The following is a 72,089-nucleotide window of genomic DNA, read 5'->3' on the forward strand; positions in this document are numbered from 1 at the left end:
CCCAAAACTTGGTGACAGAATAACATTAAGGATGCATCAGTTCAGTCCCTCTTACGTTTTTTGGCCGGAGAAAATACCGCAGCATGCTGTATTTTTCTCTCCGGAAAAAATCCTGAACACTTGCCGGAATGCCGGCATTAATTTTCATTGCAATTTCCTTTGCATTAAAATTGCCGCAAAGGAATTGCAGATGACACTGGAGAGACGGATCCAGTATTTCAATGCATTTGTCAGACGGATCCGCATCCGGATCCGTCTGATAAATGCCATCTGTTTGCGTCCGACGACGGAACTGCCTGCCGGAAACCTCGGCCGCAAGTGTGAAAGTACCCTAATAGTTAAAAATCTAATACTTTTGAGGTAAACTTCAACCAAAAGAAATGAGTTGGATTTCTTCTTGTTTTATTTTTGGTACCAGATAGGAAGGAGCATTTCTGTCCCCACGTGGTTAACGTTTGCTCAGATCCTCTGGTGACCCCATGGGCTGTGTAAACACATCTCCCTTTGTCTCTCAGGGTGGACTCTATCACCAAAAGTTACCATTAAGAAATATTAGCTTCTGCAGTTGTGATGAGAACAGCGTCCTCTGCTGGTTAAACACAACTTCTCACGGTGGAAGCAGTGGACGGCAAGCAGCAGATTTTTGTGAGGAAAATGAGAAACAAAACCACACAAGGCAAAGAGAAAACGCACTGTATGACTGGGAGAGCAATGTTGCGTTAATAAAAGCCGCGCCATTCGTTGCTTTAAACGCTCCCACCCTAGCTGAGGTGATGCATGCAAATGCTTCCATGTTCTTCCCAGTAACAATGTGCTCATCATTCTCCTCCCACTCAACTCCACAGCAAAAACCAATGCATCACTCTGGGTGTTTCCACTCTGGATTTTATGTAACAGATCAATACTGTGACATTTGACGAACATGGTTGCCTGTATTTCCTAGCTAGCAGGCTGAACTCGGTGTCCAAGCATTAGCGCACAGGTCTGCTGCATATTGCCCCCACAGCCTGACAGGACACACACAGTGGGCTTTCCACATTCACTGGAGGACTGGGGATGGGCGAAGGAGCCTGTGTGCTGGCTGTGGCAGCTGCAGCAGGTAGGCACTGGGAGCTGCCAGCCTGACGTGGCCTCATTCAGACAGCAGTAGGCTGCTGCTGCTTACTGCTGCTGTTGCTGGGAGAGACTGTGCTGCTGCGACAGGGGAGGATGAAGCGAGCAGCTCAAGGAGCCTCACAGCGCATGCGCCGTCCGAGCCACTGACTATATTGTCAGGCAAGATATCTAAAGGGGGGGTAAAAAAATCAGCATTTTATATAAAGAAGAAGCTCCAGCGGAAAAATATACTCTTGTCAGGATATATAGCACCAACAGGTAGGACCCTTTGCTTTCACTTAACGACCAGAAGGTGTGAGTGTCATTCTATGCAGCCAAATAGGTGATCGTTGATACATAGAGACATAGCCAGGGCTTTTCCTAATAAATGGCATAGTAGGGGCACACAGGGGCGATGTAGCTATGTTATACCGTGCATGTGCCATGTCTGAGGCTGAATGTTGCAGGCAGAGCCTGGGGAAGAGAGCTGCATTCCTGTGATAATGGAAAAGCCCTAACAAAGGGATGTTTTCTATGGCCATCCACAACATTCATCCATGATCAAGCCTCAGATAAAGCATTGCTCAGCCAGCCCATCACATACATGCTAAGATCATACATGTATCTATCCATCTGCCTACCTCCTGTCTGCCTACCTCCTATCAACCTACTATCCATCCATCTATCTACCTTATCTATCTATCTATCTATCTATCTATCTATTTATCTTCTATCTATCTATCTATCTATCTATCTATCTTCTATCTATTTATCTTCTATCTATCTTCTATTTGTCATCTATCTATCTCATATCTATCATCTCCATATGTGAGCTGATGTCTACCCATAGTAAAGGCACAGCTGGCCAACAAAACCCCCATGCAGAATTAATTCCCAGATTTTCCTTCTCCTTTGAGATCTGAAAGTAGCATAGTAACAGTTGCAATGATTCATAGAAATAATGGAGCCTGCTCTTCCTCCACTGTCTGCCTCACATCAGCCCATGTATTCTTTATTCTGGATTTTGTGGCATCATACAGTGTAGTGAAAGGGAGAGAGATGGCTCCAGCCTGAAAATGCTCACATCTACCGAGAAGCAATGGATATCCTCCTGCCTGTCCGACGTGGGGTGGATTTCTCCAGGAATATAAGGCAAGCCTGGACTGGAGATTTCCAACAGTTTGTGTTTATTTGGAGGAGGATGGAAGAAATTGGCATTCCTGTATATTACCCATAGGCAGGGGTATTGATGCATGAGCTATAAAGCATCCTGCATGATTTATTTGGGTGTGATCTTTATCTACTACACAATAGATCTAAGAGATCTAGACGACAGAGCTTTGTTAGTTGAAATGCTTATGGATGTATTTATGTCTCATTTTCTAGAAATATATGTATCTTTATGGAATAACAGTGTGTTGCTCTTCATTGTCCCTCATGGTACAAGCTTTATTAATGCAAAGCTTAAAAACAAACGATAGTACTCGAGTGTAACTTTTCCATTCTCCATATATTAACATTAGGTTAGCACCTTCTCACATCATTACTTGCTGCTAGCTTCAAAAACTGATAGCTTCTTTTTTTTTTCCAGATCTCTTGACAGCATGACACATCAGAAGAAGCAAAGAGCAGAATGTGTGCCTAGACACCAGCTCAGTTGTTCTTGTGGATTACATTTGCAGTAAAATGTATGGATCTATCTTGTGCTTGCCCTTGTATATAGACCATGAGACTTGACTGAAGCAATAATATATATCCTCCATCTATGGCGAACGATAGCCATGCAGCTGACAACATTCTGCAAAATGTGTCTCCGTTAACAGCATTTTTAAAGCTAACATCATTGGGCTTTATAATAGGAGTCAGTGTGGTGGGTAACCTTCTTATCTCAATTTTGCTTGTTAAAGATAAGACCTTACACAGAGCTCCTTACTACTTCCTGTTGGATCTGTGCTGCTCAGATATTCTGAGATCCGCTATTTGTTTTCCATTTGTGTTCACCTCCGTGAAGAATGGCTCTACATGGACTTATGGGAATCTTACTTGCAAAGTGATTGCATTTCTTGGGGTCTTGTCCTGTTTTCACACCGCATTCATGTTATTCTGTATAAGTGTTACCAGATACTTAGCTATAGCCCACCATCGGTTTTATACAAAAAGGTTGACTTTTTGGACTTGTTTGGCAGTCATTTGCATGGTGTGGACCTTATCTGTAGCTATGGCCTTCCCGCCAGTCCTTGATGTTGGCACCTACTCCTTTATTAGAGAGGAAGACCAGTGCACGTTTCAGCATCGTTCCTTCAGGGCCAACGATTCCTTGGGATTTATGTTACTCCTTGCTCTCATTCTTCTAGCCACACAGCTTGTCTACCTCAAGCTGATATTTTTTGTCCACGACAGAAGGAAAATGAAGCCAGTCCAGTTTGTAGCAGCAGTAAGCCAGAATTGGACTTTTCATGGTCCTGGAGCCAGCGGTCAAGCAGCAGCTAACTGGCTTGCAGGCTTTGGAAGGGGTCCCACACCGCCCACCTTACTTGGAATAAGGCAAAATGCGAACACCACAGGCAGGAGAAGGCTGCTGGTTTTAGATGAATTCAAAATGGAAAAAAGGATCAGTAGAATGTTCTATATTATGACATTCCTTTTCCTGACCTTGTGGGGGCCCTATTTGGTAGCTTGTTACTGGAGAGTTTTTGCCAGAGGTCCTGTTGTACCAGGAGGATTTCTAACGGCGGCTGTCTGGATGAGTTTTGCCCAAGCTGGAATCAATCCTTTTGTCTGCATTTTCTCAAACAGGGAGCTGAGGCGCTGTTTCAGCACAACCCTTCTTTACTGCAGAAAATCCAGGTTACCAAGGGAACCTTACTGTGTTATATGAAGGAGCATCTGCAAAATCTTTAGCCTTGTGAAACACTACCCTTCTCTGCTAAGCAATTGTGGCCTGTAGCCATGTCTTGAGAAGAAGATCAAGAATGGAGCATCAGCAGCATTGTGCACACTTTGCAATAGCGCACCTGTAATCCTATTTTATCCTAAAGTGTTCCTGCTGGCCACCAGGGAAGGTTTGTAATTGGAAACAAAGGGACTCGACCACAGATTCCTTTGTGTTTCTGTGGCTGGAGGTTCAATCTTGCAAATGACAGGTGCTAGGAACCACTGCTGAATGCTGTGTATATCACCACATATAAACCAGAACATCCAGAAAGGTTAGCATTGGACATCTTAATAAATTGAATTGAGGTAAATGTGTTAATAAACATGATTTTAAGAGTTTGAAAGACTCTTTGAATATTTAATACAGTTTGGGTTTCTTTTGCAAAGATTGACAAATGGGAATGAAAAGTACTGTAACTGATAAAGGATGTGCCATGCGTTACTGGATTATCTTACTGAGGGATTCCCTTACCTTGTAAGTCAGTCTTGGGGAGCATTCCAAAGCAGTATTTTTGGTTAAAGTTATATTCTACTTTTTCAAATATTCTTTCTATAAAAAGAGGTTTTCTTCAACAGTGAAATGCGCATTTCAATGTATTCTGTGTTGTTTTTTTTTTCTTCTTCTTTTCATTTGGCAAATTCTGAGTTAAGTCTTGTTGAAAAGAAAACCTAGGTATCAATCTGTTTGGCAACGTACTATCCAAATTGCAGTATTAAAGGATCTACATATGGAGCACTCATAATAATACAGAATAAATACGTGTTGCCTTAAAGGGTTATCTAGTAGCTTCCATTTTGTTTAACCTTGAATAAACCTATCCAATCGGTAAGCCTGGTCGGTGATTTGGGAGTGCATGAAAGAACACTTGAACCACCTTTTTCTTTGAGCTCCTATTGTTCCCAAAATCAGTATGCACATCATCTGGGTGACATCAGCCTCAGATGTGCCCCCTTTCTGGGTCACCCTAAGAAACAGAGGCAGTGAAGGATGTTTATATTTAGTGAGCTGTCTTGGAGAGACTGAAGCCTTAGTACTATATTTTGCAGCATTTGGGAAGCATATATTCTACTGAAGGCACAGTCTTGTTTATACTTTCTGCACATTTTGATGTATTGGTTGTTTAAATTATTTCATTTTCTTTTCCTTCTTGTATAAAACATATACTTTTTAGTATTTTAGAAAAAAAACATTATAGTCTGTGAGTCTTTCATTCTTTAAGATACAGATGTGTGTGAAATTTAAATATAAAGTTGCATTTGCCAAACTTTTCCTGTGTAGCTTGTTAATTTTTTCTGGAATAAAATTTTACATTTTTCCAGTTCGGCAACTAACCTTATTTTTTTTCTATTTTGTTTAGTGGTCTGGCATGAACTAGAGAGAGTGTGAGATTCCGGATTTCCCTTATTAGTTATGTTCATAAACTGTAAATGTATGATTGATTGACTCTACGTATAGTTTTATTTACACTTTAGAGCTATTTTGCTGTACACTGTCTGTCCAATATAATTTTTGGGGCTGATGGTGGTATGCAATTCAAGTTGTGTTTTACAGTTGTGCCTTAAATCGGGAGATTTGTGATTTTAGATGCTGTCTGAATTGATTAAAAGGACAACAGTATTGACGTAATGCTTTTAATATATATTTTTATAATTGTGGATTATTTGTTGACATGCACAGCACATTTCTAAATATTTGTACAATATTAATGAAGTCTTAGTAACTCAAATAGATGATAGCAATGGATCGATAGATAGATAGATAATAAAAAGATAGATAGATACAGTTGAAACCAGAAGTTTACATACACTATATAAAAAGACACATATGCATGTTTTTCTCAATATCTGACATGAAATCAGAACCTTTCCTGCTTTTGGCCAATTAGAATTACCATAATTATTATTTGCCAAATGCTAGAATAATGAGAGAGACAGAGAATGTTTTAAGGCATTTTTATTACTTTCTGCAAAGTTAAAAGTTTACATACATTTGAATAATATTTGGTACCATTGCCCTTAAACTGTATGACTTGGGCCAAACGTTTTGGATAACCTTCCACAAGCTTCTTTTTGTAAATCTCTTTTTATTGTTTCATAGCTTATAAGCACAAGTACAAAAAATGACATCATTTCTTACATGTTACAGTGATCGCCATAAGCATGTACATTGTTGAAAATTACATTGCGCATGTGATTATACCTATAAGCATATTTAGTCAGGATATAAAGTCGTTACATATATTTAACAACAAGTAAAGGGAAGTAAGGAGGGGAGAATGTAAAATAAAAACTATAAGGAGGGGATGAAATAATAAAGGGGAGAGTATTAACCGGAAGGCTCTCTAATGACATAAAATTTAATCACCCTGTATAGGTCGAATATAGAGTGTTGTAGGAAATGTAAATAAGTCTTAGTCTACATAGAATTAACCAAATCTCTCTCTAGGTCATATCTGCATATAGGGTTCTCAGTCCTATTCCAAAGCCTGTATAGAGGTTTCACGCAACTCACTCCAACCCCGACCTACAGTTGATCGGAAATTGGGCCCATTCCTCCTGACAAAACTGGTGTAACTAAGCCATGTTTGTTGGTTGCCTTGCTTGCATCTGCCTTTTCAGTTTTGCCCAAAAATTTTCAATAGGATCGGGAACAGGGCTTTTTGATGGCCACTCAAAAACATTGACTTTGTTATCCTTAAGCCACTTTGTAAACAGTTTGGCAGTATGCTTCAGGTCATTGTCTATTTGGAAGACCCATTTGTGCCCAAACTTTAACTTCCTGGCTGATGTCTTGAGATGTTGCTTCAGTATTTTCACGTAATCTTCTTTCCTCATGATGCCATCTATTTTGTGACGTGCACCAGTCCCTTTTGCAGCAAAACAACCCCACAACTTGATGCTGCCACCCCCGTGTTTGACAGTTGGGATGGTGTTCTTAGGCTTCCAAGCTTCTCCTTTTTTCCTCTAAACTTAACGATGGTCATTATGGACAAAAAGTAAAATTTTTGTTTCGTCAGACCACAGGACATGTCTCCAAAAATGTAGGTCTTTGTTCCTATGTGCATTTGCACATTAATCTGGCTTTTTTATGTTTCTTTTGGAGTAATGGCTTCTTCCTGGCAGAGTGGCCTATCAGCCCATGTTGATACAGTACTCGTTTCACTGTGGATATTGGCACAATCTTACCAGTTTCTGCCAACATCTTCACAAGGTCTTTTGCTTTTGTTCTTGGGTTGATATGCACATGTCGGACCAAAGAGACACAGAACCTGTCTCCTTCCTGAGCAGTAGGATGGCTGGACATTCCCATCTTGTTTGTACTTGTGTATAATTGTTTGTGCAGCTGAATGAGGCACCTTCAGGTATTTTGAAATTGCACCCAAGGTTGAGCCAGACTTGTGCAGGTCCACACAATTCTCCCTGATATCTTGGCTGATTTCTTTAGACTTTCCCATGATGCTACACAAAGAAGCAGTGAGTTTCAGGTGTGCATTTAAATACACCCACAGGTGTGTCTCTAATTAACTCAGATGTTAGACAAGCCTAACAGAAGCTTCCAAACACATAACATCATCATATTGGCAGTCCAGAATTGTTTGAAGGGTAATTGTCGTGTTGTTTTTATAAAAAAAAAAAAATACATTTTAGCATATGTTACTGCTGCAGCAGCATAATTCATAAAGCAATCATTTAGTTTCTTCACATACCACTGTTTTCCTTGAGTTTTTCCTTTAGTTACGGCTGTTTAAACATTTACAATATGAGGACCTTCTCAAGATGGCTCCTTTGCCAGTTCTTGGAGACCAAAACTGCCTTTCCTCATTTCCCATACATACTTGCTGTAGCCAGCAGCTCCCTGCCAGCCAATCAGATTGGATTATTGAGAGACACGCCTCCTTACTCTGAAGCCTAATGCAGGCATGCAGTGTGAAGGACCGCCCCTCCGTCTTCCTGTCTTCTTAGCCAGAGACAGACAAGCCCTAGCAGCTGTCTTTTAGATTGGATTACTGAGACACGCCTCCTCACCCTGAAGCCTAATGCAGGCATGCAGTGTGAAGGACCGCCCCTCCGTCTTCTGTTTACACTAAAGGGAAGACAGACAAGCCCTAGCAGCTGTCTTTTAGATTAGATTACTGAGAGACACGTCTCCTTACTCTGAAGCCTAATGCAGGCATGCAGTGTGAAGGACCACCCCTCCCTCTGTCTTCTGTTTACACTAAAGGGAAGACAAACAAGCCATATCAACAGTCTTTTAAGGGAGCAGTGGAATAGGACAGAGGACATTAATTACAGCTGTTATTTTAAGGTAATTACAGATCTTTTGAAAATCATTGACGGACTAACTCAGGTATGCATGCCAAGCTCAGATAAACTAGCAAATAAAAAAAAATATGACAGTTACCCTTTAAAGGCATAGTAATCATAGTGTCTGTAAACTTTTGATATTGCAGAAAGTAATAAACATGCCTTAAAACATTCTCTCTCTCTCGTTTTTCTGGCATTTGGCAAATAATTATAATTATGGCAATCCTAATTGACCAAAATCAGGAAAGGTTTATTCTGATTTTATTTCAGATATTTAGAAAAAAATGCATATGTGTCTTTTTATATCGTGTATGTAAACTTCTGGTTTCAACTGTAGATAGATATCACTGAATGACATATATCTAGATGTCAATAGATAGATGTCATAATGTTCTACATTGCTGTTCCATGACAATCTAGAAAAAATTAAAAACTATGCATTGTATACATTTACGGGTTTTATTAGCTTACCTTAATTCAATTTATTCACTGTATTAAAACTGTAACTTCCTGGAGGTTGTAGTAATGATTACTTAGGGAACTCCATTATAATCTTCCCCTTGAGTACAATAATTGAAGTAAGACCCATATAAACCATAGCTCTTGTTAAACATAGTCTGCAGCACTATTATCTGCAGTATCATATCCCAGACAAGCAACCATGTAAAAAGCCATGTATTAGAATAAGTTCAAACAAGCTGCAGGCACTTTTACTTTGTAGATCATCAGAGTAAGGGGATACATTAGTACTGAACACAGATTCCTAAGTGCCCAAGCAATTTGGAGATATAAATCACCTAGAACTGTTCCATAAAGGTTTATCAATTGCCAAAAAAGAGCAGTTTAATATATATATATATATATATATATATACGGTATATAATGTAGAAGTGTTTTCAGCACTCCAGAGATGTGAAAAAATAGTAGATTTATTCCTCTGTATTAAAAAAAAGCAACATTTCAACTCCCACCTGGAGCTGTTTTAAAAAAAAAAAAAAAAGCTCCAGGTGGGAGCTGAAACGTGTTTGGATTGAATCTACTATTTTTTTTCACATCCCTGGTGTGCTAAAAACACTTCTACATGCTTTTTGGGACTATTTGATCAAGGTCTGGATTTCATTCACCATACTTTGAATACTTTACCTAGTGCTGCTGTCTCCTTCTTTTGGATTTATGTATATCTTATTGTCAAAATATGCCTAAGCTAAAAAGGAGAGGGGTAAAATGTATGTAATATTTACTTACAAAATGGTACCAAACACATTCATTGGGTCTCATCACTCAAGGGATAAATAGACCTTTAAGTTCAAAACTCAAGCCTTTTCCAAGCTTAAATGGGTTTTCCAGGATTGGAAGATTGATGCCCTATCCTCAGGATAATCCATCAATATTAGACTGGTAGGATTTTAACTCTTAGAACCCCGGCAATCAGCTATTTGAACGGGTCATCAAAGCTCAGGCAAGGGAGATAGCATAGATTTAAAGGGAACCTGTCACCTAAAAAACGCATATAAAACCACCAGCAGTACCTTATAGTAGCCCCCAGTCTGTTAATAATCATATGCTTGATCGGTTAGTCTGACGCTCCGTAGGTTAAAAAAACGATGTTTTAAGCGCCATCCGCGCTATCTTGCCGGTCAGCTTGCAGTCTGTCAATCCAACAAGAGAGGGAACGGTTAGGGGGCGTGCTTACCTTGACTTGAAGCAAGGAAGCCGCTGCCCCCTTGACTTCAAGCTGACTGGCAAGATAGCGCTGATGGCGCTTAAAACATCATTTTTTGAACCTACGGAGCATCAGACTAACCAATCAAGCATATGATTATTAACAGACTGGGGGCTACTATGAGGTACTGCTGGCGGTTTTATATGCGTTTTTTAGGTGACAGGTTCCCTTTAATGAAAGTTTTATCTAAATTATAAGAGGTTTTCTGGGAAAAAAAACAGGAGCAAAAGTTATAAAATAATAAAAAGCAATACCCCAACACCCCTTCCCAAACCTGCGCAAAGGCTCTGGTCGTATTTGTATACAAGTGGTTAGAACTTGACCACTGCAGCCAAACAGTGACCTCAGCAGTCACAGGCCATACCACTGCCATCACTGCTCAACAATGGGAGCCATGACACCAGTAGAACAGCTGGACTGTAACCATTGCAGTCAAGTAGAAGCTTCAGCTTTAATGGTCCAACCACTTTAAACAAAGACTGGGGGGACCACCAGAGTGTCTGCCCTGGATTGGTGGAAGATTATAGTGACTATAGCTTATTTGTTATTTTATAAGATTTGCTGCTATTTTTTTTATTTAAGATAAATAGGTTGTCCAGTGAGGGTTCAACTCTCTGCAAATGTAGCCCCAGTGGTGATCATGACAAGTAAAGGTCCTTCAAAGATCATATATATTAATCATATATATTAATTGCAAGGCCAAAGGCAAGCTGCTGCTGTAAAATTGCATGCAGTACATGTAGAAGGTCAATCAGTAGTAGTTCTAACTAAGCCAAGAAGATGTCAGTGTTAGGAATGGCTCATGGTAGTTGCGGTCTTTGTTGAAGATTTTGCATTGGGACCCAAGAATTACAGCAACCAGGTAATACCTGGTTACACTTAGTGCAACTATGATGACCCTTTGGTAAAAAAAAAAAGTGTATGGAGCAAAGACAGAAACCCCCTTAAGTGTTGGATAAGTGGGAACTGTCATGTTCTTTCAGTAACCTCTTAATAAGTCATACAATTTAAAAAGGTTTTCCGATATTTGGCAGTGGTCCTATCTAATTGGCAGTGGTCCAACTTTCTCCACCCCTTCTTATCAGCTGTTCTGCAGTAGCTGCATTATCTCCAGCACTGGAAGTCAGCACCAGAACTACACATCTTCATTCATTTCTGTAGTGGACTGAGCTAGTTACTGCAGCTCTGCTCCAACTGAAGTAAATGGGACCATCTCCATCCACTACAGAAATGGACTGGAGCTACTGCAAAACATCTGGTCAGCAGGGGAGTGTGATGTCAAGCCCCCAAGAAACAGATATTGATGGCCTATCCTGAGGAGAAAAATCCTTTAAGAAAGCATGAATGGATAACTGGAAATAGACTTTATACATTAAAGAGGAGTCACCCTTAACACATTGACATACAATATCAACCTTCTCTGCATCGCTGATAGGGTTTAGGAACCTATTTACCACCAAATTCTATTGGATTTTAGAATTTAAGGAATCCAATCTGATAGATATCACAAATGGCACATGCAAGTGTATGAGATAGGTCAGAATATTTAATAAGGTGGAGTTCCCCTTTTCAACCAAATGTTGAAAAACATTGCTAGCCAGAGCAAGGCAAGAATATAGAGAAAGGAATGTAATGGAAAAAGTTGTGTGAATAAATAACTTTTAATTTACAGCTATTATTTTTCAGCTCTAAATATGCAGTAGAATGTAATTTACAGTAGATACCAATGGAAGATTACATAATTGCTAACTGGTTCTTGAAGGCAAGAGCCACCGAATTAAAGGCTCTATATACCATTCCAACCATTTTTTTTATTGTAGCAGAAAATCTAATAGGAAAGGAGGACACTTTTCAACAGGTCTTACCTAAAAGTCTCCCAATTTGTTTATGCTGTTTCTGTGCCGTTTATTCATGTGCATGGTAACTGGTACCAAACAGATTGTAGTATAGTCCTGCAGTCTCATGCTTTCTGCTATCTGCCCCCTACAGCCAAAAGCAGAGGATCGGTATAAGGAAATATGACTGTAGGATCAGACTACTCAGAGTTTATTTGTTGTCTGTTACCATGGAGGCTCATAGCTAGGGATGAAAAAATCGACTTAGGATGAAACATCTGAAGTCGATTCGCATCAAACTTTCAATGCTGTACGGAGTGAGCTCTCCATACAGTATTAGAATGTATTGAGCTGAAGTTATTACTTTGCGAAGTCTTGTGAAACTTTGCATAAAAACTTAAGGAATTGATTTAGACTTTAAAAAAAACATTTCCCGAACTCGAGTATTGAAACAAAGTTTTATGCTCATCCCTACTCATAGCCATAGAACTAAACTGTCTAAATGCAACATTGATTTTTCATTTTACATTCTATATATTGAGCGAATCAAAAAGGTAGATATAGTCTTAAATATATGTCAGATACCATTAATACCATTATTATTCTTGTAATTAATGAAAGGCCAGAAGAAGGGCTAGTTTAACGATTCTTAAACTAAGCATTCAAAACTTGTGTATCTAATTTTAGGATGGTAAGTTTATCACGTTAAATGAATAAGAAATTAATCTGCCTTTCTAAAATGAACAAATCAAAACAATATAAAAAATAGTAAGCATAGTCTTAACATTTCTCATGTCAGATATCAACACTGCAGGTTTCCGTCTAACTGGTATCTCTTCACCCATTTAAAGACTTGACTTATTGATTTGTAGAACATCATGGATTTTTATTTTCATGGGCAGTAGTTGATTTTTTATACAAACAACCTACACAATGCAGCACTTGTACGGCAATTCTCAGTATGTATGTGTGGGAGTTTAAAAAATTCCCTTAAAATCAGGTGCATTACTCTGGTTTATTTGATCAAAGTTGTTATTCCTGCTATTATGTACATAAAGCCCATCAAAGCCATAACTGTAGCTTCACAGTGCAAGTCTATGAACCATACATCAATACCAAACCCACAATTGGAACGGCAAAACACTCTTTACCAGTGTAAAAATACATTTGTCTGACCTAATGATCAGGGTGATGTGGAATGCGATTCGGGGAAACCCCATTATAGAGTTAGGTGTGAGTCCCAGAGGTGGGAACCCTATTTATTAGATCCCGTGGATATGCTATGAATGTCTGAGATGAGAACTGCTGTACCATCCAAACAAACAGAAACATGCTGTCAGAGTTACTAATATAATTATCTATAAATTAGTGGACATTTTTATAATGGGGAGGGGGGATTTTCCAATATCAACCATGGGCACCAACACACTTAGAAACCCCTCTTTAACCACTTCCAGACATTTGCCATATGCGCAGAGCAGATGTCAGGTCTATAAAAATGGCACCCTCAAAGTAGCTGAGCAGGTACCATAGCCAGCGGGTGACTGCTGTGTTACACATCAGACAGCCGTTAGCAGTGACTGCAATCAGAGGCAACTCTGATCAAAGGTCATTTACTCGGTGCAAGCTGCCCCCAGTAAATGAGTGTCCCCAGCCCTGAGATTGTGGGAATCATTTGTTTGCTATGGCATCTGAGAGCCTTGTGACTCCTCCCAGACCTGCCAAGAGCCTATTTAGTCCTCAGGCTCTTATAGACTGCAACGGTAAGCCATTGTAGTCTATGGTATAAGCGATCTCATGAATACATATTCAAGTCCCTTACAGGAACTAAAAATAAAATTCAAAAAAGAAAAAAAATTCTAAAATCTCACTGCACTGTAAATGCTTTAGAAACTAAGGCCATAAAAAAATGGCACAACTGCACTTTTTCCAATTCAACCTCCCCATTTAGAGTTTTTTTTTCTATTTCTAGCTTTCCAATATATCATATGGAATATTAAATGGTGCCATTAAAAAGTATAAATTGCCTTGTAAAAAAATAGCCCCTCACAAGGCTATGTGAACAGAAAAATAAAACTTTAAGGCTTTTGAAAAGCGGGGAGAAAAAATGAAGACAAACAAATGAAAATTGCTTATGACGGGAAATAATTAAAATACCCCTGCCTGTATATAACTGACAGGACTAGAGAGGACTTGACAGATTAGAGTATGACTGGAGTTGTATAGAAGAAACAAATTCCATAGCAACCAATCAATTACACCTCTCAGAACAATTTGGATAAGGAGGAACAAATATTGCATGTGTTGTTATGGATTTCATTTTCTTCATCAAGCCTAGAGCTGGTAGTCTTGCTTTTGCTCCAGTTATACAACACCAATTATATCCACTGCAGAACAGATGATTTAAATAATAGATGAGGTGGATGTGACTGTGTGTCTAACAAGGTGGTGTGACTGTGATATTTTAGATGCCATGCTGTTCTCTGTGGTCAGAAGGTCACATGCATTTAATGCTAATAAATATTTAACTTCTGCTTTAATGCAGCCTGAAAACACAAAAAGCTTGTAATACTTTCATTGCCATTTTCCTCTGGGTAGATTGATCTGCCTATTGAACAAGCATGGATTGAACGTTTATGACAATATGTGAGATGTATGTGCTTAAAATGGTTGTCCAGCCTATTTTAAATGATGGCCTATCCCCAGGATTACTAGCTGATCATCGGGGGTCAGGCACCCCATACCCCTGCCGATCAGCTGTTCTGTCTTCGCCAGAAGTCATCACCTGAGCTACACTGAACTATCATCATTATAGTGGGCAGCCTATCCTGAGGATAGGCCATCACTTTAAAAAGGCTAGACAACCCCTTCACAACCAGCAGACACCCGGGGATAATGTCTGCTGTTGGTGATAATGCTCTTGTGGTTCGAAAGGCTTCCCCATGCTGAGATTGGGGAAGCTATTTGTTGGTTTATTCCTATGGAGGACTGCAGGTGGCAGTGCTCCATAGGAATAAATTGAATCTCCTATAGGCTGTATTCTTAAATAAATGCAGTCTATAGGGGAAGTGATCTAATGCAGTGTTTCCCAACCAGTGTGCCTCCAGCTATTGCAAAACTACAACTCCCAGCATGCCCGCACAGCCAAAGGCTGTCCAGGCATGCTGGGAGTTGTAGTTTTGCAACAGCTGGAGGCACACTGGTTGGGAAACACTGATCTAATGATCATATGTTAAAGTCCCCTAAGGACCCTTTCAAGACCGGGTGATTTTCCATTATTTTTTCAATTTTTATTTTTTACTCCTAGCCCTCCCAAAGCCATGGCTTTTTTTATTTTGTCATTGACGTAGCCGTACAGGAGCTTGTTTTTTGCAGGACAAGATGCACTTTCTAATGGCACCATTTACAATTGCATACATTGTGGTGGGAATTCCAAATAGGGTGGAATTATAACAAAAAAACACCATTCCACCACCGTTTTATGTTTATTTATTTTTTACACCAGTTCTTATGCTGTAAAACTGACCTGTTAATTTTATTCTCTGGGTTACTACAATTACAACAATACCACATATGTATAGTTTATTTTTGCATTTTAATACTGAATTTTTTTTTTTAAACTTTGGAAAAACAATTTTTTCCTTTGCAAAATTCTGACCCCCATAACTTTTGAGGGAGAATCTGTACTTTTCAATTTACCATTCTGGGGTGTGTATGACATTTTGATAACCTTTTATTTAATTTTCTGTGGGAGGTGAAGTAACCAAAAACGTTGAATTGGTCATTTTGCCTTTGTTCCGTTTTACTGAATGGGATAAATTATTAATAATTATTTTAATAGTATGAGCATTTTCACATGCAGTGATGCCCATGATGTTAATTTAAAAATTATTTATGTATTTATATTTTAATTTTGGGTAAAGTTTTTTTTTTCTTTTTTATTCTTTTTATTACACTTTTTAATAGTTCCCTAGGGAACAATATCAAACAATCATTAGATTGCTTCTTTCATGGACTCCAATTCTACATAGCACGTCCGGGAGCGCACACTTCCAGTCTTTAACTTCCCAGATGCCATGGTCACATATGACTATGGCATCTGGGGGGGTTAAATGTACAAACCGGATTCCAAAAAAGTTGGGACACTATACAAATCGTGAATAAAAACTGAATGCAATGATGTGGAGGTGCCAACTTCTAATATTTTATTCAGAATAGAACATAAATCACGGAACAAAAGTTTATACTGAGAAAATGTACCATATTAAGGGAAAAATATGTTGAATCAGAATTTCATGGTGTCAACAAATCCCCAAAAAGTTGGGACAAGGCCATTTTCACCACTGTGTGGCATCCCCCCTTCTTCTTACAACACTCAACAGACGTCTGGGGACCGAGGAGACCAGTTTCTCAAGTTTAGAAATAGGAATGCTCTCCCATTCTTGTCTAATACAGGCCTCTAACTGTCTGTTCAATCGTCTTGGGCCTTCTTTGTTGCACCTTCCTCTTTATGATGCGCCAAATGTTCTCTATAGCTGAAAGATCTGGACTGCAGACTGGCCATTTCAGTACCCGGATCCTTCTCCTACGCAGCCATGATGTTGTGATTGATGCAGAATATGGTCTGGCATTATCTTGTTGAAAGAGATGACGTCTGGTTGGGGGCATATGTTGTTCTAGATCCTGAATATATTTTTCTGCATTGATGGTGCCTTTCCAGACATGCAAGCTACCCATGCCACACGCACTCATGCAACCCCATACCATCAGAGATGCAGGCTTCTGAACTGAGCGTTAATAACAACTTGGGTTGTCCTTGTCCTCTTTGATCTGGATGACATGGCGTCCCAGATTTCCAAAAAGAACTTTGAATCGTGACTCGTCTGACCACAGAACAGTCTTCCATTTTGCCACACTCCATTTTAAATGATCCCTGGCCCAGTGAAAATGCCTGAGCTTGTGGATCTTGCTTAGAAATGGCTTCTTCTTTGCACTGTAGAGTTTCAGCTGGCAATGGCGGATGGCACAGTGGATTGTGTTCACTGACAATGGTTTCTGGAAGTATTCCTGAGCCCATTCTGTGATTTCCTTTACAGTAGCATTCCTGTTTGTGGTGCAGAGTCGTTTAAGGGCCCGGAGATCACGAGCATCCAGTATTGTTTTACGGCCTTGACCCTTACGCACAGAGATTGTTCCAGATTCTCTGAATCTTCGGATGATGTTATGCACAGTTGATGATGATAGATGCAAAGTCTTTGCAATTTTTCGCTGGGTAACACCTTTCTGATATTGCTCCACTATCTTTCTGCGCAACATTGTGGGAATTGGTGATCCTCTACCCATCTTGGCTTCTGAGAGACACTGCCACTCTGAGAAGCTCTTTTTATACCCAATCATGTTGCCAATTGACCTAATTAGTGTTAATTGGTCTTCCAGCTCTTCGTTATGATCAAATTTACTTTTTCCAGCCTCTTATTGCTACTTGTCCCAACTTTTTGGGGATTTGTTGACACCGTGAAAATTTGAATCAACGTATTTTTCCTTTAAAATGATACATTTACTCGGATTAAACGTTTGATCTGTCATCTACGTTCTATTACAAATAAATCATTGACATTTGTCATCTTCACATCATTGCATTCAGTTTTTATTCACAATTTGTTTAGTGTCCCAACTTTTTGGGAATCCGGTTTGTATTTGATCAACGTTCTTGTTGATTGCATACATTAGTCCCAGGTGCCTGGTATTTAAAACAGCAGGCACCCGGTGGCTAGGGCACCCGCTTTGCTTGCATGCGGGCACCATTTTTAACTGTCTGACTGCAAACATAAATTTACGTGGGGTAGTTGGAAAGGGGTTAAAAAGGTAAAAAAAATAAAAAATTAAGTATGAAAAAATATTAACATTCAAACCCCCTTTCCCAATTTAAAAAGCAAAACAAAAATTGTGATCATTTACACCACCACATCCCAAAAGGCCAATATCTAAAAATACGCGTTTATCCCATACAGTGAATGCCATAAAGAAAAAAAATCTAAATGGACAATTTGATGTTTTTTCATTGTTTCACCTTCAAAATAATGACTATAAGGCCTCATGCACACGACCGTTTTTTTTTAAGGTCCGCAAAAACGGGGTCCGTAGGTCCGTGATCTGTGACCGTTTTTTCGTCCGTGGATCTTCCTTGATTTTTGGAGGATCCACGGACATGAAAAATAAAAAAAAAAAGTTTGCCATTGAAATGATAGGAAAAAACGGACACGGATCACGGACACGGATCACGGACGCGGATGACAATCTTGTGTGCATCCGTGATTTTTCACGGACCCATTGACTTGAATGGGTCCGTGAACCGTTGGCCGTGAAAAAAATAGGACAGGTCATATTTTTTTCACGGCCAGGAAACAAGGATCACGGATGCGGCTGCCAAACGGTGCATTTTCCGATTTTTCCACGGACTCATTGAAAGTCAATGGGTCAGTGAAAAAAAACGGAAAACGGCACAACGGCCACGGATGCACACAATGGTCGTGTGCATGAGGCCTTAAGCAATAAAAATGTAAAACACTCCAAAATCAATAAAAACTACAGATCGACCCACTAAAAAAATAAGCCCTGACACAGCTACGTAGAACTATATAAATGTGGTATTGCTGTAATCGTATTGACCCCCAGAATGAAATTGACATGTCACTTTTACTGCATAGGGAACCCCTAAATACAAAATGCATAAAACGGTGGCAGAATTGTGTTTGTTTCTAATACCAACTCATTTGGATTCTCTCTTTCTAGTTTCCCACTACATTGTAACGGTACCATTAGGAAGTACAACTTGTCCTGCAAGAAATCAGCCCTCATATGGCTGTATGGGAGTAAAAACCAAAAAAGACAAAATTGGAAAATCACCTTGGACAGAAGGGGTAAATGAATACATTACATTTGACAGCCTCACCCTAATATATCTATATTCCTTATCATTTAAGATTATAACAAGAACAAATTGATGCTAAAAACTGGTCCACAAAAAATACCAAACACAATTCCAACTGTATTAGACCTAGTACAGAACCTGTGGGGTAGCACAGTCATGTACCAACCCAGTTAAAGGAAACCTGTCAGCTCCCTTATGCCGTCCATACTGACTACTGTTGTGACTGACCTCATTTTAGTGCTCTGTCACTCCTGTGATGGCATTCAGCGCTTTTAAGGGTACCGACCTGCTAAAGCCTGCGCTTATGCAAATATGATTACTGCAAGAGAGAAATGAATCCGAAGGAACATGCTGCCCTCACCCTCTAAATGACGATTGACAGTTTTTGGTCTACTTGTGCATAGAAAAGAAAACATCAATTGTCGTCTGGAGGTGGGGTAGCATGTGGCATTGGACTCTCTCTCACAGTGCTGGTGCATGCTTTGAGCTTAGGCAGGTCAGTAGTCAAAGACTACTGAATGCCATCACAGGAAATCAGCTGTTTGTCTCTACACTATGCTGTCATCAGTTCCCACAGCTCAACACACTGGAAATAGTTAGAAATGAGAACTCAGCCAATCACTTCATTAGAAAGTTCATCTGTTTGGCCAGTGATTAGCTGAGTGATCATTTCCAGCCACTTCCTGTATGTGGAGTTGCGTATGGAAGTAGAGAGCAACAGGGACCAGAACAGCAGCAGTACAACAACAAGGGATCAGTGAGGTAAGTAATGCTTATAATTTGTCTATTGTATTGTCTTAACCTTTTCTACCCCGGGCCAGTTTTCACCTTACTGCCCAGGCCATTTTCGCAAATCCGACATGTGCCACTTTATGTGGTAATAAGTCTTTTACTTATCCAGGCCATTCTGAGATTGTTTTTTCGTCACATATTGTACTTCATGACAGTAGTAACATTGAGTAAAAAAAAAACAAAAAACTATTTTTGGAGGTAGTACTAATAAAAGTAGAGAAATTGAAATTTGGAAATTTGGAAATTTTCCCAAATTTTTGGGTAAATTTGGTATTTTTTTATAAATAAAAATACAAAATTGACCAAAAAATTTGGGAAAATTTAGCAAATTTCCAAATTTCAATTTCTCTACTTTTAAAATAGTACTACCTCCAAAAATAGTTATTACTTTACATTTCACATATGTTTACTTCATGTTTGTATTATTTTGTGAATGCCATTTTATTTTTTAGGGACTTTAGAAGGCTTAGAAGTTTAGAAGCAAATTTTGAAATTTTTCATAAAATTTCCAAAACCCACTTTTTAAGGACCTAGTTCAGGTCTGAAGTCACTTTGTGAGGCTTACATAATAGAAAACACCCAAAAAATGACCCCATTTTAGAAAATACACTCCTCAAGGTATTGAAAACTGATTTTACAAACTTTGTTAACCCTTTAGATGTTCCACAAGAATTAATAGAACACGAAGATAAAATTTCAGAATTTCACTTTTTTGGCTGATTTTCCATTTTAATCCATTTTTTTCACTAACAAAGCAAGAATTAACAGCCATTCAATACTTATTATTTATTGTCCTGATCCTGTAGTTTACAGAAACACCCCATATCTGGTCATAAACTGCTGCATGGGTACACGGCAGGGCGCAGAAGGAAAGGAACGCCATATGATTTTTGGAAGGCAGATTTCACTGTGATAATTTTAAGCTGCCATGTCACATGACCCCATTTTGGAAACTACGGGATAAGATAACAGTTTTTTTGGTACTATTTTAGGGTACATATTATTTTTGGTTGCTCTGTATTACACTTTTTGTGAGGCAAGGTAACAAAAAATTGCTGTTCTGGCACCATTTTTATTTTTTGTTATTTACAGTGTTCATCTGACAAGTTAGATCATGTGATATTTTTATAGAGCAAGTTGTTACGGCCGAGACAATACCAAATATGGTATTTTTAGTTGTTTGTTTCAGTTATACATAATAAAGCATTTTAGAAAAAAAAAATTAGTGTCTCCATATTCTGAAAGCCATATTTTTTTTTTTGTTTTTTTTGGGTGTCTGTCTTATGAAGGGGCAATTTTTTTTAAGTATGAGATGACGGTTTGATTGGTACTATTTTATCGTGCATATGACTTTTTGATCGCTTGGTATTACACTTTTTGTGATGTAAGGTAATAAAAAATGGCTTTTTTGGCACACATTTTATTTTATTTTTTATGGTGTTCATCTGAGGGGTAAGGTCATGTGATATTTTTATACAGCAGGTTCTTACAGACATGGCAATACTTAATATGCATACTTTTATTTATTTATTTATTTAAGTTTTACACAATAACAGCATTTTTGAAACAAAAAAAATAATGTTTTCGTTTTTTTAATATTTTGGATGATTGTCTTAGGTAGAATCTCATTTATTTGTGGGATGAAATGACGGTTTGATTGGTATGATTTTGGGGTGCGTATGACTTTTTGATCGCTTGCTATAACACTTTTTGTGATGTAAGGTGACAAAAAATGTATTTTTGACGCAGTTTCTTTTTTTAACCGTGATCACCTGAGGGGTTAGGTCATGTGATATTTTTATAGAGCAGGTCATTATGGACGTGGAAATACCTAATTTGTACTTTTTTTTATTTATTTAATTTTTGCACAATAATATTTTTGAAACAAAAAAAATAATGTTTTAGTGTCTCCATAGTCCGAGAGCCATAGTTTTTGGGGCGATTGTCTTAGGTAGAGTATAATTTTTGCTGGATGAGATGACAGTTTGATTGGCACTATTTTGGGGTGCATATGACTTTTTGATCGCTTGCTATTACATTTTTTTGTGATTGTAAGGTGACAAAAAATGGCTTTATTATTATATCTTTTTTACGGTGTTCACCTGAGGGGTTAGAGCAGGTTGTTACGGATGCGACGATATCTAACTATTTTTTTTACATTTAACACAATAAAAGCATTTTTTAAACAAAAAAAGCAGGTCATTACGGACGTGGAAAATGCCTAATATGTACTTTTTTTATTTATTTAATTTTTGCACAATAATATTTTTGAAACAAAAAAAATAATGTTTTAGTGTCTCCATAGTCAGAGAGCCATATTTTTTATTTTTTTTTGGGTGATTGTCTTAGGTAGGGGCAAAATTTCTGCCGTATGAGGTGATAGTTAGATTGGTACTATTTTGGGGGTATACGCTTTTAGATCACTTGGTGTTGTACTTTTAGTAATGTAAGGTGACAAAAAATAATCTTTAGCATAAGTTTTATTTTTATTCTTTTACGGTGTTCATCTGAGGGGTTAGGTCATGTGCTAGTTTTATAGAGCTGGTCAATATGGACGCGGCGATACCTAATATGTCTACTTTTCTTTTTTGCCTATTTTTTACTTGAAACTTTACATTTTTGGGTAAAACTTTATTTTTTAAACTTTTTTTCCGTCCCACTCTGGGACTTCATCTTTTGTGGTCTGATCCCCTTTACAATGCATCACAATACTTCTGTATTGTGATGCATTGGCTGTAAGTGTATTGCTCACTGTTATACACTTACAGCCTGCTTCCTGTGAGATCCAGGGGGCATACAGCAGGGGTCCGGCTATCAGTGACTGCCGGGACCCTGCCGCTGATTGTAATAGTACGGCGCTGGGAGGCTAGTCACGTCCCTCTGCGCCGTACTATTACAGAGCTGGTCAGGAAGAGGTTAAATGCCATTACCATGAAGAGGAATACCAGAAGCTTGATATAGAACTCATTTACTTCACAAATATATGCATTTTTTCTCCATAAGTTACAGACCCAAAACATAAAACTTATCTTTGCCAGTAATGTATTTTAGAGAAGGCTCACCTCTTAGGCCTCTTTCACACGGGCGTCAGTTTTTTTGCCCAGATAAGAGGCGGGTGCGTTGCGGGAAAATGCGCGATTTTTCTGCGCGAGTGCAAAACATTGTCATGCGTTGCACTCGCGTGAGAAAAATCGCACATGTTTGGTACCCAAACCCGAACTTCTTCACAGAAGTTCGGGCTTGGGATTGATGTTCTGAAGATTGTATTATTTTCCCTTATAACATGGTTATAAGGGAAAATAATAGCATTCTGAATACAGAATGCATAGTAAAACAGCGCTAGAGGGGTTAAAAAAAAATATATATTTTTAACTCACCTTAGTCCACTTGATCGCGAAGCCCGGCATCTCCTTGTGTCTCCTCTGCTGAACAGGACCTGGGGTGAGCTGCTGCATTAAATAGAGGTTAAGGACCTTTGATGACGTCACTCCGGTGATCACATGGTACGTCACATGATCTTTTACCATGGTGATTCACCATGGTAAAAGACCATGTGATGACCGGAGTGACGTCATCAAAGGTCCTTAACCTCTATTTAATGCAGCAGCTCACCCCAGGTCCTGTTCAGCAGAGGAGACACAAGGAGATGCCGGCTTCGCAATCAAATGGACTAAGGTGAGTTAAATAATTATTTTTTTTTTTTTAACCCCTCTAGCGCTGTTTTACTATGCATTCTGTATTCAGAATGCTATTACTTTCCCTTATAACCATGTTATAAGGGAAAATAATAATGATCGGGTCTCCATCCCGATCGTCTCCTAGCAACCGTGCGTGAAAAATCGCACCGCATCCGTACTTGCTTGCGGATGCTATGCGATTTTCACGCTTCCCATTCACTTCTATGGGGCCTGCGTCGCGTGAAAATCGCACAATATAGAGCATGCTGCGATTTTCACTCAACGCACAAGTGATGCGTGAAAATCATCGCTCATGTGCACAGCCCCATAGAAATGAATGGGTCCGGATTCAGTGCGGGTGCAATACGTTCACCGCACGCATCGCACCCGCACGGAAAACTCGTCCGTGTGAAAGGGGCCTTAAACTAAAATGGAATGGAATGGGTGCACCTACAAAGAAGATTTCACACAATCTTCATAAAGAGGTATAGCAAATTAACACACCTACAATCAGCTGCACATGGAGAGTTTAGATAAACAGTATATTTTATTCAAACCAAGTACCATATAGTATGCTAAATATATATGTTTAATAACGTTTTTATGTAATATTATGCACAACTTGGTTTGAATAAAATATACTGTTTATCTAAACTCTCCATGTGCAGCTGATTGTAGGTGTGCCGTACTACCTTTTAATTATCTTTGCCAGTGTCTAAGGCTTGGTCTACACGTCGACATTTGTTGCGCGACATTTTGTTGCACTAATGTCGTGCGACAATTTTTATAATGGCCGTCTATGGTGTCGCACTGCAACATGCGACATGCTGTGACTGCTACGCAACAGTCTCGGAAAATCCATTAGAGATGGATTTTTCTGCGACTGTTGCATCGCAGTCGCAGCATGTCGCATGTTGCAGTGCGACACCATAGACTGCCATTATAAAAATTGTCGCACAACATTAGCGCGACAAATGTTGCGCCCTATCTGTCGCGCGAGAAATGTTGTCGTGTAGACCTAGCCTAAATGATAACACTTTGGCCAGATTTATTAAGTGCGACATTTTAGATGCCAGTCTTAATAAACCCCTGCACTGGCAGTATTTTCAATGGAAAAAAAGCGTAATTTTTTTATTGAATAAATGTGTGTTTTCTTAACTTTTTTTTTACCACTTCATAGTCCCACAAGGGAACTATAACAGACAGCTTTTTGATTGATTTTAAAACGCAATGCATTATCCCCAGGGGCGTTGCTAGGATAAAACACTCCGGGTCTGGGCCCCTGATGTTTTGTCCCAGGCCCCGAATATACTGCCTGCCAGGCAGATACAACAGTATTTCTGCCCTCAGGACAGCAATACAATTAAATCTAATGCCCTGCAAGAGCTGAAGGACCTGTGATGACATCACAGGTCATGTGATCAGTGCAGAAGGCAGGGGTTGAGAAGGACCTGCGATGATGTCACCATCATGTAACCAGTGCAGGAGAGGACGGCAGTGAAGAGGAGAAGAAGCTGTCGTGATATTTGAATATGAGTAGAGGTTAGTGAAGTGAGAGGCAGAGCAATGCTGGGAGTTGTGGTTATTTAACTGGGACTGTATGTTAGGGCTGAAGGGAAGGATGTTATAAAGGGACTAAATGTTCAGGAGTGATGTTATTTACATGGGGCTGTATGTTGATTGCGGCTGTGGGAGGGGGTGATCTTATTTACATGGGACTATATATTAGAGGTGGCTGGGGAGGGAGTGATGTTATTTACGTGGGACTGTATATTGATGGTGGCTGGGGGAGGGAGTGATGTTATTTACATGGGACTGTATATTGATGTTGGCTGGGGGAGGGAGTGATGTTATATACATGAGACTGTATATTGGAAGAGGCTGGGGAGGTAGTGATGTTATTTACATGGGGCTGTATGTTGATCGCGGTTGTGGGAGGGAGTGATGTTATTTACATGGGACAGAGAAGATCTACATCCGAGGAGACATCACTTGGGAGCCACTGGATTTGAGAGGTACTGTATGTGCTGCTGTATAGCAAGTACAGCAAAATGTGGTGTGCGCGGGGAGGGTCGAGTATGGCAAACATGCCGAGAGGTGGGCTGAAAAAAAATGACAGCATGCTGCAGTTTTATTCCAGCCGCCTCTCAGCATGTTTGCCGTGCTGTGGCTGCACCGCGGCAGACTTCCGGCGTCACGGTGCACTAGCAGTAGCACACATATGGCAGGCTGTTACCCCGCTGGACCAGCCTGCAGGAGAAAGCTACCGCAAGTGTGAAAGTAGCCTTAGAGAATTGGGTCATATTCATCAGGGCTTGGGCCCCGGATCCTTTGAGACCCTAGCAACGCCCATGATTATCCCTATAGTGCATTGCATTTTAATGGCAATGCTATTCTCACTTTGACCAGCAGGCTGCGCCAGAAAGGCTAGGCCTGCTGGAAATTACTCAAGGCTGGTCTGGGGCCTACACGAGACCCTGGCCAGCCTTCACACACATTGGCAACCCAATGTGTAGTGTAGTGCTTAGACTGGGCCGCTGTAAAAAGGCACAGCCTAAGGCCCCTTAAGTGACCACTGTAAAAAGGCGTATGGGTGGTCGCTAGGGGGTTAAAATTAAAAAAATGTGGTATACTCACTCCCTTCTCCAGGGCCGATTGCCCATCTCCCATCCCTACACTCACCATGACCCATGGGCAAATTCTCCACTACCTCGTTTGCTAAATATGCAGTTCTGCATGGGTTCTTGCCGATGTCTACTGTCAAAATGAATGGGACCAGCTAGAACTGTACTCCTTTTCAAGGATCCTATAGCAGCAATATGGTTTTGTTTCTAAATGCTTTCATTTTGCTGAATATGTACAGTATTTTTAAGATCAGTGAACAATATATTTTTTTGTTAAAACGCAATGCAGTTGTACACTAACAGAACTCTAGAGTTCTGTAAGAAAATAACCAGAATTCATACATACATGCATGTTTTCATTTGTTCCATATTGAATAATATGTGCTTTAGGTTTAGGGGTGACTTAACTTGTTTCATTAATGGGGTAATGAGAAAAAGCCCTGGTTGTCCGACAGTGAGAACTTTCACCTATACACATGATAATAACTATGAAAAGGTTTTCTGGTTTTAGCACATTCATGGCATGACCCTCATGCTAGTGTTGTGGCCTTTTTGTTGCTTACATGGGGCCAACTACCTGCACACTATCTACATAGTAGCAGCAGTGTAAGCAATTGCAGCCTCGCAGTGTTGTCTACCAAAAAGATGCCATGCAGGTAGAAGGCCCTGTCTAAACACCGAAGAGGTTGTAGCGCTTGCATGAAAGTTGCAGCCCTTTAAACAGCTAATAGGCAAAAATGCTGAGAGTTAAACCTCCACAAATCTAATATTGATGACCCATCCTGAAGAAAGGCCACCAATATACTGAAAGCATAAAACCCTGTTAGGGTTTTCCAGGAGTAATATATTGATAGGTCATTAATATCAGATTGGTGGCCTATCCTCAGGCTCCCCCACCAACCATCTATTTGAATGGGTTGCAGCACTCAGACCAGAGCTGCAACCCTCTCACAGCATACCAAGCAAAGTGCTGTACATTGTATAGTGGCTGTGCTTATTATTGCAGCCCAGGTCCATTGGTTTGCATGGGATTGAGCTTGCACTTAGGTCACATGACCAATGAACATCACTGGCGTAGGAAGAGGCCACATCGATGAACTGTGCCCCACAGCCTCTTCAAAAAGCTGACTGGTCGGGATGGTGGGAGGTCAATATTGGTGACCTGTGCTGAGAACATCAATATTTTACTCCAGGAAAGGAAAATCCCTTTAATGGCAGATACCTATTAAAAGCTCTAGAACCATTAATGGTGGAATGTGAATGAGGCAGAATATTATTACTACCTTTCGTGGTAACTAGGCTGATTACGGAAAAAAATATGCTAACAAGGTTGCTGGAATTATTAGCTAATCAGTTCAGCATTCTAATGATCCATGTTAGTCCCGCTCTCATTTTCCCTAAGGAGACTTTGCTCCTAATAATCTCATACAGGCCAGTTCTGATCAAAATAATTCCTAGACGTAACAAACAGGAAATGTACATAACATAAACTTAATGACAGTATCATGAGCACTTATAAATTAACATAAATGGTCGGTGCATAGTATAAATCAGTGTTTTTAGAACAATATTAAAGCTTGCACATTCAAGAATATGAGTGAATTGATTAATACATTATGACTCAATGGTTATTCATTCTTAAATGTCTAGTATTTAGATCAGTATTTTTGTACATAAAAAATCTTAATTGCAGTTGAGCTAGTGGTAAAGTTCAAAAACTAGTCACAATTGTAGATATTTGTGATAAAATTGTAGTCAATTAAGAGAATAATGTGATATTTTTAAGCAATATACATTCACCAAGAGTCTTGATGTGTTTGACTACATTGTATTGGGAAACGCAGTTCTTGAACAGAACTGCAGCTGCCCTGCTAGCTATTTTTTTGGCAAACCCAAGTAACATTCTGCTTTCATTGTTCCAAAAAAAGACAACAGACAAAAATACTTGGAAAAATAAATTAGAAATTGCAGAATATATGCCTTCAGAATGTATGCATTGATCAGATGTGCACAGGAGTATTAGCACACACCACAACAGATCATGACATGTCTTTTGCCTGCCTTCTCATGCTTTGTGAGAGGTAGGTAGGGATTGACCTTCAAACCCAGTCCTCTCAATACTAAATTTGCGCTGAACATGGGCACCGTGGCAGCTGCATAGGGTATCTAATATTGTACTGCTTTAGAATTCTTATTCTCCGATTTTGGTATGCTATACATTACTGTATGTATCCTATATATCCATATACATACTGTATATATTCTGTACATCCACTGTATATCTTACCTAGAGACCTACATATTATGAAGACAGAATATTATACAACTAGAAACCTTATTATTCTCACCAAAGAATAATATTTTAGTGGATGTGGTTTCATTTATAGGACTCTCAGGTTGTACTGTTTCTCTTTATGAAGGTCACCAGTTGCCATAGAGAGTCTTTTAGAAATGCTCCCTGGGAGTAGCTTTGCAAATGAGCTTTCCCCCAGATGGAGGAGACCCTGGCTTGATGAAAATCCTTTAGCTGCTGTCAGTGAAGGAGTGAAGGAACTCACTTCAACATGCTTAATCCTTTTGTTCTCATGGACATAAGCCTCCCGCCAGAGCTGCCTGGCAGCAGCTTTCTCCTTTGTCTCCCATTTGCAACATATACATCCTTAGGCCTCATGCACACGACCGTTGTGTGCATCCGTGGCCGTTGTGCCGTTTTCATTTTTTTTTCACGGACCCATTGACTTTCAATGGGTCAGTGGAAAAAAATCGGAAAATGCACCATTTGGCAGCCGCATCCGTGATCCGTGTTTCCTGGCCGTGAAAAAAATATGACCTGTCCTATTATTTTCACAGCCAACGGTTCACGGACTCATTCAAGTCAATGGGTCCGTGAAAAATCACGGATGCACACAAGATTGTCATACGTGTCCGTGATCCATGTCCGTGATCCGTGTCCGTTTTTTCCTATCATTTCAATGGCAAACTTGACTTAGATTTTTTTTTCATTTTTCATGTCCGTGGATCCTCCAAAAAACAAGGAAGACCCACGGACGAAAAAACGGTCACGGATCACGGACCTACGGACCCCGTTTTTGCGGACCTTAAAAAAAACGGTCGTGTGCATGAGGCCTTAGTCAAGCAGACCATGCATGCTCATGTGGTGATCAGGAGCATTTAGCTGAATGTCATCTTGTGTATGACTGGCTTTAGTCATGTTTCATGGGTTCTTAGTTGGTAGAATAATGACTCACAGGATAGCTACCTATCCGTGGCCTTAGAGTACCTCCTCCCTCTGGAGGAGAACTCATTTACTAATCTATAGGACCTAATACAACGGGACTAAAAGCTATTCATCAATATAAAAAAGCGGTGTGATGAGAATCTTTGTGAAGCACTGCAAAATATATTGGTGATCTATAGAAACATAGAATGTGTCGGCAGATAAGAACCATTTGGCCCATCTAGTCTGCCCAATATACTGAATACTATGGATAGCCCCTGGCCCTATCTTATATGAAGGATGGCCTTATGCCTATCCCATGCATGCGTGCTACATATATAAGCTACAGGACATAATTTAGCTGTCAAAACCTAGCCTATAATATCTGAATACGTTTGCCTTAAAAAAGCACACTTAAACTCACCATACATTTTAAATACTTATTCTGGCTGGAGGCCCTATATAAATTAGATGGTCAGCTAGACCCACTGATATAGACAGCTTCAGTTGACATTAATGTAATGTGTATGGCCAGCCCTGCTGTCAATTACATCCCCAACATAACATAATTTAATATATTTACTTCTTAGTCCACATCAATTTACAGAGGATCTGTTATCAGATGTCACAACTCACACTGTATATACAAGTAATCCCTTAAGATGCCCTCAGGATGCAATATTTTCAACATACAATAGACCATTTCTGGCACATCGTAAATTGAAACTAGACTCAACATACAATGCCCCAGACTCAGATCCAACCAATCAAGGCCACTTCTCTGGTAAAATTGCTGTATTAGTTGCTAGTTAGCAGCCATTCCTGACTGTTATATGTAAGGACATGTTTTATCTGTCTCAGTTATCTACTTATTTTTCTTAAATCTTCATTTTCTCTTATCTTGGATGACATTTTGGGGCTTTGGAACCGATTACTCAAGTTACAGTGATTCAACATACAATGGTCATCCTGGAACCAATTAATATTGTCACTTGAGGGACCACTTTTATTATTAAACAGATCTCTTAGATCTAATTAGGTTGGTATATTTACTTACCAATCAAAATGGCTATATAAAGTCAGAATGGCTGTATAATCCTTTATGAAATATTTCTGCCTAATGAGTCCAGATAGAGACTGAGAGGGCTGATAAGTCAAAAGTATTCAAAAGCTAAACTCAATCTCTGCTCATTGATCATGACAAGCTCCTTTCAGTGTACCTTCTTCCTGCTTCTCCTCACTTCTCATACTGCTGAGTATTAGCAGCAGTATCATTGGCTGTGCAATGAGAGTCTGTCTTCCAGCAGCAGTTTAAGGCATTTTTTTCACACAACCGTAAGGGCTCCGTGCCCATGCTGGGGGCCGCATACTGCTGTTCAGCAATACATGGGTCACCAGTCGTGTGCATTCCGCATCACGGATGCGGACCCATTCATTTGAATGGGTCCGCAAATCAGGAGATGCGGTGCGGAACGGAACAGAATCACTACGGAGTGCTTCTGTGGTGTTCCTTTCCATGCTTCCATTCCCCAAGAACGGACGGATCGCGGACCCCATTCAAGTGAATGTGTCTGTGATCCCCATGCTGCTGCCCCACGGTCGGTGCCCGTGCATTGCGGACCGCAGCACGGAGCCCTTACGTTCGGGGGCAAGAGGCCTTAGTGTGGAATTACAGCTCTTAACTTCATATGCTGCTTTCATGGACTGCAGAGCCATAGAGACTACAGCTTGTAATGAGCAGTGTGAGTGTTCAGCAGGAGCAGGGGAGAAGATACACTGAAAGAAGCTTGTCAATTTGGCTAGGTGAGTGGAGATTGAGTTCAGTTTGTGAATACATCGGACTCATGAGCTCTCTTTTGTTGCACTCACAAAATGTTGATTTTGATAACAGGTGGGAAAATTTTTGAAAGCCATTATACAGCTGTTCTGACATTGATTTCAACCCAGTTCAGAATCATATTAGCAGTAATAAGTCAGAGGAACTGGACTTGTACCTTGATGAATGAGAATTGAGAACATTAACAGAAACCAGCTCAAATTAATGGTAGAAGGTTGTAAGGCAGGACTGCAGATGTAGGGGCAAGCAGATGGATGGTGGAGTCAAAGATCAGGCCAGTTTGGTTGTAGTAAGTAAAATCTCTTTCTTTACTGATCAGATGATGGGAGTTGTAGTATGCATAGCAGCTATAGGCACAGTTCTGAGGTAAATTACAATGTAGGCTTCTCCAAATAGTTGTGTTTAGGCAGTAACAATGATGGAAGTAGTCCTCTCTCTCTAAATACACTTTGCAATCTTCCCAAATAACCACAGGCATGCAATTCCATTCTCATTTACACTTTCTATAATTCCCAGACTGTGGAGTGCAGAACTCAGATCCGAATGGCCAGCCCATCTCTTTTCACAGCAGTAAAGTATTTTGCCATAAAGAAATGATTACTTTATTGTCTTGATCCAGGGAGTTATTCTGATTGCCTGATTGGAGTCGGAAAGGAATTGTTTATTCCCCTAAAGTGGGGGAAATTGGCTTCTACCTCACATTTTTTTTTTTTTTTGCCTTCCTCTGGATCAACTTGCAGGATGACAGGTCGAACTGGATAGACAAATGTATTTTTTCGGCCTTATGTACTATGTTACTATGTCTTGGGCTACTTTCACACTTGCGGCTGGAGGGTTCGGCCGACTGTTAGGTGGGGGAACAGCCTGCCAGATCCGTGCCAACGCTAGCCCACTATGCCACCAGAAGTCTGCTTCGGCCCCATTCACTAAGATGGGGGCAGGCCGGTGGCGAGAGGCGGCCAGTCAAAATCCGCAGCGTGCTGAAGTTTTTATCCGGCCATCTCTCGGCATGTTTGCCGTGCTGCGGCCAGACCTCCAGCCTGCCCCCGTTATAGTGAATGGGACTGGAGCAGACTTCACACAGTGGGCTAGCGTTAGCACGGATCTGGCAGACTATTCCCCCGCTGGAACAGCCTGCTGAACCCTGCTGCCGCTAGTGGCGTTACCAAGCATGGCATTGAAAGTGGCTTTCAACCATTGAGAAATATGTGTTCTCTTTCTCTAAGGCCCCTTTCACATGGGCGAGTTTTCCGTGCGATGTGTGCGGTGAACGTATTGCACCCGCACTGAATCCTGACCCATTCATTTCTATGGGGCTGTGCACATGAGCGGTGACTTTCACGCATCACTTGTGCGTTGAGTGAAAATCGCAGCATGCTCTATATTGTGCGATTTTCACGTGACGCGGGCCCCAAGGAAGTGAATGGGGTGCGTTACAAGCAAGTGCGGATGCAGTGCGATTTTCACGCACGGTTGCTAGGAAACGATCGGGATGGAGACCCGATCATTATTATTTTCCCTTATAACATGGTTATAAGGGAAAATAATAGCATTCTGAATACAGAATGCATAGTATAATAGTGCTGGAGGGGTTAAAAAAAATAAATAAAAATTTAACTCACCTTAGTCCACTTGATCGCGAAGCCGGCATCTCCTTCTGTATCCTTTGTTGAGCAGGACCTGTGGTGAGCATTAAATACAGGTAAAGGACCTTTGATGATGTCAGATCACATGCTCCATCACCACGGTGATGGACCATGTGATTGGAGCATGTGATCTGACGTCACCACAGGTCATTTAGCCCACAGCTAGTAAAGAAGAGACCGGGAACTATGCGATCAAGAGGATAAGGTGAGTTAACTTTTTTTTTTTTTTTAACCCTTCCAGCGCTATTTTACTATGCATTCTGTATTCAGAATGCTATTATTTTCCCTTATAACCATGTTATAAGGGAAAATAATACAATCTTCAGAACATCAATCCTAAGTCCGAACTTCTGTGAAGAAGTTCGGGTTTGGGTACCAAACATGCGCGATTTTTCTCACGCGAGTGCAAAACGCATTACAATCGCGCATTTTCCTGCAACGCACCCGCCTCTTATCCGGGCAAAAAAACTGATGCCCGTGTGAAAGAGGCCTAAGGGGTAGCCTTTCAGTTCAGTTGCTTCTCTGGCAGGTTTCAGTCTCATGGATGAATAGTCCCTGAAATAGCCATAGTTATTGAGAGATTTCACTAGGCACATCCTCACTCTAGATTTGCCTGCTAGGAACCAACCTATCACCCCAGTAACCTAACCAAGACTGCCAGATTTAACTAATTGTTGCCCATAGAAAAACCATGTGGGATACACAGTGCATAAAAAATAATAATACTTTAACCATAAATCCCAACATTAACTCTTAGCAGTGATACTTGAGGACTTTAACCCCTCCTGCAGTGATCCACTAGGCACCAGTCTTTATGTTAAAGTAGTGTCAGTATCAGTGTCAGACTGGGGTACTTAGGGCCCACCAGTGTAACAGATTCTTGGGTCCACCTTCGGGCTCTGGCACACTAACTATTTTTTTTCCTTGTCTGTACGGTTCCCTTCACTTCAATGTGTCCGAAAAAAATAAAAACAAATAATGACTGTGTGTATTCTGTGTCTGTATGTCCTCATGGCTGTTCTGCAAAATGATAGAACATGTCCTATTATTGTCCACATTATAGAAAAGGGTAGGACTGTTCTATTAGAGGCCGGCTATTCTGTTCCGCATAATGTGGAATGCACACACCCGGTATCCATGTTTTGCAGATTCGCAATTTTCAGACTGCAAAACATCCAGTGGTCGTGTTCATGAGCACTTAGTGATAATAGAAATATTAAAGATGAAGTATGATGGCAGACATTCACAGCAAAATGCACAAACATACATGTGGCAGAATTTACACATATATGGATATCCTGGACATAAGTCAGAAACAAGACACATGCAGCGCACACCAATCACTCATTGGACAGATGTGGCACACAAGACACTTATACATGGCTCACATGCCACTGATGCATATGTCACATGCTGCACATACACCACTGATACATAGAACTTATATAGCAAACAAAAATCACACTTAGGAACCACGCAATGCACACACCATTTATGCCTAACCCTATTAAGTGTAGCACACTTAGGCTGAATGCACATGTTCCGCGGCTGAGAGCGGTCCGTGGTATGCTGGGCTGGATTCCTGTTCAGAGCAGGAGCGCACGGCGTCATTGGTTGCTATGACGCCGTGCGCTTCATGTCGCCGCTGCACTACAGTAACACACTATACGAGTGTATTACTGTAGTGCAGCGGTGGCATGAAGTGCACGGCATCATAGCAACCAATGACGCTGTGCGCTCCTGCTCTGAACAGGAATCCAACTATTGGTCCTTCGGATAATCTGTAAATATTAATCGCTAAAGTGTCTCAACATGTGTGAATGGGTCAGTTTTGGCAATTGATGTTAATACTGGAGAATGTGACACACTGTGCAGAATTTCAGTCATAAATCCAACCCAAGCAAAGGTGCTAGAGGAGCAACGTGAGCAAAGGGCACAAACGGAGGATCATAACTGAAACAGAGGAATTAGGATCACCTGAGGCAGGGTAGTAGTGTGGATCCTGGAGCAGGGGTAACTGGAGAAGAGGCAATATTAGCGGTTCATTTAGAGTGGGGACATCTGAAGCTGGGGCATTTATGGGGGTGCACCTGAAGCAGAGGCATAAGAGTTGCCTGAGGTAGTGGTGATCCAGGAGCAGAGGTAATGGGGGGGCAACTGGAGAAGAGGCAATATTAGGGATGCATTTAGAGTGGGGGCATTGGGGGGCATCTGTAGCTGTGGCACTAATAGGGGTGCACCTAAAGCAGAGGCATTGGGAAGACCTAGGGCAGAGTCCCCCCAATGCCATTCTGAACTCTGCAGAGAGCAGCACACACACACAGGTCTGAGTCTAATATAAACAAATCCCATATTTCCCCCTTACAGTCTCCTACAGCTCACTACTGTCACACACCTGAGAAATCAGCCCAGCACCGCAGATGAGTCCTTCTCTCCAGCAACCAAAGCTTTCTAACAGCAGGGAGGGCAAGAGGATGGCCAGACATGTTCTCTCCTCCTTCACTGCCAGCAGCCTGGGAAGTTTAGAAGATACTGCAGGGCCTCTTGTACAATTTACACCAGTAGGAGGCTGCATCAACGTGCGATACTGCCACCTAGTGGCTACAATAATTATCTCTCCTGAGAAACAAGAGAAATAAATTACTCCTCAGTTTTATCTCCGGGTGCAGGGGACTAGGGGCCTACCGAGGAATCCACCACATCCCCGGTAGGCCAGTCCGAGCCTGGTCAGTATACTGTATTTACAATTGGATCAGATAACCTTAAGAAACAATTTTCAATCAGTGTTCTAGAGGGGACCGAAACTAGAAAAGTACCCACTACAAGCACCGCCCATTGATTTCAATTGGTACTTTGAAATGCTTCATTCCTGCTATGAAATATGCAATAATAGGGACATATGGAAGAAGACTAGAAAGTAGCCTCTGAGTCGTTCCGTCTACTCTATGTAAACAGGTATTCTTATAGAAAATGTGTTACCCCAAAAATTTATCTGCCAGTTAAAACCAGATAGCACACATCACCTTTTTTCTAATCAGTTTTAATTTTTGGACTAGCAGAAGGACCTGGCTTTGCACGAGTATATTTCATCTATTTCATTTAATGTTTGTGTGTGTCGTTAAAAGATATTGACAGTATCCACTATAAAAGTGACATCTACAGTACCCCGCCCCTTTAACAGTGACCTCCACAGTGGCCTACCCCCTTAACAGTAACATCCACAACGCCCTCCCCTTTAACAGTGACCTCTACAGTGGCCTCCCCTTTATTAGTGACCTCCACAGTACCTCGTCTCGTTAACAGTGATTTCCACAATAACCCCCCTTAACAGTGACCTTCACAGAGCTCTGTTTCCTTAAAATGTGACTTCCACAACACCCCGCCCCCTTACTAGTGACCTCTACCGAACCCCGCCCCTTAACACTGACCTCCATAGCGGACCGTCCCCTTAACTGTGACCTCCTATATTTAATCTATTTAATTTATTGTTTGTGTGTGTCATTAAAAGATATCAACAGTATCCACTATAACAGTGACATCCACAGCCCCCCACCCCTTAACACTTACCCTCCCCACAGTGCCCCATCTCCTTAAAATGGGACCTACACAGCAGCCTACCACCTTAACTTTGACCTTCCACAGCAGCCCACCCCCTTGACAGTGACCTCCACAGGGGCCCGCCCCCTTAACAGTGACCTCTACAGCACCCACCCCTTAACACTGACCATAGGTTACAGTCCCCTTAACTGACCTCCACCATTTCCGGCCCCCTTAACAGAGACCTCCACAGCGATCTGAACGGATCCCATCGTCTGCATTATAGGAGCGGATCTGTCTGTGCAGACACCAGACGGATCCGCTCCGAACGCAAGTGTGAAAGTAGCCTAACAAAGACCTCCACAGTGCCCGACCCTTTAACAGTGACCTCCACAGTATACCGCCCACTTAATAGTAACCTCCACAGTGGCCGCCTCTTTATTAGTGACCGCCACAGTACGCCATCCCCTTAACAGTGATTTCCACAACACTCCGCCCCCTTAACAGTGGCCTCTACAGCAATCAGCTCCTTAACATTGACTTCCATAGCTGCCCTTCCCTTTCCCTTTAACTGTGACCTCCACAGCAGCCTGCCCCTAGGGTAGCCAGAGGTCCGGTTTTAGGCCAGACAGTCTGGCTTTCAGACTCCCTGTCCTCCGTCCTGTGCAGGGCCTGGACAGACGCAGGGATGTCTTTTGAACAGCTCACTCTCAGACAGCAGCACTGTGCTGTCTGAGCGTGAGCTGCAGGGAGAAAGTCACCATCCCACCCACCCCTACAGCTGACAGAAGTTAAGTGGGCTGTGGAGTGGGAGGGGGTGTGGCCTAACTAGGTCAGGGCATGGCTTAGTGGGACCCGGGGGCGGGGTTTTTAAGTCCATCTTTTGAGAGTGGCCTGAATGGCCACCCTACCTGCCCCCTTAACTGTGACCTCCACAGCACTCTGCTTCCTTAACAGTGTCATCCACAGCGCCCTGCCCTTTAAAAGCTGACTTGCAGCAGTGAAGAAAAATGGCTGGGTTGTTATGGAAACCTGGTGTAAAACTGTGTGTATGTGGAGACTAAGGACCTGCAAGCTTCTGTCGGCTGATAAGGGACATGTGACCGTGTGTATGGCAGTTGGGATATGAAGAGAAAGACCTGCAGGCTTCTATTGTAAATGCGACACGTGCGGAATCCTTTAGCTGACATACATACACTCAGCTTTATATATTAGATTGCAAATTAATTTATTCTATTTCCTGAACATGATTATTGGGGCTGCCATCTTGACTGAGCTGTTCTTCACAGCATTTAGAAAGCATTAAAAAATTGCTTTACAGCAGCCACATTGGCCATAGACACAATGGTCTGGAGGGGACCTCATCGACTTCTATGGGAGAGTTTTATAAGCATATTCTGTGACCTATGCAGAGGTCATTGTACAAGGAAAGAATGGATAATCTCTGACCACCACCTATTGTGAATGGTGGATCCTGTCTTATCTATACACAGAGGTGATATCATTACAGGCAGGATTAAAATGACAGATAAGCAGGTAACTGCAGTAAAGTGATCTGTACAGACCTGGAAGTGGCACCTATTGTTAGGCTTAGGCCTTGTTCACGCCTCTTTTATTTGATCAAGTGACTGTAATTCCATCAGTTTCAGTGCAAAAATTGCAGGATTTTATGATTTTTGTTTGAATATAGATATTCAAAGGGAAAATTAATATAATCAAAAAATCTTTAAAAAATTATGTCAAATTTGAAAATGTGATTTCAACAATAAGCTACATGTGAGTGCAAATCTGCTTCCTCTGCTACCTTTTGGGGCTGCCACTCTGGACCTGCGATGGTCAGTTTGTACAGCACAATAGCATTTATGGCCTTCCATTATTGGCTCCAGTATTTTTAATGGCAAGGATAACTGTCTGCAATAGTATGGCAGAAATTTTAGTTTGTGGATTTCACTGCAAATCAGAAACAAGGCAAACTTCTGTGATAAATAGGACAGGCTGCTAATTCGTATGGCAGATTTTGACAGTGGTTACTGCTACGGTTCTTCATTTTATAAAGCTGCGGATTTGCTCATAGGTTAGTTCCATTGAATGGAGCTAAGCCATGAGCTGACGGCGACTGCGGTTTCAAATGTTGTAGGTAAGGACATTGTGCCAAGAAGGGAAATTGCCCTTCTTGGCGGTGTCGCAGCTTTAAACCGCCTACCCACAAACTGCACTGCCTCCCACTGAAAATAATGGAAGGCAGACATCATGTCCAACAAATTCCGTCTTGTAAAAGGGCTCTAAATCTTTGCAAACTTTTGCTGCCACATGTGAAAAGATTAGAAACCCAATCCACAATCAATGTACTATACTTTGTCACTTACTTTCAGTTAGGAATTTCCTGATTGTGGCTTATAAACTAATGCCCTTCATAATTCATTGTGATCCATGTTATTCTCTGTGTAACCTGTTACATGCAGTGAGGAACAGAAGTATTTGAACACCCTGCAATTTAAGTTCCCACTTAGAAATCATGGAGGGGTCTGAAATTCACATTGTAGGTGCATTCCCACTCTGAGAGACAGAATAAAAAATACTAAATCAGGAAATCACATTGTATGATTTTTGAAGAATTTATTTGTCTTGCACTGCTGAACTAAAGTATTGGAACACCTGATAAAATCAGTGTTAATATTTGGTACAGAAGCCTTTGTTTGCAATTACAGAGGTCAAACATTTCCTGTAGTTCTTGACCAGGTTTGCACACATTGCAACAGGGATTTTGGCCCACTCCTCCACACAGATCTCCTCTAGATCTGTCAGGTTTCAGGGCTGTCGTTGAGCAACACAGAGTTTCAGCTACCACCAAAGATGTTCTATTGGATTTAGGTCTGGGGACTGGCTAGGCCACTCAAGAACCTTGCTATGCTTCTTATGGAGCCACTCCTGGGTTATCCTGGCTGTGTGCTTTGGGTTGTTGTCATGTTGGAAGACCCAGCCACGACCCATCTTCAATGCTCTGACTGAGGGAAGGAGGTTGTTGCTCAAAATCTCACAATAAATGGCCCCATTTATCCACTCCTTAATACAGTGCAGTCTTCCTGTCCCCTTCACAGAAAAGCACCCCCAAAGCATGATGTTATCACCCCCATGCTTCACAGTAGGGATGGTGTTCTTGGGATGCAACTCATCCTTCTTTTTCCTCCAAACACAGCGAGTGAAGTTTAGACCAAAAAGTTCTACTTTGGTCTTATCTGACCACATGACTTTCTCCCGTGCCTCCTATGGATCATCCAGATGGTCAATGGCAAACTTCAGACGGGCCTGGACATGTGATGACTTGAGCAGGGGAACCTTCCGTGCAATGCATGATTTGAAACCATGATGGTGTAGTGTTCTAGACCTTTCTTATCATCAATGATACTCCACGAGATACCCCACAAAGTAGGGCAAAAAACAATAAATTAATCGCCAAATATACCAATGAGACATGAAATTAAATAAATAAATAAATATAAGCATGAATATAAATATAATGACCAGGATAAAAAGACAGCCCCCTTAAAAGGGTGTCTTAAGTGTCTATGTATGAGGGATCCTATAAAATCCCCTGTGTCAGAGTTTAATGTGCAGTGTATAAAACCTATTTTATATGTATACAAAAATAAATAAATCCATATGAAAGAAGTCATAATAAAAAAATATAATAAAAAGTCGGTTAATAAAAAGCATCAGTTATTAATAATAATGGATAGTGCCAATAGAGCTATAAGGGATTAAACTAAATAATTGTAATGGTCGCATACACACACATGCAGAGGGGAGGGAAGTGACCACTGCGCTCCACCCTCACCCCTGGTCCTGCCTACTTGCCTCGCAAGTCCTAATGACAGAGGACAACTGGACGGAAATCCCTAGCTTGGAATAAGTGCAGGGAGGACAGGCCAGACAAATAACAGAACGTGAACGGACCTAGTCAATATCAGGAGAGCAATGAATTACAAATGGAGCAAGCAGAGAATAGTCAGGAGAAGCCGGGGTCATAAATACCAGGAGAGTCATGAAGTACCAAAGGAGTCAGGAGAGGATCGTCAGGAGGAAGCCGGGGTCAAAATAACAGGAGAGCAGCAAAGTACACAAGGAGCAGGCAGAGGACCATCAGGAAATCAGCAGAAGGCAAGTACGCTAGGTCAGACAAAATCACAGGTGGAACCTAAATAACAGGCAACCTGTGGCCAGCAGGCTGCCTGTTTAACCACCTCCGGACCGCCTAACGCAGATGTGCGGTCCGGAGGTGGCGGCCCTGCGCAGAGTCACGCATATATGCGTCATCTCGCGAGGGCCGGGATTTCCTGTGAACGCGCGCACACAGGCGCGCGCGCTCACAGGAACGGAAGGTAAGCGAGTGGATCTCCAGCCTGCCAGCGGCGATCGCTCGCTGGCAGGCTGGAGATCCGAATTTTTTAACCCCTAACAGGTATATTAGATGCTGTTTTCATAACAGCGTCTAATATACCTCCTACCTGGTCCTCTGGTGGTCCCTTTTGTTAGGATCGACCACCAGAGGACTCAGGTAGGTCAGTACAGTCGCACCAAACACCACACTACACTACACCCCCCCCCGTCACTTATTAACCCCTTATAAACCCCTGATCACCCATGATCACCCCATATAAACTCCCTGATCACCCCCCTGTCATTGATCACCGCCCTGTCATTGATCACCCCCCCTGTCAGGCTCCGTTCAGACGTCCGTATGATTTTTACGGATCCACGGATACATGGATCGGATCCGCAAAAAGCATACGGACGTCTAAATGGAGCCTTACAGGGGGGTGATCAATGACAGGCGGGTGATCACCCATATACACTCCCTGATCACCCCCTGTCATTGATCACCCCCCTGTCACTGATCACCCCCCTGTAAGGCTCCATTCAGACGTCCGCATGATTTTTACGGATCCATGGATACATGGATCGGATCCGCAAAACACATGCGGACGTCTGAATGGAGCCTTACAGGGGGTGATCAATGACAGGCGGGTGATCACCCATATACACTCCCTGATCACCCCCTGTCATTGATCACCCCCCTGTCATTGATCACCCCCCTGTAAGGCTCCATTCAGACATCCGCATGATTTTTACGGATCCATGGATACATGGATCGGATCCGCAAAACACATGCGGACGTCTGAATGGAGCCTTACAGGGGGTGATCAATGACAGGCGGGTGATCACCCATATACACTCCCTGATCATCCCCCTGTCATTGATCACCCCCCTGTAAGGCTCCATTCAGACGTCCGCATGTGTTTTGTGGATCCGATCCATGTATCCATGGATCCGTAAAAATCATGCGGACATCTGAATGGAGCCTTACAGGGGGGGTGATCAGTGACAGGGGGGTGATCACCCTGATCACCCCCTGTCATTGATAACCCCCCTGTAAGGCTCCATTCAGACGTCCGCATGTGTTTTGTGGATCCGATCCATGTATCCATGGATCCGTAAAAATCATGCGGATGTCTGAATGGAGCCTTACAGGGGGGGTGATCAGTGACAGGGGGGTGATCACCCTGATCACCCTGATCACCCCCTGTCATTGATAACCCCCCTGTAAGGCTCCATTCAGACGTCCGCATGTGTTTTGTGGATCCGATCCATGTATCCATGGATCCGTAAAAATCATGCGGATGTCTGAATGGAGCCTTACAGGGGGGGTGATCAGTGACAGGGGGGTGATCACCCTGATCACCCCCTGTCATTGATAACCCCCCTGTAAGGCTCCATTCAGACGTCCGCATGTGTTTTGTGGATCTGATCCATGTATCCATGGATCCGTAAAAATCATGCGGATGTCTGAATGGAGCCTTACAGGGGGGTGATCAGTGACAGGGGGGTGATCACCCTGATCACCCCCTGTCATTGATAACCCCCCTGTAAGGCTCCATTCAGACGTCCGCATGTGTTTTGTGGATCCGATCCATGTATCCATGGATCCGTAAAAAATCATGCGGATGTCTGAATGGAGCCTTACAGGGGGGTGATCAGTGACAGGGGGGTGATCACCCTGATCACCCCCTGTCATTGATAACCCCCCTGTAAGGCTCCATTCAGATGTCCGCATGTGTTTTGCGGATCCGATCCATGGATCCGTAAAAATTATACGGACGTCTGAATGGAGCCTTACCAGGGGGGTGATCAATGACAGGGGGGTGATCAGGCAGTCTATATGGGTGATCACCCCCCTGTCATTGATCACCCCCCTGTCATTGATCACCCCCCTGTAAGGCTCCATTCAGACATTTTTTTTGGCACAAGTTAGCGGAAATTTTTTGTTTGTTTTTGTTTTTGTTTTTTCTTACTAAGTCTTATATTCTACTAACTTGTGTAAAAAAATAAAATCTCACATGAACTCGCCATACCCCTCACGGAATCCAAATGCGTAAACATTTTTAGACATTTATATTCCAGACTTCTTCTCACACTTTAGGGCCCCTAAAAAGCCAGGGCAGTATAAATACCCCACATGTGACCCCATTTCGGAAAGAAGACACCCCAAGGTATTCGCTGAGGGGCATATTGAGTCCATGAAAGATTGAAATTTTTGTCCTAAGTTAGCGGAAAGTGAGACTTTGTGAGAAAAAAACAAAAAAAATCAATTTCCGCAAACTTATGCAAAAAATAAAAAATTTCTAGGAACTCGCCAGGCCCCTCATTGAATACCTTGGGGTGTCTTCTTTCCAAAGTGGGGTCACATGTGGGGTATTTATACTGCCCTGGCTTTTTAGGGGCCCGAAAGTGTGAGAAGAAGTCTGGGATCCAAATGTCTAAAAATGCCCTCCTAAAAGGAATTTGGGCCCCTTTGCGCATCTAGGCTGCAAAAAAGTGTCACACATGTGGTATCGCCGTACTCAGGAGAAGTTGGGCAATGTGTTTTGGGGTGTCATTTTACATATACCCATGCTGGGTGAGAAAAATATCTTGGTCAAATGCCAACTTTGTATAAAAAATAGGAAAAGTTGTCTTTTGCCAAGATATTTCTCTCACCCAGCATGGTTATATGTAAAATGGCACCCCAAAACACATTCCCCAACTTCTCCTGAGTACGGCGATACCAGATGTGTGACACTTTTTTGCAGTCAAGGTGGGCAAAGGGGCACATATTCCAAAGTGCACCTTTCGGATTTCACAGGCCATTTTTTTTACAGATTTTGATTGCAAGGTACTTCTTACACATTTGGGCCCCTAAGGCCTCTTTCACACGGGCGTCATGTTTTTTGCCCGGATAAGAGGCGGGTGCGTTGCGGGAAAATGCGCGATTTTTCCGCGCGAGTGCAAAACATTGTCATGCGTTTTGCACTTGCGTGAGAAAAATCGCGCATGTTTGGTACCCAGACCCGAACTTCTTCACAGAAGTTCGGGCTTGGGATTGATGTTCTGAAGATTGTATTATTTTCCCTTATAACATGGTTATAAGGGAAAATAATAGCATTCTGACTACAGAATGCTTTGTATAATAGTGCTGGAAGGGTTAAAAATAATAAAAAAGTTAACTCACCTTCTCCTCTTGTTCGCGCAGATTCCACTCTGTTCTTTAGCTGTGGACTGAATGACCTGAGGTGACGTCAGATCACATGCTCCAATCACATGGTCCATCACCATGGTGATGGAGCATGTGATCTGACGTCATCAAAGGTCCTTTAGCCCACAGATAAAGAACAGACCGGCATCTGCGCTAACAAGAGGAGAAGGTGAGTTAACTTTTTTATTATTTTTAACCCCTCCAGCACTATTATACAAAGCATTCTGTATTCAGAATGCTATTATTTTCCCTTATAACCATGTTATAAGGGAAAATAATACAGTGAATAGACTGTCACCTAGAACCCATGCGTGAAAATCACACCGCATCCGCACTTGCTTGCGGATGCATGCGATTTTCACGCAACCCCATTCATTTCTATAGGGCCTGCGTTACGTGAAAAACGCACAAAGAGGAGCATGCTGCGATTTTCACGCAACGCACAAGTGATGCGTGAAAATCACCGCTCGTGTGCACAGCCCCATAGAAATGAATGGGTCAGGATTCAGTGCGGGTGCAATGCGTTCACCGCACGCATCGCACCCGCACGGAAAACTCGCCCGTGTGAAAGGGGCCTAAGGCTGCGTTTACACGGGCGAGATTTCCGCGCGGGTGCAATGCAGTAGGTGAACGCATTGCACCTGCACTGAATCCTGACCCATTCATTTCAATGGGGCTGTGCACATGAGCATTTTTTTTCATGCATCACTTCTGCAATGCTTTAAAATCGCAGCATGTTCTATATTCTGCGTTTTTCACGCAGCCCTGGCTCCATAGAAGTGAATGGGGCTGCGTTAATAACGCATTGCATCTGCAAGCAAGTGCGGATGCAATGCGTTTTTCACTGATGGTTGCTAGGAGATGTTGTTTGTAAACCTTCAGTTTTTTATCACGCGCGTGAAAAATGCATCAAAACGCATTGCACCCGCACGGAAAAAACTGAACAACTAAACGCAATTGCAGCCAAAACTGACTGAACTTGCTTGCAAAATGGTGCGAGTTTAACTGAACGCACCCTGAACGCATCCGGACCAAATCTGTCACGCTCGTGTGAACTCAGCCTAAATTGCCAGGGCAGTATAACTACGCCACAAGTGACCCCATTTTGGAAAGAAGACACCCCAAGGTATTCCGTGAGGGGCATGGCGAGTTCCTAGAATTTTTTATTTTTTGTCACAAGTTAGCGGAAAATGATGATTTTTCTTTTTTTTTCTTTTTTCCTTACAAAGTCTCATATTCCACTAACTTGCGACAAAAAATAAAAAATTCTAGGAACTCGCCGTGCCCCTCACGGAATACCTTGGGGTGTCTTCTTTCCAAAATGGGGTCACTTGTGGGGTAGTTATACTGCCCTGGCAATTTAGGGGCCCAAATGTGTAAGAAGTACCTTGCAATCAAAATGTGTAAAAAATGGCCTGCGAAATCCGAAAGGTGCACTTTGGAATTTGGGCCCCTTTGCCCACCTTGGCTGCAAAAAAGTGTCACACATCTGGTATCGCCGTACTCAGGAGAAGTTGGGGAATGTGTTTTGGGGTGTCATTTTACATATACCCATGCTGGGTGAGAAAAATATCTTGGTCAAATGCCAACTTTGTATAAAAAAATAGGAAAAGTTGTCTTTTGCCAAGATATTTCTCTCACCCAGCATGGGTATATGTAAAATGGCATGCCAAAATACATTCCCCAACTTCTCCTGAGTACGGCGATACCAGATGTGTGACACTTTTTTGCAGCCAAGGTGGGCAAAGGGGCACATATTCCAAAGTGCACCTTTCGGATTTCACCGGTCATTTTTTACACATTTCGATTGCAAGGTACTTCTCACACATTTGGGCCCCTAAATTGCCAGGGCAGTATAACTACCCCACAAGTGACCCCATTTTGGAAAGAAGACACCCCAAGGTATTCCGTGAGGGGCATGGCGAGTTCCTAGAATGTTTTATTTTTTGTCGCAAGTTAGTGGAATATGAGACTTTGTAAGAAAAAAATAAAAATAAAAAATCATCATCATTTTCCGCTAACTTGTGACAAAAAATAAAAAGTTCTATGAACTCACTATGCCCATCACCGAATACCTTAGGGTGTCTACTTTCCGAAATGGGGTCATTTGTGGGGTTTTTCTACTGTCTGGGCATTGTAGAACCTCAGGAATCATGACAGGTGCTCAGAAAGTCAGAGCTGCTTCAAAAAGCGGAAATTCACATTTTTGTACCATAGTTTGTAAACGCTATAACTTTTACCCAAACCATTTTTTTTTTTGCCCAAACATTTTTTTTATCAAAGACATGTAGAACTATAAATTTAGCGAAAAATTTATATATGGATGTCGTTTTTTTTGCAAAATTTTACAGCTGAAAGTGAAAAATGTCATTTTTTTGCAAAAAAATCGTTACATTTCGATTAATAACAAAAAAAGTAAAAATGTCAGCAGCAATGAAATACCACCAAATGAAAGCTCCATTAGTGAGAAGAAAAGGAGGTAAAATTCATTTGGGTGGTAAGTTGCATGACCGAGCGATAAACGGTGAAAGGAGTGTAGTGCCGAAGTGTAAAAAGTGCTCTGGTCATGAAGGGGGTTTCAGCTAGCAGGGTTGAAGTGGTTAAATAGTGACTAGCAGGGGCCATGTGACGTGGCCAGCATCAGATGACTCACCCTGCTGCAAATGGCTGAGCACCGAGTGCCCAGCTTGGTGCTCAGGCTTAATCTGGTTGCTGGGGGAACCGAGGACGCCGGCCGCGCTCAGGAGACGTGTGCGGCCGGGTCCGTCCCACCCCCCCCATCACATAGGAGACGAGGACGCTGCATGCTGCGGAGAGTGAGCGCATCGCTGGCGCCACGTGACAATAATCAGTTGATAATAATAAATGTTGTCAAGGGGGTATAGACTCCATAAATACAGAGAAGGGACAACTCTGTAATCACCAGGGGGATCAAGGGTTGTAAAAAGGAGAAAGGTACCTTGACAGCAGGATCACAGGCGCAGCCGCAGCTTTCCAGCAAGTGAAGCGTTTGGATCGCTGTGTGCTCAAAGCGCACGCTGGCCACCGAATATAAAGGGGGCTGCATGAGGGGAGAGAAGCGCGCTGATTGGGCAAGCGTCGAATAATGGGCGTAGTTGCATTTACGATGCTGGGTGGGAGCTGAATGGGATGATAATGAAGGATTTGAATTGGTATACTAGTACAATAATAGGGGGAAAGTAAGCAGTACTAAATGGGAAAAGCGGGGGATGGTAGCGCAGGATGGAATTAACTTGCCCAAAAGACTAAAGAATATAGTTGTTGTTAGGTGTAATACTAGAATGGTAATTAGGGGATGCTGATGGAAGAGCTATTAGTGATATAGGGGAAAAAGTCATGATTGGAGATTGATAAACTGAGGGATGGCTGAATGAAAGAATATATATGTGTTGTGATGGCTAAAAATGGGGGGTTACATAGTGCGAGAGGTTACTAGTCAGTGAATTTATCCCAGAAATGATGGGTCTACCCAGTGGATTATTAACATCTTTGTGGTAGATGGTAAAATAATGCGGTATTTGGGTGGTGTATTGTTATGTATTTCCTCTCTTTTTTGTTAGAACATGATCCTCCTCAGCTTGTTTCAATAGAATGGTGAGGCTCTTCTTGTCTTCTATCAGTGAATTGGAGGGGAGGAGTTCATAGTACAACGGATCTCTTAGGCTAAATGCACACGATCAGGATTGTGTGCGGATTTTCCGCGTGGATTTGCGTGCGGAAAATACACACTGTAGGTCATGTTTATTTTATTTTTCCTGACCGGATTTTCTTCATTCACTTAGTAAAATCCGCATGCGGAAAATCCGCCCGAATCCGCATGCAAATCTGCACCAATTGATGCGGATTGACCGCACAGATTTGCCTGCGAACACCTGCGGATTTCAGTGCGGATGCTCTGAACATGAATCCTGAACGTGTGCATGTACCCTTAGGATCCTGTTTGCTTCCTTAATATAGTCATCTTTATTTTGCAATAGTATTCCTCCCCCTTTGTCTGCATTCCTGATGACAAGAAGATCATTGCTATTCAGATCGTCCAGTGCTCGTTTTCCTTCCTTAGTTAGATCTTTAATAATTTTGCTGTTTTCGTTGATGTGTCTCATGTCTTTGGGTACCAATGAAGAAAAAGTGTTAATGAGATTCCCTCTGTGGTGGGTAGGATTGCGTATCAATTTTGGTTTTAGATCAGTATGGCCCTTTTCACACGGGCGAGTTTTCCGCGCAGGTGCAATGCGTGAGGTGAACGCATTGCACCCGCACTGAATCCAGACCCATTAATTTCTATGGGGCTGTGCACATGAGCGGTGATTTTCACGCATCACTCATGCGTTGCGTGAAAATCGCAGCATGCGCTATAATGGGGCTGCGTGAAAATCGCAAGCATCCGCAAGCAAGTGCGGATGCAGTGCGATTTTTACGCACGGTTGCTAGGAGACGATCGGGATGGAGACCCGATCATTATTATTTTCTCTTATAACATGGTTATAAGGGAAAATAATAGCATTCTTAATACGGAATGCATAGTACAATAGCACTGGAGGGGTTAAAAAATTAATTAACTCACCTTAATCCACTTGCTTGCGCAGCCCAGGCTTGTCTTCTGTCTACTTCTTTGCTGTGTACAGGAAAAGGACCTGTGGTGACATCACTCAGGTCATCACATGGTCCATCACATGATCCATCACCATGGTAAAAGATCATGTGAGGGACCATGTGATGACCGGAGTGATGTCACCACAGGTCCTGTTGCTGCACACAGCACAGAAGACAGACAGAAGAGATGACGGCTGCGCGAGCAAGTGGATTAAGGTCAGTTAAATAAAAAAATAAAAATTTAACCCCTCCAGCGCTATTGTACTATGCATTCTGTATTAAGAATGCTATTATTTTCCCTTATAACCATGTTATAAGGGAAAATAATACAATCTACACAACCCCGATCCCAAACCTGAACTTCTGTGAAGAAGTTCAGGTTTAGGTACCAAACATGCAGTTTTTTCTCATGCGCGTGCAAAACGCATTACAATGTTTTGCACTCGCGTGGAAAAATCTCACATGTTCCCGCAACGCTTCCATTGTGAAATGCCTTTGGAGTGTGATGATCCTGATGAAGGTGCTAAGATCAAATAGCTCAAATTCGTTAAATTTTCCAGCTGGGCAAAATGACAAACCCTTCTGGAGAACAGATATCTTGGCTGAGGTGAGGCTAAATCCAGAAAGGTTAAATATTTTTACTGCTGAGTAATTTAGTTCATCTTGGAGCCCTGAGGTTTCTGTGTGTTCCTCTTTATATTTCTTGTTTCTCTTAGCACCTTGGTTCGCAGATCCCCCTCTCCGTCCTCTTCGGCATTTTTTCTTTTTACTCCCTTCTGGTTTTGTCTTAATGTTGGGCAGAATAAATCTGTGATCGTTTTTGTGGTGCCTGTAGGTTGTCTTAGAATATATGTTGCTTCCGGGGTCAAGGCCTCTGGAAGCGGTAAAAAAGACACCAAGTTATTAAATGTAAGATTGGGGGATGTTTGAGACTCTTCAGAGATACTTCTATTATGGACGGTAAGTAGAGAGTCCTCCAAAATGGAGGAATCAGTCCTGATAGGGTTTGAAACTGATGGTATCGAAGTGAAGGAAGTGGGGGAGATGGGGGGCAGGGGAGGGGAAAACAGAATACAAAATCCAACAGATGACGTGGACTGTAATGAGGTGTCTATATGGGGAGTGTTTGGAATAGCGGAAGAAAATGGCAGAGAGGCACCAATTACATGATCTGAAAAGGGAATTGAAGGAGGAGAACTGGGTCTGGTGGGTGGCTCACTATGAGTGACGTGAATCAGCCTCTTATTTACCAAAGGTTGGTGAGATCGAGTGCGTGAGTGAGTTTTATTAGGTTGGGCTTTGAGGGGTGAATGTCATTCGGGTCCAGGTTTAAAATGGTTACTGCAATATCTGGCATATGTCTGAGGGTGGTAGTCAGAGGGTTTAGCATGGATCTCAGGGCAATCTGAACCACGGAAGTCACGGGAGTATTGGTGGGGGAGTGTGTATCACCATTCTAGTATTACACCTAACTACAACTATACTCTTTATTTTTTTGGGCAATTCAATTCAATCCCGCAGTACCATCCCCCGCATTTCCCATTTAGTATTGTTTACTTTCCCCCTATCATTGTACTAGTTATTCCAATCCAAATCCTGCATTAGCATCCCATTCACCACCCAGCATCGTAAAATCCCTCATGCATCCTCCTTTATTTCCAGTGGCCAGCTCGCACTTTGAGCACACAGCTATCCAAACGCTTCACATGCTGGGAAACTGCGGCTGTGCCTGTGATCCTGCTGTCAAGGTACCTTTCTGCTTTTTACAACCCTTGGTCCCCCTGGTGATTACAGAGTTGTCACTTTTCTTTAGGCGTATTTATGGAGTTTATACTTCCTTAAATACACACACTTCCTTAAATTCACACACTGATAGCAAGTTTATACTTGCTATCAGTGTGTGAAGAGTAGGAGAAGAGGGTTGCATTTACAATCCAACACAATGGGCAGCACATTGAACACATTTTATAAGTGGTCAGAAACTTGTAAATAACTCATGAAAGAATAAAGTGATGTTAAAACCCAGCACACCATTGTTTTTCTTGTGAAATTCCAAATAAGTTTGATGTGTCACATGACCCTCTTCCTATTGAAAAAACAAAAGTTGGATTCAAAATGGCCACCATGGTCACCACCCATCTTGAAAAGTTTCCCCCCTCACATATACTAATGTGCCACAAACAGGAAGTTAATATCACCAACCATTCCCATTTTATTAAGGTGTATCCATATGAATGGCCCACCCTGTAGAATCAGGGCAACCCATATTGAGTTTTGTTTAGCAGTTAACCCTTACATTATTACTGGAAAAAATTGATTATATTGGAAAATTTTCCCCCAAATCGAAATTCTTAAATTTTATGTCCATTTGCCATGAACTCTTGTGGAAGACCTAAAGGGTTAACAAAGTTTGTAAAATCAGTTTTGAATACCTTGCAGGGTTTAGTTTCTAAAATGTGGTCATTTTTGGGTGGTTTCTATTACGTAAGCCTCACAAAGTGACTTCAGACCTGGACTGGTCCATGAAAAGTGGGATTTGGAAAATTTCTTAAAAATTTCAAAATATGCAAAATTTCTAAGCTATGTAACATCCCCAAAAAATAAAATGGCATTCCCAAAATGATACAAACATGAAGTAGACATATGGGAAATGTAAATTCATCACAATTTTTGGGGGTATTACTATGTATTACAGAAGTAGAGAAACTAAAACTTTGAAATTTGCAAATTTTTCCAAATTTTTGGTAAATTTGTTATTTTTTATGCAAAAAAATATTTTGTTTGACCCAATTTTAGCAGTGTCATGAAGTACAATATGTGACGAAAAAACTATCTCAGAACGGCCTGGGTAAGTTAAGACGTTTTACAGTTATTCACACATAAAGTGACACTGGTTAGATATTGAAAAAATGGCCAAGTCCTTAAGGTGAAATAGGGCTGAGTCCTTAAGGGGTTAAATGAGAAACAATTGGGGTCAGTTATTTAAAGTAGAACTCGCTTAGTTGCCCATAGTAACCTTTGATGTTTGACAGCTCCTTTGGAAAATGAAAGACGGAATATGATTGGTTGCTATAGGCAACTAAGCCAGTTCTACATTGCCAGTTTGATAAATGACTCCAGATATGTTTGGAGAAAGTAAAACACTGTGTTTCAGAATAAAAACCTCATCACGTCTGTGAAACACCATGGTGGGTGGATCAATGAATTCTAAATTATACCAGCAAATTCTAAGGGAAAATGTCAGGACATATTTTCATGAGCTGAATTTCAAGAGAACGTGGGTCATGCAGCAAGACAACGACCCTAAGCGTATTATTATTATTATTTTATTTAAAGGGAACCTGTCACCAGTTTTATGGTGTCCTAACTAAGGGCAACATAAATAAGTGACTGATTCTCTTAGCGAAATGCTGGGTCACTTTCTTTAATTGACCCAGTCAATCTGCCAACATCTTGTATTGAAAAGCTCTAGCTGATAATGATGAGTCGTGAATATTCATGAGCTCCTGACTTTCCCCACCCAACTGTTGCTGGGGGAGGGTGGGATGTTATTTACATGGGACTGTATGTTGATGTCTGCTGTGGGAGGGAGGGATGTTATGTACATGGGACTGTGTGACAGAAGGGACTGGGGGAGGGAGTGATGTTATTTACATGGGTCTGTATGTTGATAGGGGCTGTTGAAGGGAGTGACGTAATTTACATGGGACTGAGTGTTACAGGGGTCTGAGGGAGGGAGTGATGGTTATTTACATGGGACTGAATGTTAAGGAGGCAATTTTATTTACATGGGACTGTATGTTGAAGGTGGACTGTATGTTGAAGTCCCATATAAATAACATCACTTCCTCCTACAGCCACCATCAACATACAGTCCCATGTAAATAATATGACCCCCTCCCCAGCCCCCTCCAACACACAGTCCCATGTAAATAACATCCCTCCCTTCAGCCCTAACATACAGTTCTAGTTAAATAACCACAACTCCCAGCATTGCTCTGCCTCTCCCTTCACTTACCTCTCCTTCTGTAGCAGACATTACCACAGCTTCTTCCCCCAAGACTTCTCGTCTTCACTGCCGTCCTCCCCTGCACTGGTCACATGACAGTGACATCATGGCAGGTCCTTCTCAACTACTGCCTCTTTTACTGGTCACATGACCTGTGATGTCACCACAGGTCCTTCAGATCTTCCACTGCATTAGATTCAATTGTATTGCCATCGTGAGGACAGCAATACAGTTGTATCTAGCTGGCAGGCAGGACATTCGGGGCCTAGGACAAAACATCAGAGGCCCAGGCCCTAATGTTTTGACCTAGCAACGCCCCTGCTTTAAATTAAGATGTCATCAGAGGGGACTATTTACACCTAAGTTGCCCAATGTAACAATATTTTTCATTTTTGGGACACTTTTTGGAAAGGGGGTATTGTAAACATTCTTTATTTCTGTTGCGTGCCATATGTTTCCTCAGCCCATAGCTGATACAACTAAACAATGTGGTAACAGTTAAAACTGCTATAAAATTGTAAAGAAATTATTAATGCTGGAAGAATCCTGGTTAATGATAAGGTTGTTAATTACCATTGCATCTATAGCTGCTGTAAATCATCTCCACCCTTGAGTTTTATTTTTTCAGTCTGGATGAGAATAAAAATAAAGCACACTCAGACAAACTCATAAAACCAGGAAAGATTCATTTTCTTCGGACGTTGTCATTTAAGGTTTTTTTCCAGGATTGACATATTCAAAGTCTATCCTCAGGATAGGTAATCAATATTAGATCAGCTTTATGAAGAGGCTGCAGCGCTCCGTCAGTGCTTAGGCCTCTTCCTAGGTCATGTGACGTCACATTCATCGATCACATGGCGTAGGCACAGCTACCAAGCACAGCCACTATTAAATGTATGGTGCTGCGGTTGGTAAGCTATGAGGAGGCCACGGCACACATCAGAGCTCCGCGGCTTCCTTTAAAGAGCTGATCGGTGGGAGGCTGACTTCCAGCACCCCTGCTGAGGCTAGGTCATCAATAGAAATCTCTAAAAACCTATTAAAGTTGAAATCCAGCAAAATGTATTTTCTTTCTTGTTGCAGAACAATATAAAATGTTTCTATTGGTGCAAGTCTGTAAACTTTTAAAATTCCAGTGTGTTTTTTTTTCTTCTGTGCCTTCAGATATTTCTCTCACAAAACATCTGGAGGAAACTCTATTCATTTACCCATTTGCATTATTCATAAAATATATAATGGACCCTGGATCAGTCCAGAGATTTTGCATCCAAAAAGTATGGGAATTTTAAGAAATTATTGTTTACAGGTTTATATTATGTAAGAAATGGTGAAACTAGGTTATTATTTAGTTTGTTCCGTTTTACCATTTAATATAATACAACTTTTTAGCGTTGCTCAGCATAATTAGTTCCCCTAGCCATTAGAAGGGGTGTTCTCAATTTAGCAAATAAAGCCTTTACACTGAATAAAGTCAGACAATTCCAATATACTATTAATGTCTCATAATTTTCAATTTCTCTGCTTCCAGTTATTCAGGAGGAACTTTTATTGCTTACTTTGAGAAGATTAAACTCTGTTGCGGTCATCTGATCGACATACATAGCTGATTACAATTAGAGTACGCCAAGCATTGAATGACTGCAGGCAGAGATCTTGAATACCATGGGAAATTGATACATTAATAACCAGGGGCAGACTGGGAACTTAAAGTGGCCCTGGAAAAAAGAAAGGCCACATGTATTAGGTGGGTCCAGATTAACAGAAAGTAGAGCCACACAAGTAGACAGGGCCAACAGAAGTACACAAAGCCAACAGTACTGTAGTGCAGCACGAAATATGGGCCCAGCAGAACCAAATACCACAGTACAGCACTTAATACTGCTGCTCAAGTATTCAACTGTATCTCTGTTTTTGAGGACAGCGATGCAGTTGAATTCAGGAGGACCTTTGAGGCCGCCAGGCAGTTGAATCTGTACCTGATGCTCCTAGCATTAATTAAAGGGGTTATTCGACCCCCCCCCCCCCCCCCGGGCCCCTCAACACAATGTACTTACCTCGCTTCCCAGCGCCGACGTTGCTTCTGAAGCTCGCACGGGTGACGCTAGGGTGGCTTGTTCCCATCACCACCTGCTATTGGCTGGCCCTCTTCATACCCAAAGCCGGATGTTTTCATCCACAATAACCCCTTTAATGCTTAGAGCATCAGATTGATATGAAACCAATCATGAGGGGGGGCAGGCTCTGGGAGCCCCCTGGGCATCGGCCCACTTGGAAATTTTAGGTTCTAGGGCCAGTCCGCCCCTGTTAATAACGCTATCATTTTTTTTCTGGGGGGGGGTTACACCCTCATTGTTAATTTATCTCTCATTGTATAAAATGTATGTTTTGGTGAATTTTTCACTGTATGAATTTTTTCTGCCTGCTCGGTAAGCAGAATGCTTTGCCGTAGCCCTTCCATGTGTATCTTTGCAACAAAGAAGCTATCTACAGGGTGTAGGAGTGAGGCCGTGCTGCGGGACTCTCTAGGAAAGTAGCTTTTCTCCTGGTATTTCAAACAACATGTAAAACTGTGGAGAAACCTCACTCTCATTATCACACCATGACTCAGAGACTTTTCTCTCCCACATAGATCTTGAGTATGGCAATTTTAAAACCTTAATTATCAAGAAAAGACAACAGCACCCAGACGTTCTTCCCAGATGCCCTGCTTTTTATAACACCGTCACTGCACAGTGTGTTAGCACACTTTAGGCTGAAGTTAAGATTGGTGTCAAACCTTAAAATGTTTGTACAGTCAGAAGAGGTCACATCCTTCAAGAGCCCTATTTCCAGGGTTACTGTACTAACTATAAGAAAAATATGAGAGTCCAGTTCTTTTGAATGAACTCATATGAAATGTCATTTAAGGCTGCGCCACATGGAGAGAACACATTAACAATTCATCACCTCTGGGATCCCTCTATAAATAAGTGTCAGAGTTTCCTGTTACCGCCATCACAATGTGACAATGTGAGATTTACAAACCTCGGAAGACATTTCTTTGTAAGTGACAAATGATCAAGTGTCCCCCTCCTTAATAGATTGTGTTTGGAGTCATTTGATAGTTCTACATTTGAGATGGAGGAAAGATAAAGGTTTGGCTTGGCCACAGCTCTTTTTAACCATGCTCATATTGAGTTGTAGGACTGTGTCCGCCACACACCACTACACTGCAGGAAGGGAAATGTTTCTGTCATTCAAATGTTAAAGGAGTTTTCCTAGTATTAAAAGGGTTATCGAAGATTTTAATACTGATGACCCATCCTCAGGCTAGGTCATCAGTATCTGATCAGTGGTGGTCCGACACTGGGGACCCCCGCCAATGAGCTATTTGAGAAGGCAGTGGTGCTCCTGTAAGTGCCGCGGCCTTTTCTCAGCTCACCAAGCACAGCACCATGCATCATTTAGCGACTATGCTTGGTATCGCGCTCAGTCCCATTCACTTCTATTGGGCTGAGCTGCGTCTGAGCCATGTGACTGATGAACGTGTCGTCACGTGGCCTACGAAAAGCTGTGAAAGGCGGAGCCATCTCAAACAGCTGATCGATCGGCGGGGATCCCGTGATACTGATTTCCTATCCTGAGCATATTTATACCAGTGAAATTAAATGAAAATTACATTGTAGACAGAAGTATTACCTGCCTTTCCTGCATCGTTATATTGGGGGGGGGGGGGGGGTGATAATCACATTACAAGTTTGCAAAGATTGTTTTCTGACCCAGTGTTATGAAATGCAAATTACACAGTAGATAGTATTACTGGCCTTTCCTGCATTGTTATATTGGTGGTGGTGAGGGAATAGTTGCATTACAAGTTTGCAAAGTGTGGTTTAGGCTACTTTCACACTTGCGTTCAGAGCGGATCCGTCTGGTGTCTGCACAGACGGATCCGCTCCTATAATGCAGACGATGGGATCCGTTCAGAACGGATCCGTCTGCATTATATTTTAGAAAAAATTCTAACTGTGAGAGTTGCTCAGACGGATCCGTCCAGACTTTACATTGAAAGTCAATGGGGGACGGATCCGTTTAAAAATTTTTGCCATATTGTGTCAACTTCAAACGGATCCGTCCCCATTGACTTACATTGTAAGTCTGGACGGATCCGCCTGCCTCCGCACGGCCAGGCGGACACCCGAACGCTGCAAGCCCGGCAGGTGCAGAATGGGAACTTAAAGTGGCCCTGGAATAAACCGAAAAGTGGCCCCATGTTGTAGGTGGTTCCAAATTGAAAGAAGGTGGGGCAACACAAGTAGGCAGGGCCAATATATGTAGAAAGAGACAACAGAAGTAGGCAGGGCCAGCAATGCCATAGTGCAGAACAAAATACCAAATATCACAGTGCACCACAAAATACTGCCGCCCGCGCCACAATATTCAACTGTATTGCTGTCCGATAAAATTATTTAAATATCGTATTTAAATATCGTCTTATAAAATGAAAAACCATAACACATTCCACGGCACAGTGTGTTTGTTAACGCCATCAACCATGTGTTTACCCATAGCTATGTATGTCAGTGTCATTGTGACATCATTTGCTATTGTCGTCATTGCGTTTAACAGCTTGAGGAGGGGGGAGGGGGATAGTAAATGTAAAAATTCATAACAAATTAACAAAATTATGCACGGTGCACGGATAACCAGAGATATGGTCCTGCAGAATATAAAACATTAAAGTCCAGCACCGGAGTAATTCCAGATACAATCTAATGCTTTATTAGATCCAGTAATTAAAAGTCCATTAAACAGAACCCATGGAGTCGGTTTACATGTTTCAGACAGCTGTCCTTACTCATAGCCAGGCCAAAATACACAAGCCGGCTGCATGGGTTCTGTTTAATGAACTTTTAATTATTGGATTTAATAAAGCACTGGATTTTATCTGGAATGACTTGTTCTATATGCTCGGATTATGTTACAGCAGACAAAGTGGGTAGTCGGAGGAAATTATTTGACTTGTTGCTGATTATAACATGCAGTATTTCTGTTTAAAAAAAGCACATTGGCTCACCGGTTAGCACTGTTGCCTGGCAGCACCGGTGTCATGGGTTCAATATCCGATTGAAGACAACTGCACAGAGTTTTTTTAGCCTCCCTATGTTTGTATAGGTTTATGATCCTACACTGCAAGAACATAGCATGTTTGCTGTTATTATTGGTTAATTATCTGCCTTTGAAGTTTACCCATGTGTGCATATCCGAGAAATAAGATTAGGAGTCCTATTTGAAAAAGGAACTGATGTAGTGATCATTAATGTAATGTTATAAATATGGGAAGGGAGAATATAAATCACTGGTAGATCCTAAATGGGCAAATCTAACATGGAAAAGGATTTAGGAATTTTAGTTTGCAGTGAATGTAACTGTAGCAACCAGCGTCAGGCAGCTGCTGCCAAGACTAAGATTAAGATTATGGGGTTCATCAAAAGGGGCATAGATGCACATGACATGAGCATAGTTCTGCCACTTTACAAATCATTAGTCAGACCGCACATTATATATAATAATAGTGTATAGTTTTGGGCTCCTGTGTGCAAGAAAGACATAGCAGAGCTTGAGCAGGTGAACTTCAGTACCCAGAAAAATTATCAAAATCCTGACCATGGCATCTGAGCGCGTGAAACACCGGAAGCGCGGGCTTCCGTTGGTGCTCCGGCTCCCCGTGTGGCAATCGGAGGAGCCAGAGCATGTATGCAGCAGCCCCTATCCTTGTGAATGACAGGAGGCTGCTTCTTAGTATTTCCTATGGAGCCCTTGCATTTAATAGGGCTCCATAGGAAACTAGTAAAATCATCATCGATTCCAATGCTAGTCCAAAACAATGATAGAAATGGCTGCAGCTCTCACCTCTGACTTTAATCCACGAAGCACGGAAAAAAGGCCAGAACTGGGCCCAGATTCATCATGAATGAAGGGCTGGATTCTGTGGCCCGAAACATGTTACGACACCTTTTTCCTGTGATTTTGGTTGATTTTATATGATGAGCTAATAAAGAACAATGTTTTACTCCACAAGAAGCTGGATTCTCTCTTTCTGTTGGATATTCCAATGCTAGTGCATTGGAGTCTATAATAATAGCAATCTAATGATTGCATGTTATAGTTCCCTATGGGAACTATAAAAAAGTGTAAAAAAGTGTAAAAAATTAATTAAAAAAAACATAAAAATTCAAATCACTCCCCTTTTCCCAAAATAAAAATAGAACAAAAATAAACATGGATGTCGCAATGTGCGAAAATGCCCAAAGTATTAAAATATAAAAATATATTCCCCATATGGCAAACAGCAAAACAGAAAAAAGCGTCCAAATGGCCGATTTGCCATTTTTGGTCACTTTATTTTCTACAATTTTTTTTAATAAAAAGTGATAAAAAAAAGTCATACACACCCCAGAATGGCATCAATGAAAAGTTCAGATCTCCCTGAAAAAAATTAACCCCTATACAGCTCCATACCCAAAAAGTTATAGGGGTCAAAATATGGTGACAAAAAAAAAATTATTTTCTCATTTTGTAATTTTTTTATCACTATCAAAACGCAAGGAAAACTATGCATATAAGGTATCGCCAGATTCATACTGACATGTAGAATAAAAGAAACCAGTCAGTTTTAACGTACATCGAACTTCGTAAATAAAATAAAAAACCGTAAAACTGTGGTGGAATTGCTATTTTTTTGCAATTTCACATCATTTGGAATTTTTTTACCGCTTCCCACTACATCATATGCAATATTAAATGGTGGCGTTGGAAAGTACAACATGTCCCGCAAAAAACAAGCCCTCATATGGCTATGTGAACAGACAAATAAAATAGCTACGGGTCTGGGAAGGCAGGGAGCGCAAAACCAAAATGCAAAAAATAAAATAAAAAGTCCGGGCCTGAAAGGGTTAAACAAGCTCAAGAGGGGCCTGGGTGCAAGTGTAACAATAGTTCACATTATAGCTATTAGATTTTTAAAGAAGGGTTGATGATAAAATTCGTTTTTCCGATTTCCAAAAATATACAGCATTTTTTTCCCCAAAAAGGAGGAAAATCACTTTCTTCCTTGAGAGATGTTTTTGTTTTCCTGTAGATCAACTTTGCAGAGTAATAGGTTGAACTGGTTGATGCAGGGGTATAGCTAAAGGCTCATGGGTAGACTTGAGGGGACACCTGGATGTTCGGGTTCGAGAAGTTCGGCCGAACTTCCCGGAAATGTTCGGGTTCGGGATCCGAACCCGATCCGAACTTCGTCCCGAACCCGAACCCCATTGAAGTCAATGGGGACCTGAACTTTTCGGTACTAAAAAGGCTGTAAAACAGCCCAGGAAAGGGCTAGAGGGCTGCAAAAGGCAGCAACATGTAGGTAAATCCCCTGCAAACAAATGTGGATAGGGAAATGAATAAAAACAAAAATTAAATAAATAAAAATTAACCAAAATCAATTGGAGAGAGGTCCCATAGCAGAGAATCTGGCTTCACGTCACCCACCACTGGAACAGTCCATTCTCAGATATTTAGGCCCCGGCACCCAGGCAGAGGAGAGAGGTCCCGTAACAGAGAATCTGGCTTCATGTCAGCAGAGAATCAGTCTGCATGTCATAGCAGAGAATCAGGCTTCACGTCAGCCACCACTGCAACAGTCCATTGTCATAAATTTAGGCCCAGCACCCAGGCAGAGGAGAGAGGTCCCGTAACAGACAATCTGGCTTCATGTCAGCAGAGAATCAGTCTTCATATCATAGCAGAGAATCAGGCTTCACGTCACCCACCACTGTAAGAGTCCATTTTCATAAATTTAGGCCCAGCACCCTGGCAGAGGAGAGAGGTCCCGTAACAGACAATCTGGCTTCATGTCAGCAGAGAATCAGTCTTCATATCATAGCAGAGAATCAGGCTTCACGTCAGCCACCAGTGCAACAGTCCATTGGCATATATTTAGGCCCAGCACCCAGGCAGAGGAGAGAGGTCCCGTAACAGAGAATCTGGCTTCATGTCAGCAGAGAATCAGTCTTCATGTCATAGCAGAGAATCAGGCTTCACGTCACCCACCACTGTAACAGTCCATTTTCATAAATTTAGGCCCAGCACCCAGGCAGAGGAGAGAGGTCCTGTAATAGACAATCTGGCTTCATGTCAGCAGAGAATCAGTCTGCATGTCATAGCAGAGAATCAGGCTTCACGTCAGCCACCACTGTAAGTCCATTTTCATAAATTTAGGCCAAGCACCCAGGCAGAGGAGAGAGGTCCCGTAACAGACAATCTGGCTTCATGTCAGCAGAGAATCAGTCTTCATATCATAGCAGAGAATCAGACTTCACGTCACCCACCACTGTAACAGTCCATTTTCATAAATTTAGGCTCAGCACCCAGGCACAGGAGAGAGGTCCCGTAACAGACAATCTGGCTTCATGTCAGCAGAGAATCAGTCTGCATGTCATAGCAGAGAATCAGGCTTCACGTCAGCCACCACTGCAACAGTCCATTGTCATAAATTTAGGCCAAGCACCCAGGCAGAGGAGAGAGGTCCCGTAACAGACAATCAGGCTTCACGTCAGCCACCAGTGCAACAGTCCATTGGCATATATTTAGGCCCAGCATCCAGGCAGAGGAGAGAGGTCCCGTAACAGAGAATCTGGCTTCATGTCAGCAGAGAATTAGTCTGCATGTCATAGCAGAGAATCAGGCTTCACGTCACCCAACATTGGAACAGTCCATTGGCATATATTTAGGCCCCGGCACCCAGACAGAGGAGAGGTTCATTCAAATTTGGGTAGCCTCGCAATATAATGGTAAAATGAAAATAAAAATTGGATTGAATGAGGAAGTGCCCTGGAGTACAATAATATATGGTTAAGGGGAGGTAGTTAATGTCTAATCTGGACAAGGGACGGACAGGTCCTGTGGGATCCATGCCTGGTTCATTTTTATGAACGTCAGCTTGTCCACATTGGCTGTAGACAGGCGGCTGCGTTTGTCTGTAATGACACCCCCTGCCGTGCTGAATACACGTTCAGACAAAATGCTGGCCGCCGGGCAGGCCAGCACCTCCAAGGCATAAAAGGCTAGCTCTGGCCACGTGGACAATTTAGAGACCCAGTAGTTGAATGGGGCCAAACCATCAGTCAGTACGTGGAGGGGTGTGCACACGTACTGTTCCACCATGTTAGTGAAATGTTGCCTCCTGCTAACACGTTGCGTATCAGGTGGTGGTGCAGTTAGCTGTGGCGTGTTGACAAAACTTTTCCACATCTCTGCCATGCTAACCCTGCCCTCAGAGGAGCTGGCCGTGACACAGCTGCCTTGGCGACCTCTTGCTCCCCCTCTGCCTTGGCCTTGGGCTTCCACTTGTTTCCCTGTGACATTTGGGAATTCTCTCAGTAGCGCGTCTACCAACGTGCGCTTGTACTCGCGCATCTTCCTATCACGCTCCAGTGCAGGAAGTAAGGTGGGCACATTGTCTTTGTACTGGGGATCCAGCAGGGTGGCAACCCAGTAGTCCGCACACGTTAAAATGTGGGCAACTCTGCTGTCTTTGCACAGGCACTGCAGCATGTAGTCGCTCATGTGTGCCAGGCTGCCCAGGGGTAAGGACAAGCTGTCCTCTGTGAGGGGCGTATCGTCATCGTCCTGCCTTTCCCCCCAGCCACACACCGGTGATGGACCCAAGCTGCGTTGGGTGCCACCCCGCTGTGACCATGCTTCATCCTCATCCTCCTCCACCTCCTCCTCATCCTCGTCCTCCTTCGTCCTCCAGTAGTGGGCCCTGGCTGGCCACATTTGTACCTGGCCTCTGCTGTTGCCAAAAACCTCCCTCTGAGTCACTTCGAAGAGACTGGCCTGAAAGTGCTAAAAATGACCCCTCTTCCTCCTCCTCCTCCTCCTCCTGGGCCACCTCCTCTTCCATCATCGCCCTAAGTGTTTTCTCAAGGAGACATAGAAGTGGTATTGTAACGCTGATAACGGCGTCATCGCCACTGGCCATGTTGGTGGAGTACTCTAAACAGCGCAACAGGGCACACAGGTCTCGCATGGAGGCCCAGTCATTGGTGGTGAAGTGGTGCTGTTCTGTAGTGCGACTGACCCGTGCTGAAACTCCACTATGGCCAGCTGCTGCTCGCACAGTCTGCCCAGCATGTGCAAGGTGGAGTTTCACCTGGTGGGCACGTCGCATATAAGGCGGTGAGCGGGAAGGCCGAAGTTACGCTGTAGTGCAGACAGGCGAGCAGCAGCAGGATGTGAACGCCGGAAGCGCGAACAGACGGCCCGCACTTTATGCAGCAGCTCTGACATGTCAGGGTAGTTGTGAATGAACTTCTGCACCACCAAATTCAGCACATGCGCCAAGCAAGGGATGTGCGTCAAACTGGCTAGTCCCAGAGCTGCAACGAGATTTCGCCCATTATCACACACCACCAGGCCGGGCTTGAGGCTCACCGGCAGCAACCACTCGTCGGTCTGTTGTTCTATACCCTGCCACAACTCCTGTGCGGTGTGGGGCCTGTCCCCCAAACATATGAGTTTCAGAATGGCCTGCTGACGTTTACCCCGGGCTGTGCTGAAGTTGGTGGTGAAGGTGTGTGGCTGACTAGATGAGCAGGTGGAAGAAGAGGAGGAGCAAGTCGAGTAGGAGGAGGTGGCAACAGGAGGCAAAGAATGTTGCCCTGCGATCCTTGGCGGCGGAAGGACGTGCGCCAAACAGCTCTCCGCCTGGGGCCCAGCTGCCACTACATTTACCCAGTGTGCAGTTAGGGAGATATAGCGTCCCTGGCCGTGCTTACTGGTCCACGTATCTGTGGTTAGGTGGACCTTGCCATAGATGGCGTTGCGCAGTGCACACTTGATTTTATCGGATACTTGGTTGTGCAGGGAAGGCACGGCTCTCTTGGAGAAGTAGTGTCGGCTGGGAACAACATACTGTGGGACAGCAAGCGACATGAGCTGTTTGAAGCTGTCTGTGTCCACCAGCCTAAATGACAGCATTTCATAGGCCAGTAGTTTAGAAGTGCTGGCATTCAGGGCCAGGGATCGAGGGTGGCTAGGTGGGAATTTACGCTTTCTCTCACATGTTTGTGAGATGGAGAGCTGAACGCTGCCGTGTGACATGGTTGAGATGCTTGGTGACGGAGGTGGTGGTGGTGTTGGTGGTACATCCCCTGTTTGCTGGGCGGCAGGTGCCAACGTTCCTCCAGAGGAGGAGGAAGAGGCCGAGGCGGCAGCAGCAGAAGAGGTAGCAGGGGGAGCCTGAGTGACTTCCTTGGTTTTAAGGTGTTTACTCCACTGCAGTTCATGCTTTGCATGCAGGTGCCTGGTCATGCAGGTTGTGCTCAGGTTCAGAACGTTAATGCCTCGCTTCAGGCTCTGATGGCACAGCGTGCAAACCACTCGGGTCTTGTCGTCAGCACATTGTTTGAAGAAGTGCCATGCCAGGGAACTCCTTGAAGCTGCCTTTGGGGTGCTCGGTCCCAGATGGTGGCGGTCAGTAGCAGGCGGAGTCTCTTGGCGGCGGGTGTTCTGCTTTTGCCCACTGCTCCCTCTTTTGCTACGCTGTTGGCTCGGTCTCACCACTGCCTCTTCCTCCGAACTGTGAAAGTCAGTGGCACGACCTTCATTCCATGTGGGGTCTAGGACCTCATCGTCCCCTGCATCGTCTTCCACCCAGTCTTGATCCCTGACCTCCTGTTCAGTCTGCACACTGCAGAAAGATGCAGCAGTTGGCTCCTGTGTTTCGTCATCATCAGAGACATGCTGAGGTGGTATTCCCATGTCCTCATCATCAGGAAACATAAGTGGTTGTGCGTCAGTGCATTCTATGTCTTTCACCGCTGGGGAAGGGCTAGGTGGATGCCCTTGGGAAACCCTGCCAGCAGAGTCTTCAAACAGCATAAGAGACTGCTGCATAACTTGAGGCTCAGACAGTTTCCCTGGTATGCATGGGGGTGATGTGACAGACTGATAGGGTTGGTTTTCAGGCGCCATCTGTGCGCTTTGTGCAGAAGACTGGGTGGGAGATAATGTGAACGTGCTGGATCCACTGTCGGCCACCCAATTGACTAATGCCTGTACCTGCTCAGGCCTTACCATCCTTAGAACGGCATTGGGCCCCACCATATATCGCTGTAAATTCTGGCGGCTACTGGGACCTGAGGTAGTTGGTACACTAGGACGTGTGGATGTGGCAGAACGGCCACGTCCTCTCCCAGCACCAGAGGGTCCACTAACACCACCACGACCATGTCCACGTCCGCGTCCCTTACTAGATGTTTTCCTCATTGTTATGGTTCACCACAACAACAAAAATATTATTTGGCCCAATGTATTGTATTCAAATTCAGCTGAATATAAATTTGAGGCCTAGTATTTAGGCGCTGGGTGACCGGTATAGATTTACTGACAGAATTAGACTTGGAAATGCGCAGTAGCGTGTGTGTGAAGTTATTCTGAATGACCCTATGTGCACCTTGAATATTATATACCCTTTTAGGGATAGATTTCAAATAGCTCTGATACAGCAGAAACCACTAAATTATGAAATTGCTAAATTGGGAATTGTATTTCAACCCAGAACAAAAAATGTGCTTTGACGGACACTAAATAACTTGCTCAGCCAGAACAGTACAGCGGTAACGACAGATTTAGCGGGATATAAATTTGAGGCCTAGTATTTAGGCGCTGGGTGACCGGTATGGATTTACTGACAGAATTAGACTTGGAAATGCACAGTAGCGTGTGTGTGAAGTTATTCTGAATGACCCTATGTGCACCTTGAAAATTATATACCCTTTTAGGGATAGATTTCAAATAGCTCTGATACAGCAGAAACCACTAAATTATGAAATTGCTAAATTGGGAATTGTATTTCAACCCAGAACAAAAAATGTGCTTTGACGGACACTAAATAACTTGCCCAGCCACAACAGTACAGCGGTAACGACAGATTTAGCGAGATATAAATTTGAGGCCTAGTATTTAGGCGCTGGGTGACCGGTATGGATTTACTGACAGAATTAGACTGGGATATGGCCAAAAAATAACCACACTTTTGCTGGTTAAATGCACTTGGTGTGACAGCTTGACCAACCACACTACTGAGGGTTAAATGCACTTGGTGACAGGCGCAGCTTGCCCCTGATGTAGTATATGGCCAAAAAATGAACAGACTATTGCTGGTTAAATGCACTTGGTGTGACAGCTTGACCAACCACACTACTGAGGGTTAAATGCACTTGGTGACGGGCGCAGCTTGCCCCTGATGTAGTATATGGCCAAAAAATGAATAGACTATTGCTGATTAAATGCACTTGGTGTGACAGCTTGACCAACCACACTACTGAGGGTTAAATGCACTTGGTGATGGGCGCAGCTTGCCCCTGATGTAGTATATGGCCAAAAAATGAACAGACTATTGCTGGTTAAATGCACTTGGTGTGACAGTTTGACCAACCACACTACTGAGGGTTAAATGCACTTGGTGACGGGTGCAGCTTGCCCCTGATGTAGTATATGGCCAAAAAATGAACAGACTATTGCTGGTTAAATGCACTTGGTGTGACAGCTTGACCAACCACACTACTGAGGGCTAAATGCACTTGGTGACGGGCGCAGCTTGCCCCTGATGTAGTATATGGCCAAAAAATGAACAGACTATTGCTGGTTAAATGCACTTGGTGTGACAGCTTTACCAACCACACTACTGAGGGTTAAATGCACTTGGTGACGGGCGCAGCTTGCCCCTGATGTAGTATATGGCCAAAAAATTAACAGACTATTGCTGGTTAAATGCACTTGGTGTGACAGCTTCACCCTGATGTAGGCTTTAGCCAAAAAACAACCACACCATTGAGGGTTAAATGCACTTGGTGACAGGCGCAGCTTGCCCCTGATGTAGTATATGGCCAAAAAATAAACAGACTATTGCTGGTTAAATGCACTTGGTGTGACAGCTTGCCCCTGATGTAGGCTTTAGCCAAAAAACAACCACACCATTGAGGGTTAAATGCACTTGGTCGCAGCTTGTGCTGGCGCACCACAAGATACAAAATGGCCGCCGATCACCCCAGAAAAAAGTGACTGACAAACGGTCTGGGCAGCCTAAAAACAGTGAGCAATTGAATTTCAGCAGCTCAATGATGCACAGCTGCAGATCGATCGATTAATCAAGTCCTTTGGAGGAGTTAATCTGCCTAATCTCGCCCTACTGTCGCAGCCGTAACCTATCCCTATGCTGATCAGAGCAGAGTGACGGGCGGCGCTATGTGACTCCAGCTTAAATAGAGGCTGGGTCACATGGTGCTCTGGCCAATCACAGCCATGCCAATAGTAGGCATGGCTGTGACGGCCTCTTGGGGCAAGTAGTATGACGCTTGTTGATTGGCTGCTTTGCAGCCTTTCAAAAAGCGCCAAGAAAGCGTCACAAAAGCGCCAAGAAAGCGACGAACACCGAACCCGAATCCGGACTTTTACGAAAATGTCCGGGTTCGGTTCCGTGTCACGGACACCCCAAAATTCGGTACGAACCCAAACTATACAGTTCGAGTTCGCTCATCCCTACTCATGGGCCTTGGTGCAAAATTTCAGCTTGGGCCTCCCTTCCCTCAATGCTTTGTGGCAAGGGGCAGGGGTGCACCTAGCCTTTCTGCTGCCTGAGGCAAAAATGAAACATAGCAAATTCTCAACTAGTGTTGAGCGAAGTGAAGCATTCGGAACAGAATTTAATCTGAAGTTTAGGAAAAATTTGATTTGTAACGGATCCGAATTTCCTGTGTTTACTGTCAAATAACCTGCATGAGATTGCAGGCCAGAACAGCAATAATATGCACATTGTTCCCCCACATAACCAGCCAAACCCCATACCATCAACAGCCACTGTTTAACAAGGAAGACTGACTATACAGTGCGGTCTTCAATATTACATGAAAGGCAACATGGCTGCTCCATGTGGATACCTGATTTATAGCAATTCATGAAAAAATAATCCATAGCGAATCTAATTTCTTGGCTAACTTTGGAGACGTTCCCGGATTTTTCAAAGCTTCGTGCATCTCTATTCTCAACCTAACCCCTTCCCTCCATCCCTACTGGTAAAGACGTACTTGGCAAATATTACATACAGCTCTGTAAAACATGCAGGGTAAAACAACGCCATATACCTCTTACAGCCAGTGGCGTCTCCTCTGATGTTGATATTCTTTTTCTTCGTCTTCTCCATTCAGACAAGACCTCAATGATGATTTCTTTCAGGCACCTCTTGTCTCTGCAGAGTCTGATAAACAGACATCTTAGTTTCCTACTTTTCCATCATCCTCCCTACCTTCCGAACACTCCATCCTGCCACTCCCAATACTGTGCCCACTGTGCTCACCAATACTATACTGCAGAAACTGCCTCCCTGAAAATACCAGTGCCACATAGATAGTGACTCCTTAAATAATTATTGGCACACAATGCCCTAAAAAAATAACTGCACCCAGCAAATAGTGTCCCTGACATTAATAGTGTAAATATAATGTCCCCCAAAAAGAATTGTGCTAAGTTGATACTGTGCCAGGGTGTCCCCTACAGTAATAATGCTCCCCAAAGTGCCACCAATAGAAATAATCACCCAGAGTGCACTTAGAGTTAACAGTGCCCATAATAGTAATAATCCTCCCATTGTGCCTAAAATAGTAATCATGTTCCCCACAGCCCTCCCCCCGTACTAATACTTCTCCTTATAATGTGTGCCAGTAGAAAAATGTCCTCTAATACAGTTGCAAGAAAAAGTATGTGAACCCTTTGGAATGATATGGATTTCTGCACAAATTGGTAATAAAATGTGATCTGATCTTCATCTAAGTCACAACAATAGACAATCACAGTCTGCCTAAACTAATAACACACAAATAATTAAATGTTACCATGTTTTTATTGAACACACCATGTACACATTCACAGTGCAGATGGAAACAGTATGTGAATCCTTGGATTTAATAACTGATTAAACCTCCTTTGGCAGCAATAACTTCAACCAAACATTTCCTGTAATTGCAGATCAGACGTGCACAATGGTCAGGAGTAATTCTTGACCATTCCTCTTTACAGAACTCTTTCAGTTCAGCAAAATTTCTTGAGGTAATGCCACAGCATCTCAATCGGGTTGAGGTCAAGACTCTGACTGGGCCACTCCAGAAGGCGTATTTTCTTCTGTTTAAGCCATTCTGTTGTTGATTTACTTCTATGCTTTGGGTTGTTGTCCTGTTGCAACACCCATCTTCTGTTGAGCTTCAGCTGGTGGACAGATTGCCTTAAGTTTTCCTCCAAAATGTCTTGATAAACTTGGGAATTCATTTTTCCTTCGATGATGGCAATCCGTCCAGGCCCTTGGTGTGCTGTGCCTCTTTTTCTCTACACATAGTGTTATGTGTTTCTTCCAACTCAACTTTGGTTTCATCTGTCCACAGAATATTTTGCCAGTACTGCTGTGGAACATCCAGGTGCTCTTGTGCAAACTGTAAATGTGCAGCAATGTTTTTTTTGGGCAGCAGTGGCTTCCCCTGTGATATCCTCCCATGAAATCCATTCTTGTTTAATGTTTTACGTATCGTATATTCGCTAACAGGAGTTTTAGCATATGCCAGAGACTTTTGTAAGTCTTTAGCTGACACTCTAGGATTCTTCTTCACCTCATTGAGCAGTCTGCGCTGTGCTCTTGCAGTCATTTTTACAGGACGGCAACTCCTAGGGAGAGTACCAGCAGTGCTAAACTTTCTCCATTTATAGACAATTTGTCTTACCGGAGATACTTTTATAACCCTTTTCAGCTTTATGCAAGTCAACAATTCTTAATAGTAGGTCTTCTGAGAGCTCTTTTGTGCGAGGCATCATTCACATCAGGCAATGCTTCTTGTTAAAAGCAAACCCAGAACTGGTGTGTGCTATTTATAGGGCAGGGCAGCTGTAACCAACATCTCCAATCTCATCTCATTGATTGGACTCCAGTTGGCTGACACCTCACTCCAATTACCTCTTGGAGATGTCATTAGTCTAGGGGTTCACATACTTTTTCCACCTGCACTGTGAATGTTTACATGGTGTGTTCAATAAAAACATGGTAACATTTAATTTTTTGTGTGTTATTAGTTTAAGCAGACTGTGACTGTCTATTGTTGTGACTTAGATGAAGATCAGATCACATTTTATGACCAATTTGTGCAGAAATCCATATCATTCCAAAGGGTTCACATACTTTTTCTTGCAACTGTAAGTGCCAGTACAAACATAACCCCTTTTAATGTGTTTCAGTACAAAAATACCACCTTATAATATGTGCCACTTGAAAAATACCTCATTATAATGTGCACCAGTACAACAAATACCCCCTTATAATATGCACAAGTACAAAAAATACCCCTCTTATATTGCATGCCAGTACAAAAAATACCCCCTTACCTTTCAGATCAGACTTCTATATCAGATCCTCTAATCAGAGTCCCGTATAAGACTTCATATTACACCCCCATATCAGATCTTCAGATCAGAGCCCCATATCAGATTCTCAGATCAGACTCCCATATCAGATCCTCAGATCAGACCTCAAATTAGACCTCTATATCAGACCGCAGATAAGACCCCATATCAGACCCCTCATATCAAACCTCAGACCAGACCCCCTTTAGACCTCTATGTCAGACGCCCGCATCAGACATCACATCAGGACTCCGTGTCAGAACCCCCCCATATCAGACCTTAGATCCTCACTAGATCTCCATGTCATCACCACCCCCCCACCCCCCGTCCCCACACACACACACACACACACACACACTCCTCTTCAGACCTCAGTTTAGACCTTAAAATAAATAACTTACCTCTCCTGTTCCATTGCTTCTCTCCAGGTCCGGTGGTCTCTGCTGCAGTCGTGTGCCCTGGTCTTCTCAGGCCCACTCTGCACTGTGACCTGACTGTGTGCAGCGTCAGATCATAATGCGCTCGGTAGGTCCTGACACTGTAAGCAGTCAGGACAGTGCAACCTGCTCCCCCGCCTCCTGCAAACTAGTGAGCACTTCCATAATGGAAGCGCTCACTAGTATTCACTTCATAAGATGTACTGCATCTTATAAAGTGAAAAATCTGGTAACTAGCGGTACACCACTGGCAAGGTGGGCCCACAGGCTAAAGGGCCTGGTTGCAATTGTGACCACTGAAAAACCTATAGCCATGCCACTGTTTTGATGTATGTATGTTACTATGATTATGGGAGAAGAAGATATTTTTCTGGACTTTCCTTCACTAAGCTGATTGATGTTGTATCCAGCCTCTCAGCTCAATTTGGCTGCACACTAGCAATATAGCAGTCAACTGCAATAAAGATAATGTACACTGCATGCCTATTTGTGGTGCATACACTCAGAACAAGACTACAGGGAGTGCAGAATTATTAGGCAAGTTGTATTTTTGAGGATTAATTTTATTATTGAACAACAACCATGTTCTCAATGAACCCAAAAAACTCATTAATATCAAAGCTGAATATTTTTGGAAGTAGTTTTTAGTTTGTTTTTAGTTTTAGCTATTTTAGGGGGATATCTGTGTGTGCAGGTGACTATTACTGTGCATAATTATCAGGCAACTTAACTTAATATAACATCTCAACATTCACAAATATACATTTCTGACATTCAAAAACAAAACAAAAACAAATCAGTGACCAATATAGCCACCTTTCTTTGCAAGGACACTCAAAAGCCTGCCATCCATGGATTCTGTCAGTGTTTTGATCTGTTCACCATCAACATTGCGTGCAGCAGCAACCACAGCCTCCCAGACACTGTTCAGAGAGGTGTACTGTTTTCCCTCCTTGTAAATCTCACATTTGATGATGGACCACAGGTTCTCAATGGGGTTCAGATCAGGTGAACAAGGAGGCCATGTCATTAGATTTTCTTCTTTTATACCCTTTCTTGCCAGCCACGCTGTGGAGTACTTGGACGCGTGTGATGGAGTATTGTCCTGCATGAAAATCATGTTCTTCTTGAAGGATGCAGACTTCTTCCTGTACCACTGCTTGAAGAAGGTTTCTTCCAGAAACTGGCAGTAGGACTGGGAGTTGAGCTTGACTCCATCCTCAACCCGAAAAGTCCCCATAAGCTCATCTTTGATGATACCAGCCCAAACCAGTACTCCACCTCCACCTTGCTGGCGTCTGAGTCGGACTGGAGCTCTCTGCCCTTTACCAATCCAGCCACGGGCCCATCCATCTGGCCCATCAAGACTCACTCTCATTTCATCAGTCCATAAAACCTTAGAAAAATCAGTCTTGAGATATTTCTTGGCCCAGTCTTGACGTTTCAGCTTGTGTCTTGTTCAGTGGTGGTCATCTTTCAGCCTTTCTTACCTTGGCCATGTCTCTGAGTATTGCACACCTTGTGCTTTTGGGCACTCCAGTGATGTTGCAGCTCTGAAATATGGCCAAACTGGTGGCAAGTGGCATCTTGGCAGCTGCACGCTTGACTTTTCTCAGTTCATGGGCAGTTATTTTGCGCCTTGGTTTTTCCACACGCTTCTTGCGACCCTGTTGACAATTTTGAATGAAACGCTTGATTGTTCGATGATCACGCTTCAGAAGCTTTGCAATTTTAAGAGTGCTGCATCCCTCTGCAAGATATCTCACTATTTTTTACTTTTCTGAGTCTGTCAAGTCCTTCTTTTGACCCATTTTGCCAAAGGAAAGGAAGTTGCCTA

General features: G+C 42.5%; 1 protein-coding gene across 1 annotated transcript; it reads left to right on the forward strand.

The window, feature by feature from the left end:
• The first annotated feature begins 988 nt into the window (after positions 1-988).
• On the forward strand, positions 989-5,115 carry GPR85 (G protein-coupled receptor 85). The gene is made up of 2 exons (XM_044277028.1): positions 989-1,374; positions 2,687-5,115. Exon 2 carries the CDS (start codon positions 2,861-2,863, stop codon positions 3,971-3,973), a length of 1,113 nt encoding a protein of 370 aa, XP_044132963.1. The 5' UTR covers positions 989-1,374; positions 2,687-2,860; the 3' UTR covers positions 3,974-5,115.
• Positions 5,116-72,089: the final 66,974 nt, after the last annotated feature.

Source organism: Bufo gargarizans, chromosome 2 (assembly GCF_014858855.1).
Source record: "Bufo gargarizans isolate SCDJY-AF-19 chromosome 2, ASM1485885v1, whole genome shotgun sequence".
NCBI classification, from domain to species: Eukaryota; Metazoa; Chordata; class Amphibia; order Anura; family Bufonidae; genus Bufo; species Bufo gargarizans.

Coding starts and splice junctions, on each gene's coding strand:
- GPR85 (XM_044277028.1), top strand. CDS start 2,861: ATGGCGAACGATAGCCATGCAGCTGACAACATTCTGCAAAATGTGTCT.